Consider the following 60,718-nt stretch of genomic DNA (forward strand, 5'->3'; position numbering starts at 1 on the left):
CACAGACACTAAGCTGTCTTATATACCTGAGAGACTTAACTCCTCCCTCAGGGTTAAACCATTACCACAGGGAGAAGATGCAATACAAAAATACAAATTATATACACAACACCCTAACTAATATAGAATAACATATATAATAATTCTATTTTAGTCTTGTACTCATTTTAACAATCCATATATTTAACTGTCCCATTCTACATTTCCATATACTTTACATTGGCTTGCTCCTGAGTGATTAAACAGTGTGCTCAGGCATCCATGAGTACAGGCCCCCTCCACCAAACAATGCACAGCAAACTCACAAAATCTCCACAAGACTTCCATATCAATACTGAATAACAAGTATGTTACAATACTTTAAGAAAGAATATTTTCTCAGAAACAATAATTCTACCCAGCACGTTAGTCACAGCTAAACTTAGTTTTAATTTATTTTTCCCTTCCAGGTACATGCTCAGTCCCGAGACAGGCCCGGACAAGCTTCCCCATTGGTAAGTACCTTTAGTTCATATTGCTTTTATCGTTTCCCATTGAAACTATTTTACAAAGGGAAAGCTGCAACCATCGATGTCACTATAATTACAGGGTTTTTGGGACCAGTGAGAAAACACAGGGTAGCTTTCTCACAATTACCATATTTTTCCCATTGAATAAACAATGGTAGCAGTTTTTGACACCACAATACGATACATCAGAATTTATTACCATATTTTTCCCCGTTGTAAAAAAAAAAAAAAACAGGGGTAGCAATTTCTGATGGGGAGGCATATTGTGATGGTATAATGCACTTCTCCACTACCTGCATCTTAAAGGTACACATCTACTATTAAGTTTTACATTTGATGTATTAGCCTAACTCTAAACCTACTTGCAGTATGTTTAAGGGTTATGTGTTGCTTAAGTGAGATTCTACACTGTAGCCGAAAGTTACTGTAGCCTACTGTATTCGAGTGCTGTCTGAAAATAAACACTTTTTAGCAAATAATAAAAATCGAACAACAACTTTGTATGAAAGCACCAAATAAAACCTGGAGCCTTCTGAAATATATTGAGTATACCTTGGCCTAGCACAACACACAATAAACCTGGAGCCTCCCCAAAATATATTGAGAACTATATCTCGGCCTAGCACATCACTTAATAAAGCTCATAGCCACAGTATTAAGTTGTATGCATAAAATTTAAAAAAGAAAGAAAAAAAAACAGACATTGAAAATCAGACAAGACAGCAGATCACAAATAAAAAACACGACAAAATGTATGCAATAAAATAAAGAATGGAATGCTCTATATTATAGCCTCGTAAAAACAGGCGTGTAGTGTAAACACTGATATCATATCCTCCAACTGTACCGATTTAGCCAGTACAATACCTAATTTCTAACTTAGGTATCGAATCCCCACAAATTCATTGCACACTGAATTTTGAGCTTCATCTGAAGCTTTTTTTTCAGCACAGCCCCACCAGGCCACACTAGAGGCATGCTGGTGCTAGCGTCACATCCCCATGCAGAGGTCGTGCTAGCTTTTCTGCTCATGTCTTCCTGAAATGCACATGCCCAAAATGTTGCATCCCATCCATCAAATACTAAACTGATGTTAACACAAAGGCTAATAAACTCAAGGGATGTGCGTGTTGGTACAGTTTTATGAACGTTTAAACTCTATGCCATATAGTAGTTTAAACAGTCCATGTCTGTATAATCTACATATGAACACAGACCACCCCGAGTCTAACGCTGGGTATAGGTATTGCTATAACCCCATATACTGTAGTCCTATAACTCTGTTATGTGCTTTACTGTTAATATACAAAAAAAAATCCAGCTACATTTGCTTTCTGTTTATGACCAAACTTTATTTAGGCAATTGTAATTGGGGGGGAAAAATAGAAAAGGTTGACGAAGAGAATACCTTTAAAGTGGCCGATATTTTAAAGCAGGTGACATCAACCATACCAATATTGATTATACAGTGGAGTAAAATTCAATATGGTGCAGTTGAGGTAATGAATTGGTTTTCTCTGTGAATCTAGCAGGCGAAACGTGCGCTCTGATTGGCTGAATCATCCTCAGCAGGCCAGAATAAGAAGGAACTGTAATTCTCAGTATTCAATTAGTTAACAAGAGGTTATGCTTGAGAACATGAAATGTCAACTGCTGTACCTGCACTAAAAAAAACAATTATTTCCCCATAGTCCCTGGCAACACACTTAGCAACCATAGAACACTGCTGTCCAAAACCATGACAGTTACTGTCACTCTAAATTTAAACGCATTAAGATTTGCAGCTGAAGCTCAAGGACAATAAATAAGAATGTGTGAATGCGGCAACACAATGCTATGAATAAATACAGAATACAATTATTATCAAATTGGTAAGTTATATTAATAATATGAATTCCAGAAACTAGGCACACAAGGTAATACATTTTACTGTGTATAAATGTTTCAAGATCAGATTAATTCCAGACCTAAACTGTTCCAGTTACCAGTTTGGTCAGAAAAGACACCAACTCGCATGTAGCAAACCTCTAGCAATGCTGAGAAAAATACTCACAGTTGTTACTGCAGCAAAACAATATGTTCCTGTCTTCCCTTTGGTCGTAACTGAGCTATATTCTTGCAGAGATAGCATTTTTGAGGTAAGATAAATACATGTCATCCTGTGACATTAATTAACAGCCTGGACTTCTGCCACGGATGCAATGGGCAATCTTGTATTATGTAACAGAATATCAATAATGGTTAAGTGAGCTTTACTTTGGGAGTATTTGTTTATTTCCTCCTTTTTATTTATTGTATCATATATATATATATATATATATTTTTGTTGTTAGACTGTATTAAAAATTAATTTAAAAACCTTTTTGCTTATGGTAACCGTCACTCCTTGGGAAAGGTCCCATTAAATCCAGACCCAGTATCTCTCCAGGCTCCTTCACAGTCGTGGATTGAAGTAGTCCTGCCGGTTTCGTGTTCGATGGTTTGTATTTCTGGCAGATTTGACACTCCTTTACATGGCACCACGTGTCCTTGCATACAGTGGGCCAGCAAGCAACCTCCAAGATGCGTCATAAGGTCTTCATTCTATCTAGGTGCCCTTCCAGTGGGTTGTCATGGTAATATTGGTGGAAGGTTCAGCACTGCTCCCAGTCCTACATCACTGGCATCGCTATAGACTCTGAATGTCTTGTTGACAACCGGGTGAGCAAGGATTGGAGGATTGATCAAGGCTTCTTGGAGGAGTTTGAAGATATTCTGGCACATTCCATTCCACTCACATGGTACATCCTTCTTTTTCAGGTGGTTAAGTGGAGCAGCAGTATCTGCAAACCTAGGGATGTACTTGTGGTACCACCCTTCCAAACCTAGGAACCGTTGAACCTCCTTCATGTTGGTGGATGTGGGATAATCCTAGGTGGCCTGGAGCGTATGGGCGAGGAGTGGCCACTCACTGATTGGACTTTGCCCGGATTTTGTTAGAACGGGATTGGTCAGCCAGATTTCGTCTTTCGTTTGAACCTCTTATATTGATAGTGAATGAGTGTCAGTGTAGAAAATGGAGAGAAAAAGAAAAGGTGGGGCAGAAAAGATTAGAGACAAACGGCGACGGTCTCTCAAGGCAGATGCCGCAAAGTGCACAAAAATAACGGACATGTTCTGCAGGCCGGCTGGTAGTAGGGAGAGCGAGGGAGGTCAGGATGACAGTGTTAATCAGCCAGCCTAGGGAGCCCACTGACCACGCGGTGGCATCTTTTATAAAACGGCTACACCAATATTTGTAACGTTAGTCACTTTTTGAGATCTAGTCAGCTATGTATAGCTATGCTAAGCTCCGCTAGCAAATCGACTAGCCGTCCTATGCTAGCTAGCTAGCTGGGTTACTAAAAAAAAAACATTAGCTCAAACATTTACCAGGTCGCGTCTCTATCTCTCACTCTCTCTCTCTCTCTCTCTCTCTCTCTCTCTCTCTCTCGCTCCACCATTTAGCTGGTTACCGCTGATATGAACTGAAACAAAATCATGGCAAGAGCTGGAGCTAGAGAACAAAATCTGCACTTCATGCAAAAACTGTGCCATGTGTTGCTATTTGATTCTATCCCGATACAATTTATTGACTGATGCCTATCATGTAATTGGCTTGGGCTACAAATTCCTCCTGACTTTGTCAGTAACGCAAGTAGCATGTGAAAGGTGTTTCTCTATTCTGAAGTTTGTCAACAAAATAGACTGAGAAGCACTATGTCCCAAGACCACTTGGAAGGGTTCATGCTAATATCTACAGAGAAAGAGATACTGAAGGCCCCAGACAGTGATGGAGTTATTGACAGGATTGCGCAGAAGAGTGCACTGCTGCAACCTCTGCTGGCGATGTAAGGTAGGACAGTCTTGTTTACTGTGGATTTGGGTGAAGTAGTTGACTGTATTTTGAGATTTAATTAGGGGTTCTGAAATCCTATTGTAATTTTGGGTTGGTATTGGCGCAGAGTGCTGCTAATGGTTTCTAGAATTGCTAAATATGAGCTGATGTGTTTAGAATTTACAGGGTTTTTTTTATTAGGCCTATTGAGAGACCGCAATCTGTGTGAGGTCGGTGATGGTTTATAGAATTGATAAATAAGATATGCGTTTATACTTTACAGTTTACTATTAGACCTACTGAGGTTGGTATTGGTGTGTGGAGAATGGTTTCATTCTACTTGATAAATGCACATGTTTATTATTTGATTACAGTAAATACCAGTACTAAATAATAGCCTACCAACTGTCGGCAATCTTGTGTTTAAAATAATCTGATATGCAATTAGATTTTAGACCACCGATTACTGTAAACAGACAATTGTAATTGCATAGAGCAGAGCCATCAATAAAATAATCCGTGGTGCGTAAACTGGACAAACTGGCGAAAGAATTTAGCTCTGATACAATGTTGCATTCACTGACCGCAAAGCGGTGGCAGACAGAGACGTGCGGAGACAAAGAATAATGAATAGAAAAATATTTCGTAAATGGAAAATTCTATGATATTTTCAATAGGATATTATTGGTGACTTCTAGATCATGAAGCCATGGTATGGCAGCTTCCATAGCCTATACTTTACCATACCTGAATCGCCCCTAATATGTTTGAAAGCCTGGTAGAAGCGATAGCCTACAATGTATAAAGAAGTTTTACCCTAACAATTTAAAACTCTTTTTTTTTTTTTTTTTACCGATCCTTCACCATGACGGCGCACGACATGCGCTGACTTAATTATTATTTCGGTGTGGGCCGGTGGACCCGAACTTCCCGGGCCGATTTTTGGTCCCAGTCCGCCCCTGTCTATGTATACATCAACCACTGGAATGATGCAGCTGCGTTTTCCCAACCCAAATGGCATTACATTAAACTGGAAAAGATCAAAGGGTGTAAAGGCTGTCTTTGCTCTACTTCCTTCATCCATTGAATTCGCCAGTAACCCGAACGCAGATCAAGGGAACTGAATACTGCTGCACCGCTCAGGAACAAGATGACATGGGACAAGATAAGGGATTTTCTCATGGGAGATGCCCGATAAGCATGCCCTTGGAGGGGAATTTCATCTTCCGTGGTGATCGAGTGCTGAATTACTGTTGTCATTCCCAATTGGTCAGTGCAGACTGACAACCACTTCTGCTGAAGAGTCCTTGTTGTGGCTTGGAGTGGCTCTGGTTTGCAGATGGAAGGCAGCTGAGGATTAACATAGAATTAAAGACTGATGTTGGGTAAGTACTTGGGCCACGAACTAAATCAGACACATGTAAGAATGGATGATAAGAGAAATCATTGAGCTGTTTTATGCCGTACCTTTTGTTGGGGACGTCAATTCATGTGTGAGTCTTCTCCAGGAAATCCATGCCTAGGATAAGTGGGAAAACCAAGTGAGAAATCTGCAAGGATGTATGTATCTAAAAATCAGGTTTCTCCATGGAAGAGGTAAGTGAGTCTTACCCTTGGCTCCGTGTGACTGCCCATTTGTCAATGAAAACCTCTGGTCGTGAGCTGAGCCCAAGGCTGCTTCTGATCTTTCTCCATAGGCTCTCCCGCATGAGTGTAAAGGTTTGCTACTGAAGCTGAAGCGCAGCTGGGTCATGCAGCAAGACAATAATCAGAAACACACAAGCAAGTCTACATCAGAATGGTTGAAGAACAAGAAATTTAAAGTTTTGGAATGGCCTAGTCAAAGTCCAGACCTAAACCCCATTGAGATGTTGTGGCAGGATCTGAAACAAGCAGTTCATGCTCGAAAACCCACAAATGTCACTGATTTGAAGCAGTTCTGCATGGAGGAGTGGGCCAAAATTCCTCCACGGCGCTGTGAGAGACTAATCAATAACTACAGGAAGCGTTTGGTTGCAGTTATTGCTGCTAAAGGTGGCGTAACCAGTTATTGAGTCTAAAGGTGAGATTACTTTTTCACACGGGGCATTGGGTGTTGCATAACTTTCTTTAATACATAAATGAAATATGTATCAAATTTTTGTGTTATTTGTTCACTCAGGGTCCCTTGTATCTAATATTATGTTTTGGTTGAAGATCTGATAACATTCAGTGTCAAAAATATGCAAAAATGCAGAAAATCAGACAGGGGGCAAATACTTTTTCATGGCACTGTATGTGTGTGTGTGTGTGTATATATATATATATATATATATATATATATATATATATATATATATATATATATACATCATGCTTACTTCCCTTCGCAATCAGAAGATGTCCAGCAGTGCCATCAGCTCAGAATTGGCAGAAAACAGTGGGACCCTGGTACACCCATCTACTGTCCGGAGAAGTCTGGTCAGAAGTGGCCTTCATGGAAGACTTGCGGCCAAAAAGCCATACCTCCGACGTGGAAACAAGGCCAAGCGACTCAACTATGCCCGAAAACACAGGAACTGGGGTGCAGAAAAATGGCAGCAGGTGCTCTGGACTGATGAGTCAAATTTGAAATATTTGGCTGTAGTAGAAGGCAGTTTGTTCACCGAAGAGCTGGAGAGCGGTACACGAATGAGTGTCTGCAGGCAACAGTGAAGCATGGTGGAGGTTCCTTGCAAGTTTGGGGCTGCATTTCTGCAAATGGAGTTGGGGATTTGGTCAGAATTCATGGTCTCCTCAATGCTGAGAAGTACAGGCAGATACTTATCCATCATGCAATACCATCAGGGAGGCATCTGATTGGCCCCAAATTTATTCTGCAGCATGACAACAACCCCAAACATACAGCGAAAGTCATTAAGAACTATCTTCAGCGTAAAGAAGAACAAGAAGTCCTGGAAGTGATGGTATGGCCCCCACACAGCCCTGATCTCAACATCATCGAGTCTGTCTGGGATTACATGAAGAGAGAGAAGCAACTGAGGCTGCCTAAATCCACAGAAGAACTGTGGTTAGTTCTCCAAGATGTTTGGGCCAACCTACCTGCCGAGTTCCTTCAAAAACTGTGTGCAAGTGTACCTAGAAGAATTGATGCTGTTTTGAAGGCAAAGGGTGGTCACACCAAATATTGATTTGATGTAGATTTTTCTTCTGTTCACTCACTTTGCATTTTGTTAATTGATAAATATAAACTATTAACATGTCTATTTTTGAAAGCATTCTTACTTTACAGCATTTTTTCACACCTGCCTAAAACTTTTGCACAGTACTGTATACACAGTGCCTTGCATAAGTATTCACCCACCTTGGACTTTTCCACATTTTGTAGTGTTACAACCTGGAATTAAAATGAATTTAATTGGGATTTTTACCATTTGATTTACACAATATACTTAACACTTTGAAGGTGCAAAATATTTTTTATTGTGACACAAAAAAAAGACATTTGTTGGTTGCATAAGTATTCACCCCCCTGAGTCAATACTTGGTAGAAGCACCTTTGGCAGCAATTACAGCTGTGAGTCTTTTTGGGTAAGTCTCTACTAGCTTTGCACATCTGGATCCTGCAATTCATGCCCATTCTTCTTGGCAAAATTGCTCAAGCTCTGTCAAGTTGGATGGGGACCGTTGGTGAACAGCAATTTTCAAGTCTTGCCACAGATTCTCAATCGGATTGAGGTCTGGGCTTTGACTGGGCCATTCTAAGACATTCAGGTTCTTGTTTTTAAACCACTCCTGTGTAATTTTGGCTGTGTGTTTAGGGTCATTGTCCTGCTGGAAGGTGAACCTCCCCCAGTCCCAGGTCTCTTGCAGACTGAAACAGGTTTTCCTCTAGAATTTCCCTGTATTTGGCTCCATCCATCTTGCCCTCAATCCTGACAGGTTTCCCAGTCCCTGCCGATGAAAAACATCCCCATAACATGATGCTGCCACCACCATGCTTCACCGTGGGGATGGTGTTCTCAGGGTGATGAGCAGTGTTGGCTTTGCGCCACACATCGCGTTTTGCACTAAGGCCAAAAAGTTCAATTTTGGTCTCATCAGACCAGAGAACCTTTTTCCACATGTTTGCTGTGTCTCCCACATGCCTTTTGGCAAAATCCAAACGGGATTTGATATGGGGTTTTTTTCAGCAATGGCTTTCTTCTCGCCACTCTTCCATAAAGCCCAGCTTTGTGGAGCGTCCGGGTTATAGTTGTCCCATGGACGGTTTCTCCCATCTCAGCTGTGGATCTCTCCAGCTCCTTCAGAGTTACGATTGGCCTCTTGGTTGCTTCTCTGACTAATGCCCTCCTTACCTGGTCACTGAGTTTTGGCAGAGTCGCAGTTGTGCCATATTCTTTCCATTTTTTAATAATGGATTTAACGGTGCTCCGGGGGATGTTCAAAGTTTGGGATATTTTTTTATAACCCAACCCTGATTGGTGCTTCTCCAGAACTTATCCCGGACTTGTTTTGATAGCTGCTTGGTCTTCGTGATGCTGTTTGTTTAGATATGCTCTCTAACAAACTCTGGGGCCTTCCAGAAACAGATGTATTTAATCTGAGACCATGTGACACTTTAATTGCACACAGGTGGACTTCATTCAACTAATTATGTGACTTCTGAAGGCAATTGGTTGCACCAGAGCTTATTTAGGGGTGTCACAGCAAAGGAGGTGAATACTTATGCAATCAAGACTTTTCAGTTTTTTATTTGTAAATAATTTTAAAAATATGTAGATTTGTTTCCCCACTTCGAAATTATGGACTATTTTGTGTAAATCAGTGACAAAAAATCCTAATTAAATCCATTTTAATTCCAGGTTGTAACACTACAGAATGTGGAAAAGTCCAAGGTGGGTGAATACTTATGCAAGGCACTGTGTGTGTGTGTGTATATATATATATATATATATATATATATATATATATATATATATATATATATACACACACAATAAAGGTAGTATAAATGTATAGTGATTCATTAAAACCTAGAAAAGGAATGCAGACAACTATTTACTATGCATTATATACAGAGGATAATATGCATAATAGTTAATGTATTAATTGATTCATGATTAAGACTGTCACAATAGTCGCAAACCAGTTGCAAACGAGTCGGAAGTCTAGGGTGAAATGTACTAAACATTGCAATGCTGTTAGCGACTTTTTATGGAATGCTTTGTGGCAGCAGTTTTTCTTTGCAGTTCATTCTTAGATGAATATGTAATTATGGGCGTTCCTGCATACATTTGTAAAAAAAAGGGGTGGATTTAGTGCAAATGAGGGTTCTCAAATATTATAATGAGATTTACTAAAGCTGTCAGCAATTGCTACACTTACAACTTTTGACAGTCACAATTTTGCTGGCATTTCCCAGCCTGCTTTTTCTCGTGTGTTGCCAGTTGTTCTCAATGCATTTTTGAGGCGAACATCCAAATACCTATTTTTCCCTAAAAGCAGGTTGTACTTACAAGCCTTGGAAACACATTTCTATGACATTTCTGGTTTCCCCAACATGTTGGGAGCAACAATAGACTGCACACATGTGTGCATCTGTATAGGAAGAGGAAACACATGTATTCTATTAATGTGCAGGTGGTTTGTAATTGTGCACAATTTAGCACTGCACCACTGTCTAACTTAAATAAAAACTGACACTGTACATTTAGCTTATAGGCTACCCATGATAATATGAATTAGTGGTATAATGCAAAATTTGTTGCTGGTCGTTTGAAATTTGTATTAACGAGAATTGACTGTCCTCCTGTAAGTATCATTATTTGTCAATGCGGCACCATGATCTATTTTGTGTTAGTTGTCTAGGCTACTGTGGCAAAGTTGTCTGCAGTGCGCAGGTGCAGAGGTGATGCAATGCTCAAACCGATGACAAACAACAAGTTCACGGTCTGAGCAATCATTTATTATTTTGTAATCCAGGTCGTTTGGCGACCATAAATAATATTAACTGGCAATACACAGCAATGTGTACTGCATAGTTAAAACCACAGGGTTCAGTCCCGAAATAATAAACAGAGTATAAACACACAGAGAACACAAACACGATCATAAGTCCAGAGTGAGTGCTATATGTGCAAGTGGTGAAATACAATTTATAGTGAATAGTAGTGCAGTGTTGTCCGGGTTTGATGCTGGCCTTTAGCGATAGCTTTGCCACATCCCCTTTTGTACCTTCAGCCACGCCCCCTTGGTTAGCGAGTGCAATCGCTTTTCCTCCAATCCGCGTTTGACACATCTGGGGCGATGACTTGGTGTACTAGATGGCCGACTTCCACCTTTCCCTGGAATGAATTGCCAAACCATCCAGTCCGGGGCACACTGTTCCCTTTACACAGCGCCCTCACAGGGCGGGAGGGAGATTTATAACCAAGATTCATTCTTTCTCTGTCACAGCTACTCAGTAGGCTGTTAAATAATAATAATAAAAAAACTGCTAAAATCATTTCATTTCAATTTTAAATTTTAAACCAATGTGTACAATGCAGCATGATTTATCTTGTGTTACCGGTAGCCTATAGGCTAAAGTAAAACAAAAGTGTGCTAGGTGTTCATTTGATTTTACTACTGTACTGTATAGGCCTACTGTAGAGATTCATATTTTTGTTCATAATGTAATGTGTAGCCTACCCAAAACACATTAGTGTTATTTCAGCACAATGATTTATATATTTAAAATACATTGAGCACTATAAATGTATGTGTGTATGATTTTGATGTATTTTTCAAAACCCGACACCTCCTGTCGGACAAACATGTTCGGTTTAACGAGAGGCAACTGTATGATTATGAAAAGCTTTTTGATAGAAACACATTTTTTATTTGGGGCTGAAGGTGGGGGGCCCACTATAGAATCTGTTGGGATTAAACTGCCTTTCATTATTTATTCGAAAAAATGTCACACCACTCTCACAATGCTAGAGATCTCGCTAAGATGACACAACAAATAAAAGTATATTGCAGCTCTCTTCATAAACATATTTTCTCTTAGTACATATGACAAAATGTATACTTTGCCAATTGTCACAACAAAAATGCAAATTGCGGTATGTTTGCGCTACGACTGGTGATTCTTAGTACATTTACCCCACAGGGCCAGTGTACTCATTGCTTTCTCGTTACCTGCTGCAAGTTATTGTTTAAGATAACACAATCCTCTAAAGCCATTGTTTACCTAGTGGATACCACAGTAGCCACACCTTGTATGTACCTGATTGCACTTTGAAACCAAATCCCTTAATCTTCTCCTTAAAATGAACGTAATACTACTTCAGGTTGTGTTTTAAGATGTTTATTAAGTGGTCTGAATCCCTTACATGCCTTACGTGTGGTTCAGGAGGGTTATTAAATTAAATATCCCTTACTTATGTACCTTACTTGTGGAATAAGGTGATTATTAGCATGTAACCCCCCCTCCCCCCCTGACGTACTGTAGCATATTGGTAATGAAAAAACACAATAGGAGGCATACTGTACTTCCATTTTAAGTACCTACAGTACATTTTAGAGGCTGCTCTTCAGTAAAACAATATAGCATATTTACTGTACAGCTATGGCCAAAGGTTTTGCATCACCTAGCATTTTAAGATTGAGACATTTAAAAAAAATGAAAACTACATGAACATAATTTAAATATTTTATTTAATAGCATGCAATCAAAGAAACTGCAAAATAATATGGCAAAAGTCACCGGAAGCCATAATAGTAGTACAGTATTTTGTATGTTAGATTTGAAAATGTCAGATTTTTCAATTTTTGTCAGTTTTTCCTTAAATATATGGAAAACTACAAAGTGGTATGTAATTCAATATGTTAACGTAATATTATTTAACAGGTTTCAGTCGACTGTATGAAGCAAAATATTTCAATTCTATAGGGTGATGCAAACACTTTGAATTGCGTATTTGGGGGGGGGGACACAGACCAAAAGTTACATACCAGAAGGCACTTTATTACTTCAATACAATTGTTGTCCCCCCAGTGTGACATAATAAATGGACATAATACAATAGCAAATGGCAAGATAAGGTTCCCGTGTAATGTCCACATATTAAAAAAAGTAAATTCAACTCTGAATTGCTCTTCTGATGCTTCTTAGGTGGGAGAGATGCCATATCCCTGAGAAGCCCAAGTTTCACCCATTCGTACACATTATTAAAATGATATATATTGTTTTATAGTTTTGTGTTTTCCTTTCTAACAGGCTTCTCTGGAGACACCCACCAGTTTCTGTTGCTTAGTAATGGTGGCCCTCATTGTGATTAAGGGGAGCTTCAAAGCACAGAAAACATCTCATTAGTCACTGCTGTCAGGATAATGAATCCCTGCGAGAATGCTGATTAAAAATATCAACCTCCTTATTGTGAAACCTGTGAAGATTCACCTTAAACCTAATTTATATGGGGAAATGAGGTTTATTAGGATCATCTTTATCTCAGTTACCCAGGCTGGGCTAAAATGTATCTCATACTCATTGATGCTGAATATCCTCAGATTCCTGACATTTAAGTCTTCCCGTTTAATAAATAAGGTGATGCTGAAATCTACAGTCTAAGACTCACTGGTTTACCTTTTGAAATATGCCCTACTGTTTCAAAGTATTAAACCAGAACATTCCAGTGTATCCATTCACTCACCTTCCCGCACCTTCCGAACAGTCACTCTGAGTACACGGCAATAAACATTCCCTTGACTCGCCTTCAACAACTATCTCCTCAATTCTTTTTGTTATTTTACAATGTGGAATTTGCATCTCCCTAAATTTGCTTTTAAAGGGGCTACTGATTCTATGTAGTTGTACCGCTGTTGGGTGGTAAAATGCTGAACTCTCGTGCTGTTGGTTGAACTTGTATGTTCTTTTGCTACTTACAACTGTGAACACGCTGTAACTAACAAAGCCCTTCTTGGAGTTCCGTTTGCTTTCACCTTCTGACATACCTTCATGGCTTGTAAAGACGCCGACATATCTGAATTTTGTTCATTGTGGTTCTTTTGAAACCTGTCCAATCACATGAAAATAATCTGTTCTTTTCCTCATCTCGGTTTGACAAGTTTTCAAGCTGTCTGGAAACGAGTAGCCATCGCACTGATAAAGCAGTAAAATTGGCGGGGTATGGGATTTGTAGTTTTTAATGTGTGATTCACAGTGGCCAGTGGACACCAATAAACTACATTCTCAGAGTACACTACGATTGAGCTATGAGAGTTTAGCTCCAACTGTGTGGTTTTTATTTAAATACATTTTAGTTTTTTATATCTGTTGCATAAAAAATGTTTTTGTTTTCTGTTGTGAAGACTGGATGACTGTCTGGATGTGACTGCACGAACAAAAGAAAGAAAAACAATAAAACTGTTTGATCACCCGCAAAAACCAAATGGTTGAATTATTTTTATTTAAAAACTAAATTAAGAAATAAGAAAATAACACAACACAAAGTCACTAGCCTATAATTACTGTAGGGTCTGAATATTATTTTAAAATAATTTTGCTGTTACTGGTATAGTACTGCATTAAATCTGTGTTTTGTTTTGCTACAGGCAGAGTTAGTGTGTCTGTAGTAATAGTAGGGCTACATAAGTTGTTCTTACATATGCTTATATGTTATTGCTTGTTACGATTTGTTCCGAGATCAACCAAAAATCTTTTGCGATCCACCTATTGGCCACCACTGTTTTAAAGTGCAATTGGTGCTGGCATTTCCCAGCCCTTTTTTTCTCATATGTTGCCAGTTGTGCTCAATGCATTTTTGAGGCGAACACCCAAGTACCTAATTTTCACTAAAGGCAGTTTGTACTTACAAGCCTTGAAAACAATTTTTTATGACATTTCAGGGTTTACCCAACGTGTAGACTGCACACATGTGTCACTCACCCTCCAGCTCATTCTGAACATCTGTATAGAGGACCATGATCTATTTTGTGTTAATTGTCTAGGCTACTAAGTAGGCCAGATAAAAAATAATAATTAACATATTTTCTTAGTACATACGACAAAATGCATACTTTGCAAATTGTCACAACAAAAATGCAAATTGCGGTATGTTTGCACTGTAACTGGCCCATCTTAGTACATCTACTCCTCAATACTTTGAAGAAACACAAGATAAAACATAAGTAAGACTAACTGAAAATATTTTAAGACTTAATTAAGATGTAATCATGTCCCAACCAGCTCAGTTTGTCCAGTATAACCATTTCATTTCCTAGACAGTGGTTGTCCCAACTTTTCTTGAGGGGCAGTGTGATGGGGTACACCCCACCCCTGTGTGTATTTTGTATTATGATTAGTTTAATGTATTGTTTAGTGTTTAAATACATGATATTTTGTTATTATTGTTTTACAGCATGGATGGGGTTAAAATTCCCTATCCAGCGAAACTCATGCAGAATGTGACCGTCTCCAGTATGATTCATTTATTACTATCTGGAGACGGTCACATGTATAAAAACCCACAGCTTTAGCTGAACGGGGTTGGGTGTTCAGAGGTGGAACAAGAGAGCAAGACAGTAAGAACTGAAACTAAAGAATTAATTATTCATTTCTTAGCAGAGGCCCTTATCCAGGGCAACTTACAATTGTTACAAGATATCACATTATTTCACATTATACAGATATCACATAATTTTTTACATACAATTATCCATTTATACAGTTCGTTTTTTACTGGAGCAATCTAGGTAAAATACCTTGCTCAAGGGTACAGCAGCAGTGTCCCCCACCTGGGATTGAACCCACAACCTTCTGGTCCAGAGCCCTAACCACTACTCCACACGCTGCCCTAATAAAATAAAACAATTGCTGTGTGTGTGCTGGCTTTACACCAGCGCGATACTTGTTTTATTTAGAGTTTGCTTTGTTTTGGGTTTTGTCTGTTTGTTTAGGCCAACGTGCTGTTTATTTTGGAAAAGTGTTTTGTTCAATCTTTTATTTACTTTATAATAAATCGGCTCTTCACTCGCAGTATTGTTGTCTGTCTCTTCCTGGTCTGACGTCACCACAAGTCATCCTGTTCACAAGCAATTACAGCAGTCCTGGAAGAAACTATAGGTAAGTTCACAAGCATCTCAGGGTGCAATCTGTAAAGCTTTAAAAAGAGAATGGGACCAGGAGATAAACAATTACAAGTGGCAGTCAGCTCACAGGCATTGGAAATATCCTGTCAAAAGCTTTCCCTGCTCTAAGGTTATGACCAGTTACAGCAACACAACAGATAGGTGTGGCCTGCACCCAAGAGCCAGGTCTTTAAGCAGGGCATACTGTAGGGGGATGCTATTCATCGGCTTTATTACTGGATTCATGTTTATGTGTTTCAGACACCCCCATATTTGATGGATCATCAAGTATTTACAGAGTAGAATAAACATAACAGTACAACACCTTGTTGGTTGAAAAAATAACCAGTAGCAGTTTTTATTTATTTATTTATTTAATTAATTAATCAATTAATTTAATTTATTGTTCTGGAATATATTCAAGTACCGTCTGCAAGAGGTTCTGAATGCTTTATCCACTTCAGCAGTTTAAGTGACTTTATAGTTACCAATTATGCAGGCATCTCTGAGACTGGTTTTATATCACATAGTAAAGACACATTTTATTTACAAGTGTCAGATATTTTCACCATCCATATTTGTATGTAGTACCTTTGAGGCATTTTACTATTAGACTGCACTAAAACACAATCGTTTCCTGTACATTTAATGTCATGGATGAGACTGTTGCTGTTTATGTAGGTTAATGAGTTTCTGCAGTTTTGAGACTCCTTAAGAGTAACTGCTAGAACATTTTCACCCACAGCCTAGCGGGATTAATTAATTCTTCATAATGTAAATTAGACAAAACATATCAGTGTACTGTTTACCACTCTCTTACCAGCTAAGGGCTGACACTCCCAGAAGCCATGTAGCCTAGAGGCATTGAGAAGGCATCCCATGGTAGTTCATTAGTCTTATATTCCAATCAACACCAGTGTGACTACCAGTCCCCCTTCTACGAATACACATTAACATAACTGAAACACGGACAGCCAGACTAACAATGTAACAAACGTCTACATTTTATTTTCTTAAAGATAAAAGTACAGTACACTGAACTTGCACATTTTTCACCAAATATAGCAGCATTCAAACTGTCTGTCATGGACTAAACTGTAGGCACCAACAAGAAAAAAATACCAAGTAAGAAAAACAAAACAAAAGCAAACAAAACTAATTTGTATCCTAGAGGTCATATGTATTTACACATCATGTAAACCAATTACATAGCACTCGAAACATCTTTCAGTATGACGTTTATAAAAAGATAACCGTGTTTCCATTACATCAATTTACATTGCACAAACAAGTAAGTGGTATTTGCACTGGCAGTTTAAAATTAGTATTTTTTTTAGTTCAGTTCAGAGCTATACCACAGATCGGTGCTCACCACAAACATAAATGGCACTGGGACGAATCCGCCTCTTTGTGTGGCCGGGCAGTTGGGGTAGGAACTTAAAGTACCTGGGCATTAAGTCTAGGCAGGCATCCCGAAACTTCTTGATCCTCCAGTAGTAGATCAATGGGTTGAGGGCAGACTTGAGGTAGCATAACCAGAGCAGCCAGGTGCTTATTTCAAAGAAGTTAGCCTTGTAGTAGAAGCTACTGTTGAAAGTGGAAATCAGGCTATAGATAGTGAAGGGTGCCCAGCACACTGTAAACACTGTAAACAGAATGAGTATGGTTGTAAAGGCACGTGTCTTGAAGCTCATGTCTATGTTCATCTGAAAGGGTCTCTGCAAGCTCATGAGGCCCAACTTGCTAACTTGACTCAGGCAGATGCTGTCCGGGTGGCTGTGGATTCGAATGGCATTGTGACGCACTGTGTTCAGGATGCCCAAGAAGGTGTAGAGCATCACCATGAAGGGGATGAAGAAAAAGACTAGCATTATCAGCACTACATAGGCGTGGTAGCCTGGCTCTGTGGTATAGCCAAACACACACTGGGGGGCCCTGGAGGGGATCTGCAGGTCTGGCTTGCCAAGAGCCAGTGGGAAGGAAAAACAGAAAGAAAAGGCCCAAGAGATACCGATGAGCACTTTGGCCTTATAGGGGTTCAATCTGTCCTGTTTCTGAACGATGATGAGGAATCGGTCAATGCTGATGATAAGCAAGATAGCCACTCCTTCAATAACGAAGAGCCAGAAGAACATAGCGGACACCTTGCAGAAAACATCCCCGAAGATCCAGTGGGTGGTGATGACACTGACCAGAGCAAAAGGCATGTTCAACACGGCCAGCATCATGTCTGCGAAGGCCAGGCTAGCTAAGAGAATGTTGATGGCGGAGCGCATGGCAGCCCGCTTGTAGACCATCAAACAGACCACTAAATTCCCCAGAAAAGACACCAGCAGGATAAAAATAATCACGGTGGAAAGGAATACCTGCAAGGGTGCGCTGAGGTTCTCAAAGCTCTCCTGCAAGTAAGGGGAGACAGTGTTGTTCTCCATGGAGATGCCAACCAGTAACGAACTGTTCTCTGATAAACCTTCGACAAGTGCAAGACGCATCCTGGAATATGGAGTAATGTTCAAATAGCCATCACTGTTGGAATTTAACATACCACTGGAGGCCCCTGCCTGAACAGGGGGCAGTTAAGCTGAGTAAACCATTCGTCCCAAGGGTAGGCAGGAAGGGTTGCAAGAATGCCTTCAGCAAGCATCGTAGTTACTGCATTCATCTGGCAGAGTAGGAACCCCTCCATTTGGAGGCTGACAGTTCATTGGTTGTCAGTGGCATTTCAGTGGGTCACCCTCTGAAATAAAGAACACAACGGTTATGGTAGGATGATTTCTAAAATCGTAAAATCCTAATAAGCTGTTTTTGGTATGCTGGTACTGTACTTTTAAAAACAATTTTCAAAAACATGTCTATAGTACTGAGGATGACTAATTGAAACCTGCAGATGGAACAAGATAAAAGTCAAAAGCGTTTGAACAGAACATTCCCATGCGGTAGCTCACAGTGGGACATTTGTTACTCCTACTAAATGCTCCCGAGAAAATATAAAAAGCATTGAAAACATCTAAACAAATTGCTCATCATATTATTCTGAATATATATATATATATATATATATATATATATATATATATATATATATATATATATATATATAGATATATTTAATACACACACACACAGACACACACAATTAAATCAGACAAGTGCTCTTCCTACATGTAATTCATATTTAGATATTTCAGTTTTTTACAGCATGACTCCTGTTTCATTTCATGTTGGATGTTTAAATCTAGTTTTAAAAAATTCTCAAATTCCCAATTTTAAACATTAATATTTATTATCACACAGTGGGATTCAGACTGTAAATCTCAGTGCTGAGGATGTTGCCTTGGTGATACTGGATTTGTCTTGCCTCCAACAAACAGATTCATGTAATTAAATGGCAAATACCTTCAACTTGAGGTTGAACGTCTGTATCAGCAACAACATACCTTCCAATAGCATCCAACAATGGGTTACCTCTTCACACTACGCTTGTCCATGATGAGACTCTATAAGCTCTTTTGAAATTAGGAATTCAGTGACTACACTCAGCTCATCAACCTCTTGTGGCATGTTCACTTACTGTACTGTCTTCCCATGCACTCGTTTGTAATAAGAAATCTGTGTGTTTATGAACAAACAAGGCGCATCCCCCCCATAGTAAATGATAACCACCAGCAAGGTGAGCTAGAAAAACAAATGGTTTTGCAGTCATCTATCTATCTATTTAGCCTAGTCAACCTTAGTGTACTGCGGGTTGGCATGATTAAATACAAAATACATGGGAAGAGATACACTGGTGCCTCTACATCCAAATACTGTATAATCAGTAAAACTCTCAGAGATAAAAACAATCGCTTTTGCTTCTGCGGCCTGTGATAAGGAGAGAAAGGACCAATGTTGTAAATCTCCCTCCTGACCAGAAAGGGCACTGTGTAAGGATGGTCCCAGATGGACCGCCTTGATGGTAGGTGGAAACCGGAAGGTGACCATATTAGGGGGAGTGCGTAGTTGCATGTACCCGGAAAGACTCCATTGCAATCAGCTGCGGGACGGCCCTCTGTTGGAGAAACCATGGCGACGGGTTGATTACAGGGAGGAGTTTTCTGGGTACAAAGGGGAAGCAGCTACGTCGGTACGCTGCCTTGCGCTGACAAACGTAATGAGACGACCGGAGCCTGTAGCGTTTGTTTTGTTTCGTTTTGTTACGTTTCTCTTCTGTGTTTGCAGAGGAGGATTGAGCACCCCAGAGCTGTGGCTAAAGAACCAACAGGCACACTGGAGCACTTCCCTGCACTAATGCCACGTCCTTATATCACCATTTCATGCACTGAGGACGCAGGATCGACCACATCCATTGGATTATTGTTTGTGAATATTATTTTAGGTTTGCAAAGCCCGTCGTGTACCCCCAATACCATTGATGGTAGAGGGGTGTATTGTTTTATTTTGTATTTAAAAATACATGGCTTGTTTTTGGGAGACATACTGTCTGGACAGTTAGTTGATTGCATCACACCACTTGCACCCGACGACAGGGCCATAGAAACATTAGTGATTCATAGAAGCACCCCCTCACAGAAGGCACAAGATGCTTAAAGAGTAAGTAGCGGGTTCCGAATATAGAGTTACAAGTCCCCACGTGTTGATACAACTGTTTAAATAACGTATCTGTAATTTTTCTTTTCATTGTTAACATCCTTACAACTTTTTACACTTGAGTAATCTCCATAAATACTGTACAAGCTTTAATAGTATTGGCATTAAAAAAGAGCCTTCCATTTTCACTGCAATGTTACTTTGAACTACTGTACAACCACGTGTGTGTTCTACAAGGTTCTTTATCAGCTCCGCACATTTTTTTCGAGGTACAGTATCACACTGACTGCTAATTAATTAAGTTACTTATATTTTAACATTCAATTCTTAAACTCAGTGAACATGTTAAAATTTCAATATAAAGCCATACAGATAAATAAAATAAGAAAATGCATTAATAAGTTATAAAACGGCGACACATTATAGGCACCTTTTTTTTAGCGGTTGCCTCTGACGATGGTTCCAGTTGGATTTGTAGCTGGACTGGGTGTTTACGCTTCAACCTGTGTAGTTTCGAATTTGTCTTATTCTTACTGTGATTCTCTGCAAAGACAACAGGGTTGGATAATGTTTGTTGTGTTGGTTTTTCTTGTGTACAGTTTCCTAGTAACTGAAGACATTGTCTTCTGGGAGATGTAGTTGTTAGTGGAAGTTTTAGTGGAGGCAGGAGGGGAAGCAAACAAGTTGTGCAGCAAAATTGCTCTGCATATTTTTATGCATTTGTGGCAGAGTGTCCCGCCCCTTTGAATATATATATTTGTTTATTATTATTATTATTATGATTTCTGTAAATATATATGACAGCGAAAAGCCGTGTTTGGTATTATTATTGTTTGTGGCGCAGGTGAAAAGCCGCCACCATTATTTGATATTGGCTGTTAGTCTGGATTAGGGTGAAATCTATCAGTGGTAGCGACAGCCATCTAAAGGATAACAAAGTGATCTGATAAAGACATAAACAGATGGTGTTAATTAACACTGTGCCAGAAGACTGAGAATAAAAAATACAACAACACGGAGGGATGAACAAGTAAAACGTCACATCTTTTAGATAAAAATGTAACATTTCCACAATGTAATGTCTCAGCACCTGTCACACAGTAAGTGAATTAAAGCTGCCATAGGCCAAGTCGGTAAAGGGTCCACAGTTACAGAAAATTGCACTTGAATATTTATTGTAGCTTTAAGTAAATAAAATCTTTTCATATCTCAGACGAGCAAAATTACCTTTTGAGAGATCAGCAGAAGGTCGCCCCACAGGCAGCTAACATTCCAAGCAAAACTATTAATATAATATCTCAGGTACATCCATGACCATTCAAACCTCAAAACCATTCAAAAAATCTTTTATACATCTGAAATCTAATCATACTGTATATATTAACATCTTACATAACCTAGGAAGAACAACCCATGACCAGTTCCATTCATGCTACCATTACAAATGTTTTGCATTACATTTAAAATGTGAGGAGTTGATTATATTAAAATAAATTAAGCAATTGTATCGAGTTTTAAAATATATACATAATTGTAGCTGTTTCAACCACTGGCTCTTGAATCAAAAGATCAAACTGTGGCTGGAAGGAAGGCCTGGCTCTCACTCCTGTTTGATGTAATGAAGATGTATATACCCTATAATAGGACTGTTGTGTGACTACTTCTAATCACGCTGAGAGTGGCTTCTCCCACACTCAATATAATTAGAGTTAGCCACAGAACCACATAGTATAAGTCATTACACAAAAGAAAGACAAAAAACAGATATATTAGACACTAGTACTAATCATTTAAAAAAAAGAGAGAAAAAAGACAAAACGCTGACAGAGAAAAACAGAACTCTTCAAGTTAAGGATGTCAGACTTCGTGGTGCAGAACTTGGGGAAAAATGTAGTTTTGAACATTTTAAGCTATTAAATAGAATTGCAAACAGAACATCATCTGGGTACACCTGCCAATTCCTGATAAATGTTTGCTCCTGAAGCAATTAACTGTTTCCATCTTTACACTAAGTATACACAAGTATTATTTCCAGGCTGAGGAACATCCATAACAAACAGTATTACATTGTTTTCAGTGTTACTCACAAGTTCATCGTTCAGCGATTTATTCTCATTTACCAGACACCCATTTCAGTATCTTTACTGTGCTAATGCAGATTGATCCTGCCCTACAATTAGCACATTTCTTTCCTGACCCAGGAAATCACACCAGTTACCAATTAAAAGATAATCAGATTTCTCCATCAATTACTTATATGGTAAGTGAAACTCTAGTGGTAAAGGAACTTAATAGGGCCTACATTTTTAACAGTCTACAGCACAGTAAACACTACAGCTGAATACTACTGTATAGCTATGGCCCTATAGAATCAACTCATTTTGTTTCATAAAGTCAAATGAAACCTGCTGAATAATGTCACGTTAACATATTGAATTGTAGTTTTCCGTATACTTAACGAAAAACTGACCAACTGAAAAATTTGACATTTCGAAATCTAACAGGAAATACAGACCTACTATTATGGTTTCCGGTAGACTTTTACAATATCATTTTGTAGTGTCTTTGATACATGATATTAAATAAAAGACCTAAATTATGTTCATATTAAAAAAAAATAATGGTCTCAATCCTAAAATTCTAGGGGATGCAATCCTTTTGGCCATAGCTGTAAGAATAAGGAAAACAAAAAACAAAAACAAGGTTCATTACAGAAAAAAATAGGAACCAAGAGTACACAAATTTGTGATATTGCTGAGGAGATGATACAGGCAGGGATCCAAATGAATTTCAACGAGACATGCAAGATTCTTCTGCAGTACAACATCCGTTTTACATTGTGATATTGCTGATGAGATGATACAAGCAGGGATCCAAATGAATTTCAATGAGACATGCAAGATTCTTCTGCAGTACAACATCCGTTTTACATTGTGATATTGCTGATGAGATGATACAAGCAGGGATCCAAGTGAATTTCAATGAGACATGCAAGATTCTTCTGCAGTACAACATCCGTTTTACATTGATGTTTAAGGATTGAGGGAAATTAGTTGATGGCAATGAATCTTCAAATATCCAGATACCTTGTGTAATCCACCCAGTCCTGAATCTTAACATACCCAGATACCTTGTGTAATCCACCCAGTCCTGAACCCTGCAGCTGACACCTATCATCACCTTGATAAGTTTCTACAGGAACAGATTTCCTCAGCCGTTTATCACCAACCAAAGCAAAAATAAATGTACTGTGATCTTGCATCCCTGGAAAGCCTGGTGCTGCAATAAAAGGCTTATCTACAGTGTAAACAGAAGGCTCTGTTTTATTTACAAAGACTCAACAGCAAATGACAAATCACACACGGTTTAACTGGCTGCTGAGAGAAGTGCAGAACTCAACTCCTTATTACTACTGTGTTTAATTACTACTGTATGTTAAGTATTATTAGTTCTCTCTCACAATCACACTATTCGCTTGTTAGCTTTTTAAAATGAAGCTATACCACTGTGCTTTCCCACGATAGTCATTTTCCAGTATATAATAAGAACATAAGAACATGATAAAGTTTACAAACGAGAGGAGGCCATTCAGCCCATCTTGCTCGTTTGGTTGTTAGTAGCTTACTGATCCCAGAATCTCATCAAGCAGGTTCTTGAAGGATCCCAGGGTTTCAGCTTCAACAACATTACTGGGGAGTTGGTTCCAGACCCTCACAATTCTCTGTGGAATAAAGTGCCTCCTATTTTGAGACAACCTACTGTACACACCATGTATTTGTGAAACAAAAATAGATCTTGTACATAGAAACTACCATTAGACATACAAATGTGTTGTTTTTTGTACCTTATGTTCAATAAAATAAGAATTACACTTACAGTAAGTCAAAAGACATACAGTTGCATCAACAAATATTTGGGGCAAAACTGCACCGTACTGTGTAATGTTAAGCAAATGTCCTTATCTTTAGAGAAAGAATATAGCTCTCTGAATGCTACAGTGGTGACAAATGTATGTAGACGGTAGTAATGTGTCCCAAAGTGGCATAAGTACACTGTGGAATAGGTTCTGTAATATTGGTTCTGAAAGAATGTTGTTTTTTTTGGGGGGTTTTTTTAAGTGAAAAATAGGTAAAACAATAATAACCTTGTAATAAGTAATAAAAACATTGTAGGAATTCTCAAGTAGGGATACGTGTAATACAAAAATAAAAATTATCATATCTTTGTTTTACATTTTTTTAATTTTACCACCGTCCTCCCTCCCCATATCACCTTCTATATGCAGTCTTAGTATTTAATAAAAACAAAACCAGAAGCGCATTAGCCCGTCAAAAATAAAATAAAAAAGTGTGTTACCCAGTCATCCTAGGGACAGCCCACATCTGCTAATCAGAGGGCAGTGCTAGTAATTGACAGGTGTAAGAGAAAGGGTTGCCACCTAGAATACAATGTATCAACTGATACCCTCAGGGTGAATAACATTTTTTCTAGTTTTAAAATGAATAATATGTCCCTAATCCAACAAGAATTAGAGGGGGATGAGGGGGACCGCCAGCCGAGCAAGATCCTCCGGCGAGCCAGAAGTGTAACAAATTGCACCACATCCGCCTAACCACCTTGTAAAGGTTGGTTCTCAGATGGAACACCAAAAATTGCCAATAGTGGGCATGGGTCTAAAGACCAGAAACCAACAAGCTTAGGGCAAGACCAGAACATGTGTGTCAGATCACCAGTGAAGTAGTTACATCTGTCACAGCTCCCATCCAACCCAGGGTAGACCTTGGCCAGTCTTAGTTAAGTGAGCCTGATGCAATATCTTAAACTGAATTAGTCCCAGCCAGGCACAGGAAGATGTGAAGTGTACACAAGAGCTCTCTCCCACCAATCGTCTGTAGCTACTACTCCCAATTCACTCTCCCACCTAGACTTTATCTGTGACAGGGTATGACAATTCAGAGATAAAAGGTGGTTATACATTTGAGAAATAAGTATTTTTTTCTTAGGGAGGAGTTCTAGTATAGTGTCCAATGCAGGATTGAGTGGAATGGTTGGGAGTGAGGGGAACTGGGCACTCATGTAATTGTGAATATGTAGGTATCGAAAGAAATGGGAATGGGGCAAGGTGAATTTAGTAGACAGACAGTCAAAACTAGCATAAGTGCCATTGTCATATAAATCTTTAAAACATTTTAACCCCTTCCACAGCCAAAATAAAAAGGCTGAATAAAAGCACAGATGGACAAAATAAATGGTTCCTAATATAGAAGGGGCTTTGAGTTTAAAGTGAGTACAGAACTGAGACCAGATTTTGAGGGTTGAGTTTACTATGGGGATGGGAGAGAGGAGCAAATCAAGGCAGGGAGAGAAGATACATGGCACGAGTGTGCTTCCAATTGATACCAGACTGCATCGGGTGTATAGAGCCAAGAAGTGATTTATGAATATTGGCAGCCCAATAGTAAAACATAAAATTAGGGAGGGCCAATTCATTTTTATTGATTGCCTCTACCAGCCAACGAGAGGGGTAAACTAGTCCATCTTTGAAAATCAAGTTTGAAAGAATGCCTTTTAATTGGCACTCCCAGGGCTACAACTATCAGATATGCTTGACAACTCCATACCTTTTATAAGACCTGCTTATGAGAAAGCTAGTATAGAATTAACTGTGCTGTGACGAAGGACATGAACACAAGCTGCTCTGTTGCCTTGTTTCAAAGCACTAGAAATATACTCAGGGATTTCAGTGGACAGTTTCAGAGATGACTTCCCTTGGACCCTGTGCAACTAGAGTTCTGTATGTCTTCTTGTCTGAGGATGCTGTTTCTTACTAATGACTATGGACAGTAACTGGTGTGGAGAATGACAGAGACTCCCCATCTTGTGTATCTTTCTTTGGCTTTGGTTTAGAAGGTATGCTCCCGTGTGAATATGTGGACACTGACAGAGTAAATCATCTTACTGTTTCATGGGGACCAAGGCTGGATTTACATTTGTTTCCAGCAACAAATGTGCACAGAATTCTGCACTCTCTGAAACTGTTTGGCTTTGATTACCATTCCACTGCTCCTGAGACCTAATACAAGTGCCTCTGGTTTGGAAAAATATGGGTTACATGACTCACAACATGCCAAAACATTGTCATTAATCTGTGTGAAACTATTCACATGTACGGTGCCTGGTGTGTACTGGCTCCATGCACACATATGGTACGAAGGGGAAATAAGACTGAGATATTGGCAACAAGTCAAGCCACAAGTGCCACAAATAGTATGCTGTTCTATATAACTAGTCTGTGTGATTAACATGACTTCATCACAATTCGTGGCCAAAAGTCTTTTGGTTCAGTTCACTTCTTTATTAAAATTGCTACATTGTTTGTTTTTTTTAAACATAAAAAAAAATGTGTCCGCATCTAAGGTAGATAATGAAACGTTACATCTTCTGCAGGAGTTTTTCTTCTAAATATTTCTACTCTGCAAGATGTATGTGGAAGTTCACACTTAAGCACTTGACTGAACTAGAAATAAAAAAAATGTGCGAACAACTCTTTTTATTTATTTTTCCGCAAACAGAAGACATATGTGTGAACAGCTGAATTGCTCTTATTGTCTTGCTTCTTATTCCTTCAAAGTAAAACTCATTTTTAGACTGGTGATTTGCGGCCTGTAGTCTTTACAATATGGACCTTGATTTGCAGATAAACGAATAGGATTAGCCTGCTGCATGATGATTACTATTTCTGCTGTGTGTTGCACCACTGCTTTGACAGTATTTTTTAGCATACAGTACTTACAATTACTTTATTTAGAATCACTTGCACATAACTAAACACACCCCATTCATTCCGAAAGGAATAGTCAATTGCTTTACAACAAATGCTATTCACAAATAAAGTATTTTCACATATGTATTGCATAAGGAGGTTACAGCAAGGATGACAACTGGATGTATTGATTTGCGGTGGTAGCTGTGGTCTGGGAGTTAGTGATTGAGTGGTAGGGTTATCCTGGCCAATGGATCAGAGAGAACAATATGGCAGGTATAAACACAACCTCTGTCAACTGGTAATTACTCACTGCACCGAATTACATATCCTCCTACAACACAAATGTCTATGAGTAAACTATGACATCATGAAATCAAATCAAGCACTCTAAACACCCATCAGCACCCATTTATATTTGCTTTGGGGGTGTCATATATCTCACACACTAATTAAACAAAGAATACTGTTGAACCATTGCAAGAACTGTTGCTGATCAATGACCCCCATACTTCTTTTTTGGCCAAGTTTCTATAAAATTTCTGTTTTTCGCCCACAAGGAATGGTAAAGAAAGACATGATTGTTTGCTACATACAATACCAGGCTTATATGACACACAAATATCCTCCAAATAGCCTTTTGAAGTGCTTCCCCTAGTTTCCTCCAATTGTCACTTAGGGTACTGTTTCCAGTTCTGGTCATCACAGGATGATAAAGACCTTGTGGTCCTGGAGAGTCCCACAAAGAGCAACCAGATAAACCACAGGGCTTTAAGGAATGAGCTATGAAGATATGCTGAAATAACTGAATATATTGAGCCTAGAACAAAGAATTAGGGGAAGCTGATATTCTGAGGACAGAGGAGACACATCTTCATACACAAACTAGTGGGGTATGGAATGGATTACCTAGTCATGTTGTTGATGCTGAATCACTTGGATCCTTTAGGACTCAAAATGTTTCGAGATAAATCAGCTACAGGGAACCAGACGACCAATCTCTTTCAGCTGTTTTTAACATCCAATCCATTTTCGGTAAAACCGAAATGAAAGTTTAAAACCGAAAAACTGAACTGTATTTGTGCAGACAAGAGAACGGGACATAACATTATTACACACATGTTGTTGTTAATCTGTGACAAATAAGTTCAACACAGTGGTATTGCATCACTCATACCAGTGTAGCATACAGTCATAAAATACTGCTGTAATACTGTCTGGAAAGCGCTAGGGGAGTAATGGAATGTAGTTTTAAAAAACAATTATAAATGAATTGCCTCTCAAAGGTACTCTCCATTGCTTCTTTGTAAAGGCATATGCTGGAATTTAAAATAACTGTTTGTCTGGACAACTAAAGAAACACAACATACTATATTATACAGCAAATAGTCTAATCATACACTGTTACATATTTAAAGGAATAATACATGAACTCTACTGCAACAAAATATCTCCTATATTGATGGACAAAATGTTTAATTTCCAATGTAATATTCTTGAGTGAAAACATTATAAATTACACATATTTGTTTCCTTTAAATAAAAAAGGATGTACGATGAGCACAATAGCAGGTGTCTCATAAAATTCCCTCAAAGATGAAAGCAGCACTACAGTAAAAACCATTGACGAAACATGCTTTGATTTCCAATCACAAAGAAAATACATCAGCCAGGGTTTCCTTTCTACTATGCACCTGTTAAAATGCTGCTGCTGAAAAACCCGCTATTCTAACAATAAAAACCAAAAGGCAAACCGTATACTGTAAGAAACTCAACAAGCAATGAAGCCACGAGCCAGAATGTGGTTTGTTTGACTCACAGCACATCCTGAACAATATTAACTGTTACAATTTCTTAAAATATACACTGTCAATTAAATAATAAAGTAGCTACGAACAGTTTATACACAACCAGTTTGTCGAAAAGCAATTTATAATGTTCCCTTCTGTAAAAGGAGGGGTGGAATAAGGGCCATGTGTGGACATGGGGCAGGGGAGTTTAATATTAAACTACAGATTTTCATATTTACATACTGCCAATTTCAAAATAAGAACCAACAGCAGCATGTTTAGTTCACAGTTCCTTTTCTCCGTTTTCATAATGAGCCACAATATGCACAAACTGTTCCTTTTTCCTTTAAACTTTGTTTCAATGACCTACAATTTCCACAGAAATCAACCCACAGGGATCTTTTGCATTTAATCAGGCAAGTTCTTCAGTGAGAACATCCAGCTTTAACCTAGAGTTTATTACATTGTCTAGACAGTGGGGCCATTTAGGCAATACCAGGAGAATACCAAGAAAATATTAAGGTATTTCACATACAGTATTCATTAAACTATAAAACTATTCCAAGTGATTTAAGTGCTGCTTAAAAATGAAGGGTAATTGTTTCCCTCCTTAGAATGAAAGCTATCCACTGAAACCATAGTAACAAAAAAAAGACATCTCCCGGTACCTTGCTCCAGGAGAGATAACATTGCATGCAGAGTAGGTTTTGCACCTAGCAACAAGACCCAGCCAAGATCCTGTAGCTAACTCAGTCCTGTTTAAAATGCTACTGTCCGCTTTACCCTGTGTGTCGCCACAAACACCTTGGTCTGTAATAATGTTTTTATTATACTTTCACTAAACTAAAAAAAATTAAAATAATAAAAGTCTAAATTCTGGACAATAGGAAGCCATTTCCATGCAGTGACTGGGCAGGAAAGGAGCACAAGAAGGCATCCTTTCAGCTCATTTTCTCTCTTACTGTGCAGTTCTAAAGCATGAATCACCGCCAGCCCATATGTTGGATGTATCTCTTAAATTAGGATGTGTACATCAAAGGACCACAGTGGCCCACTGAACAGCAACAGAAAATGACTGCCAGGCAGTCAGGAACATTTCCTCTACACAGACAACCGACATCCCATTAGAGTCTTTCGTGCACAACCCAAATGAACTGTACTACCCAGCAGAGATTAAGGAACCGTGTATAAATGATGACATATATATGATACCACAAGGTTCAGTATGTGGCAATAACTTTTATCTGCCAAGTGATGATGGCCTATTAAATATATAACACCAAAGAGTTAATTTTTTGTAACAGCTTAGTCTTTAAAAATCAAGGTTACTGTAACCCAGTTTCTTTAGTATTGCCTCAAAATAGCACACGTTTCTTAAAATATACTATACTGTACGATTTGTCATGCCAATGATGCATTGCAGCACTACGATAGAATTTCTAGGTCACAAGAGAAGCACATAGTACAGAATCTAAGCTTTTTGATCAGTTAACATTTTCCTCATTCTAGATAAACTTTAATATATATATATTAAATGCACACACACACATAGTAGCTTATGAGCATTCCTGTCATTATACCCACTTTGCAAATGGCTGCCTGGGTATTTACATTTCAAAATCTACAGTGTTCTTTATGTGAAATGGGTCACATTGGACAACAAAAAATAAAATGTATCTCACTGAAATGTACCGACTAATTGGGCAACTAGGTGCACTGGGCTTATTGTATTCACCTGTCTGTTGCCCATGACTGATAAGGAACATGCAATTGGTTTATACCTATACAACAGTATGGCAAGTATTGAGTTAGTAAAACATCCTTAAAAACCTGTGTTCAAGGACAAGAATCCAAACCCTTGGAGGTGGGTTTATAATAGACATTTCCTTTCTCCAACAGTGGTGTGACCACTGGAGTAATCGTTTCTTCACCAGCTGAGATATCAACACACTAGTGCAAGGAGCCAGACAGCCTCTCTATGCATATAAAGCACAATGCAAGTCACAACGTAGAAACGAACACAAAAATTAATCAAAATTGCTGCTAGTACATTTAGGTTTCTCTTGCTTCCTAATAAAATGTAAAGATGTGACTGGAGTCTCAGTCCAGCAAAGCATGCCAGAGGAAGGGTTAACAACTTGTTGGTTCTTTACTAATAAATGTACAGATTCCAGTATCATTTGGGGTTCATTACAATACCCACTGATCGACCCTCCCCATAACTTACGCTGAAACTTCAAACACAAACGTTTGTATTATTGTGAATGGCATTGAAAGGGCAGGACGCTGTCTATGGAAATGCAGTTGGATCATGGAATACTTGGGAAGACTGTATGCTTGTTTTAATAAGAGGTTGGGTTCCCTGTAGTAAGAACATAAGACAGTTTACAAACGAGAGGAGGCCATTCAGCCCATCTTGCTCGTTTGGTTGTTAGTAGCTTATTGATCCCAGAATCTCATCAAGCAGCTTCTTGAAGGATCCCAGGGTGTCAGCTTCAACAACATTACTGGGGAGTTGGTTCCAGACCCTCACAATTCTCTGTGTAAAAACGTGCCTCCTATTTTCTGTTCTGAATGCCTCTTTATCTAATCTCCATTTGTGACCCCTGGTCCTTGTTTCTTTTTTCAGGTCAAAAAAGCCCCCTGGGTCGACATTGTCTATAGCTTTTGAATCAGATCGCCGCTTATTCATTGTTCAAGACTGAATAGATTCAATTATTTTAGTCTGTCTGCATACGGCATGCCTTTTAAACCTGGGATAATTCTGGTTGCTCTTCTTTGCACTCTTTCTAGAGCAGCAATATCCTTTTTGTAACGAGGTGACCAGAACTGAAGAACTGAATTTGCAGTTGCAGTGTCAGCTTGTCTTAAAACATGGGCAGTGCCTCCATCATCTCTAATTTTGTAAGCATTTATTTTAAAAGATTATTTAAGAAATAACAAAGGATGTAGCTTGCCCTTCCCCTAGCCTGCAATTTAAGTCATTGCAAGTCAATGGAATCCTTTTTAGGTATAGATATTCAATTTACACTTTGTTTTCAGCCACATTAATATTCTACTCTCCACCCTTTTTCTTTTCCACTAACCTTAGCACTCACTCAATAATGGTTGGTGAGACACAATACCAACTAAACGTAGCCTTGACCAATAAATAAACCAAGAAAGGAAAACAATGTTCAATTATTTCCTGCGTTTCTTAATGTGGCAGTTTTGTAGTAACTGCTTTGGGGTAGATATGCAATAAAGATCACAACCTTGCATTCTACTTTGCAGCCTCCTTGTTGCCAAGGAAACAGTTACCAGAACAGTCTGAGAGAAATCTCTGTGCGATTAATTATTCCCCGCTTGGGGTTCATATCCCCAACAGGAGGCACAGTGGTGACTCTTGACAGTTGGCATGTATCTGGAACTGCTTGTCCTATAGCGCTGAAACATGCTAAGGGCAGCAGTGTGGCGTAGTGGTTAGGGCTCTGGACTCTTGACCGGAGGGTTGTGGGTTCAATCCCTGGTATGGGACACTGCTGCTGTACCCTTGAGCAAGGTACTTTACCTAAATTGCTCCAGTAAAAACCCAACTGTATAAATGGGTAATTGTATGTAAAAAATAATGTGATATCTTGTAACAATTGTAAGTCGCCCTGGATAAGGGCGTCTGCTAAGAAATAAATAATAATAATAATGCTAGGGGACTTCTTTAGCAAAAGAGTTTCATAAATCAGTGGTATATTGTAATGAAACTAGTTATTGAGTTTATTACCACCTGTGATAGTATTTTGCATGTGCATACAGTGGATTTAGGTTGGTCTACTTTGTCAATTTGCGGATAGCTCTAAGTGTGTATTGCTAGCAACGACAGAGGAACGAATGTCACTGATATGCTTGTTTAAAAAATAACAATAAAAAAAAAAACTGTAAACCATATAAAAGTTAAACACTTCATTTTTGTAAGTGCATTCAGGGTATTTAAGACATGAACATTCACTTTTTTTTTGCGCACAAAGCAAAACAAGTGTATCAGCAACATCTTCCATCACAGCTGTGAATTCAAAATTATACCATAATATATATCAACAGTATGTAAAGTATAGAATAAGAATTAGCCATGCAATGGCTAATTACAATTTGATATTAGATTATCTAGATATATGCAAAAAATGTTTTAAGTGTGACATACAGACGGATGGACACAGACACCCCCTATTTACCCAGAACCAGATATTCTCAAGAACGTATGCTAAACAATATTAATACAGTTTGACATATGTATAACAATTGGATAAGTAGTTCTTCGGATATCTGGAAAAATGTGAAGTGTGAGGTATGACCTCTTCTACAATATCCCCTTCGCCAGGGATTTCATCTGTGGGGTGGGGTGATGATGATGATAATAATAATAATAATAATAATAATAATAATAATAATAATAATAATAACAGATAGCACATTTTTAGGGGTTCAACAACACTGGGACTGCGCTACTAGAGGCCAGACAATGGTTTACCCCAGTCGTTTAAAAGCGGGGACCTTCATCCTTCCTTCTGTTGTGAAGTTGGCTTGGTCCTCTTTGCAGCTACATCCCTCTTTCAGGGGTTGATGCCCCCCCCCCCCCTTCCTTGGTTAACCTCTGACAGCCATCGTTTCAGACTAACAACAGAGGTCCTGGACTTCCCCTATCCTCATTCCCTGAAATAAATATTCTCTTAGTTATGCTGTCGCCTTGTTTGCTGAATGTTATAGCACAGCTAAGGCTGCAAAAGGATATTTAAGTTTCAAGGCTTCATTATTATTTATGGAATATGTACAGTACCACGGAGCATATGATTATCTATGCAGCAATTTGCCATTAGCCCTTGTCTCCCTAGTAACAAGACAGGAAGAATGTTTCAAGTAATCCCATGCATAGATGCACTGAAATATTTAAAAAGAGACTTAACGTGAATATTTATAGGTGTGGAAGTTAAACAAAACAGAGTTTACCTTAATTTTGTTTAATATTCTCTTTACTTTGAATATTTTCTATAGGCTTGTCTATGCAGTTTTAGCAGAAATTGTCAACGAAAGATCCCCATCAAACATGGATGCACAATGTTCCTTTCTCTGATATAACGGTGTGCTGACCCCAAGCAGAACACAGAGGTCCTGTGCAAACAGACCCGAGCAATCAGGTGAGAGTGCACCACACTGAGGCACCACAGAGAACTGACAGACAGATTAAATGGGTTAAACACCCCATCAGTCACGTAAGGGTATTCTGCAGGTGCCTGTGCTTCTAAAAAGCCTATATTTAAAATACTAAATCTGCATGTTAATGTATTTTAACTTTAATTGTTTGGTATATTTAACTACAGCTACGGCCAAAAGTTTAGCATCACTGAATTTTAATTTAAATTTAGATATTTTATTTAATATTGTGTAATCAAAGAAACTACAAAATGAAAGGTCTACCGGAAGCAATAATAGTAGTGTAGTATTTCATGCTGGATTTCAAAATGTCACATTTAAATTCTTGTCAGTTTTTCGTTAAGTATATGGAAAACCACAACGTGGCATGTAATTCAATATGTTAACGTAACACTATTCAGCAGGTTGCATTCGAATTTACGACACAATTAGTAAATTCTATAGGATGATGCTAAACTACCTGTAATGATTTTGAGACTTGCCAGAACTTTATGAATAATAACATTAACTTGCCTGTGTAGTAATTATAAGATGTTGTAATTGTATATGGTACTTAGTCTGTATCCTACAAAACAAGCGGCAAATCGGGTATTTTTTGTTTAATATAAAGAAAAAGAAGTTAATTTACAAACACAAAAATATAGGAACTATATCTAATTATTTGTATTTGCATAAGTTTACCTTAATACCAAAATGACTACAGCTGGATGACAAATGAATATTACAACATGTAAAGGAACTTTACATAAAGCTAAAATCTCAATCTTGCTGAAAGCCTTTCAACATGAATGTGTCTTCGTATCACGTACTCCGGTGTCAAATATACCACTCAGTCAAGACAGAAGAGCCTGCTAAATATTCTAATCAATATTGCTTTCCAAGTGTATGACTCAAATACACCCTGCCCCTATTCATGAGGAGAACTTGCTCCTTGTTTATTAATATCACCATAGATTTGGTCATAAAGGGCCCATTAACAAAGCATGAGAGGTATTAAAAAGAATCAGTTTGTATTGGTGGATTAAATAGTGTTCTATATGCATGATGTTACCTGCGTGGGTCGTCACTGAATAATAATGAGTCAGACACAGAGCATTGGGTGCTGACATGACACACAGGCACGCAGATTTAATACAACACAAGTGCTGCCAATAGGGTACCAGCAACGGTAGCCCTAGTATCAGATTTAATAAACAAAACAAAACAAAGCTAAAAATAAAAGTTTGCCTCCCAAGGCGAGCGCTAGCCTCATTAAAAGAGACGTCCCGCTCCAGGAACCAACTACACTACGAAACCCTTTCTATACTGTTTGGGATCAACATCCCCTAAACTAACCTACTGCTGTTGCTCCACAAAGTCCCGGCCTCCCGGTGACTCCGTGTCTTTACGACGGTCCTGGCTGAGCAGTCCATAGCAGTTGTCCTGCGGAGCGGACGCTCTTCCCCTCGATGTAAACAAAGCATCCTTCTGTGTAGCCATGCCCCCTAGCCAATCAGGACCTCCCGATTAGTTCAGAGCCAGATGAGCCTACCTGCTCAATTAGTTGCCTAGCAAAGTGTCTCCTGTTGTGCGTCCCAGCAGCATACATCCGCACAAGAACCCTGTCTCGTACCCTCCCCCTCAGAATGGCACCACCGGTACATTCAATATTCCTCGGCTGGTTCCCCTTCTGTTTGGGGTTAAGTGAGCGGATTGGTCGCTGTAGTTTCCGGCGCCACCTCGAAGGGACAAAGAAACGGCAACAGGGGACCTGGCCGGCATGGACAGGGTGACTGGAGCACAGGCTGGTGACCAGGGCGGCTGCAGCTGCCAGCACAGGCGAGAGCCAGGGCGACAGTGCAGTGACGTCTGGTATGAATGGTTCATTTGTCATTGCTGTTAACTATTTTTTAACTCTGTAGACATTAGTATATAAAGTGCCTTATGGTCGCTGACTGAGGTCGACGATGCTGACACATCTCAGGGGTGAAGGACCCAGCAACCGAAGACAGGATAGAAAAGTGGTCACTGACTGAGGGCGATGATGCCGGCACATCTCAGGGGCGAAGGACCCAGCAACCAAAGACAGAATAGAAAAGTGGTCACTGGGCTCCCGAGTGGCGCATCCAGCAAAGTTGCCCCACGTGGAGTGCAGGATGTGCCCTATAGTCTAGACGTCGCGAGTTCAAGTCCAGGCTATTCCTTTGCCGACCGAGGACGGGAGCTTCCAGGAGGAGGCGCTCAATTGGCCGAGCACCGCCCGGGGCGAGGGACGGTTAGGTCGGCCAGGGTGTCCGCTGCTCACCGCGGGCGCAGGTGGGCTTGCCTGAAAGCTGCGTTGTCCTCCGACGCTGTAGCTCTTGGGTGGCTTCATGGTGAGTCCGCAGTGTGAAAAAAAAGCGGTCGGCTGACGGCACACGCTTCGGAGGACAGCGTGTGTTCATCTTATATAAGAACATAAGAAAGTTTACAAACAAGGAGGCCATTCAGCCCATCTTGCTCGTTTGGTTGTTAGTAGCTTATTGATCCCAGAATCTCATCAAGCAGCTTCTTGAAGGATCCCAGGGTGTCAGCTTCAACAACATTCCTGGGGAGTTGGTTCCAGACCCTCACAATTCTCTGTGTAAAAAAGTGCCTCCTATTTTCTGTTCTGAATGCCCCTTTATCTAATCTCCATTTGTGACCCCTGGTCCTTGTTTCTTTTTTCAGGTCAAAAAAGTCTCCTGGGTCTTTACCTTTTAGGATTTCGAATGCTTGAATCAGATCACAGCATAGTCTTCTTTGTTCAAGACTGAATAGATTCAATTCTTTTAGCCTGTCTGCATACAACATGCCTTTTAAACCCAGGATAATTCAGGTTGCTCTTCTTTGCACTCTTTCTAGAGAAGCAATATCCTTTTTGTAACAAGGTGACCAGAACTGAACACAATATTTTAGGCTTGGTCTTACTAATGCATTGTAAAGTTTTAACATTACTTCCCTTGATTTAAATTCAACACTTCTCACAATATATCCGAGCATCTTGTTGGCCTTTTTTGTAGCTTCCCCACATTGTCTAGATGAAGACATTGCTGCGACAGGACAGAGTGTGGCCCGGGGTCCGCTCTGACTCACATGATGAGAACCCCCCTGAAGGTAAGGGAGGCGGATGCCTAGCCCTGAGGTCGGGGAAGTGAGACTCACTTACCCCCAGAGATGACCGATGCGAAGGCATGTATGAAAGTTGGAGGAGGGGAGGAGGAGGAAAACGAAACACAAGACAGCAAAGGTGCAAGTGATCAGGGCTTAAATAGAAAATAGATACTAATTAACAAGAAATTAGAAGCCCCCAGCTCCATGCCCCCTGAACCACGCTAGCTAACATTTCGCCGGGCGTGAGCTGGGGGGTGTGAGGATAAAGCAGAAGCAGAAAGGAGCAGTTAGTAGGATAGAAAGTGGTCACTGACTGAGGGCGATGATGCCGACACATCTCAGGGGCGAAGGACCCAGCAACCAAAACAGGATAGAAAAGATGGTCACTGACTGAGGGCGATGATGCCGACACATCTCAGGGGCGAAGGACCCAGCAACCGAAGACAGGATAGTTTGATTATATTGCAGATAATCAAACCAACCTTCTCGCGTTAACTAGTCGCACTGTTAAATATAAATATACTATAGAAAGTTGTATTTAAATTTATTTTATTTTTATTTCTTGACGTTTACTTTTTTAAACTTCTTTTTGTATTAATACACCAGGCTTTTATCAGCATCTAGTTTGTTTGTGCGCTGCGGCGATTGCTTCCTGACTTCCCCTGGTATCAGCATCTAGTTTGTTTGTGCGCTGCGGCGATTGCTTCCTGACTTCCCCTGGTATCAGCATCTAGTTTGTTTGTGCGCTGTGGCGATTGCTTCCTAACTTCCCCTGGTATCAGCATCTAGTTTGTTTGTGCGCTGCGGCGATTGCTTCCTGACTTCCCCTGGTATCAGCATCTAGTTTGTTTGTGCGCTGTGGCGATTGCTTCCTAACTTCCCCTGGTATCAGCATCTAGTTTGTTTGTGCGCTGCGGCGATTGCTTCCTGACTTCCCCTGGTATCAGCATCTAGTTTGTTTGTGCGCTGCGGCGATTGCTTCCTGACTTCCCCTGGTATCAGCATCTAGTTTGTTTGTGCGCTGCGGCGATTGCTTCCTGACTTCCCCTGGTATCAGCATCTAGTTTGTTTGTGCGCTGCGGCGATTGCTTCCTAACTTCCCCTGGTATCAGCATCTAGTTTGTTTGTGCGCTGCGGCGATTGCTTCCTGACTTCCCCTGGTATCAGCATCTAGTTTGTTTGTGCGCTGCGGCGATTGCTTCCTGACTTCCCCTGGTATCAGCATCTAGTTTGTTTGTGCGCTGCGGCGATTGCTTCCTGACTTCCCCTGGTATCAGCATCTAGTTTGTTTGTGCGCTGTGGCGATTGCTTCCTAACTTCCCCTGGTATCAGCATCTAGTTTGTTTGTGCGCTGCGGCGATTGCTTCCTGACTTCCCCTGGTATCAGCATCTAGTTTGTTTGTGCGCTGTGGCGATTGCTTCCTAACTTCCCCTGGTATCAGCATCTAGTTTGTTTGTGCGCTGCGGCGATTGCTTCCTGACTTCCCCTGGTATAAAAATACATATGTATACAGTTACATATCGGTGAATAAAAAATGTTTTTGGTATATTAATGCAGACAGTCTATACATTACCGGGTCCTGAAAACCTATCAATTCATCTCAACCTGACAAATACTGTGTCACCAAAATCAATAATATAGTCATGTATAATAATGTACACGTGTGTTTTTATATATAGTTTGTAATGTGGTTTAAATTACATTAAAACACTGAATGCTCATACCTACAGATTGATTACAGATTGATATAGAAAAATTATGAATATGTCAAAGTGTTCTATAATATGCCAGCAAGCCAGCACAACACAAAGAAACAGACAGCAATGTCTATGATCTGTCTAATGACTACTATCATTTTTTATACAATTTTATTTAATATACAGTGTAATTTAAAATGTATTAAGTTGAGTAATAAACTGACTCCATTGTGATTTAGCAGTTGGTAATTCTGTGTAAATAAATATAAAACTACAAAGGGGCAACCATATTAATCCAGAAACAGTTTTTTTTTTTTATGCTGGGAATTTTTGGATGATATTATTATTATTATTATTATTATTATTATTATTATGACAATAAAAATACAAATTTCACTTGTATAGCACTCTTCATACAATCATACAAGCATTCGGGGGGGGGGGGGGGGGGCACTTTACAAAAGAGATATAAAAAAGCCTTTGTCCAATATATAATCCAGCTATAAATAAACAGACCCAAACAAATATGTTTTAAAACAGGATTTAAAAGATTCGGTTGTGCTACCATTCCTGATATGAATCGGGAGCAAGTTCCAAAGATGAGGGGCATTATAGCTAAATGCCTGGCTCTGACAGAGTTCAAATGAATTTTAGGGACCGTCAGAGGATTAGCATTTTATGATCTCAGGGATCGGCCAAGAACATATGGGGTCAGCAGATCTTGAAGGTCCAAGACCATGTAAGGTCTTATAGGTAATAAGAAATTTAAAATAATAATAATAATAATAATAATAATAATAATAATAATAATAATAATAATAATAATAATAATAATAATAATAAAACAAATGAATGAGATGCATACAGTAATTGTATCACTTAAATATGCAATTAAAACCAAGATTATCTACGATTAAAACTTTAAATTCACAAGATTAATACATTTATATTTTATAAATTTGCAAGATTAATGCCCTAATATATTATGTTATATTATATGTGTGTGTGTGTGCGTGTGTGTGTGTGTAAATCACATGTTTAAATGGTAAAAGCTGATCTACTTGTTCTAATCTGGCTTTTTGTACATTTAACATGTAGCCACCAAATACTTATAAACATACAATAAATACACCCAAAGATTGTTTCATTATATACAGTTATTTTTACGGCTTCAGAATTTTAAAAAAGTCCCAGTTTTTCTCTCTGAAAATCTGGTAACCCTATCCCTGTATAATTTAATGAAGTCATCATGTTGTCCAGAGCCTGTTAAGGTACTGACCTTTGACCTGCCCTAAATATTTGACATTTCAAAATATGTTTAATTTGAAGTTTGTGTCTGGTTTAGGGTTAAATTAGGGATTATCCTGAAGACTCGGTATAGCACCTCAGTTGTTGAAATCAAGCAAATTCAAATTCCATATTACTTTATAGCCCCTTAACCTAAAAATCAGTTATTTCTATTTTCTCAGTTATTACACAAAAATATAAGGCACTAACATTGTTCTTTTGTTACTTGAAGACAATGTAATTCTAAAATAAATTAGACATTAGATATTTACTGCCTGTACAATCTAACCCTTGGCTTCAAATATCATAATATATGTATAAATTACTGACAAAATATTTATAGCACATTATTGTATGATTGGGATTATTCAATCAGTACAGAACAGATAAAAAGAAAAACTGAAATTAAGATTTTGGTACAGCAAACAAGTTACAAAATAAAAATGAGGCTGTACATGAAGAATAATTTACACCTGCCCAACAGTTAATGAAACCGACATTAGCATGCCCAGAATAGATTTAACAAGATTATTACAGTTTAACCTTCTCATTTGACTACTTACATCACAAAACAACATGTGCCAAGAGCAAAATTCAATGTTTGGAGAATACATGGGTAAATGCAAATAATGCAAAAAACTGTTCCGGGAGCAGTATAGATTTTAATAATGAACAACAATAATGAATACAGCACCGGAACTCAATACGGTGAGCAAATTAACACAAAATATTTTATCACAGACAAATGTGAAGGTTTATACAGAGTCTCAAATGTTCAGCCCTTAAATAATACTCACTGACCCTGTACTAGTTTCTTCATAACCAAACACATACAGTAATGCATACTTAATTGCCACTACTTCACACACACATTCTCACTTTCCGTTTTGTGTTTTTTGTGCTGAATACAAATTTTAAAACAAGGTAAAACGCAATGCTGCAGGACTAATCACATTTTCTACTTTATATACCTATATGGTAACAGTATCCTGGGAGACAGTCAGCATGGTTTTAGGAAAGGGAGATCGTGCCTAACTAACCTGCTTGATTTTTTTTAGGATGCAACATCGACAACTGATAATTGCAAAGCATATGACATGGTTTATTTAGATTTCCAGAAAGCTTTTGACAAAGTTCCGCATAAAAGATTAATTCTCAAACTGAAAGCAGTAGGGATTCAAGGAAATACATGCACATGGATTAGGGAGTGGTTAACATGCAGAAAACAGAAAGTACAGATTAGAGGAGAAACCTCAAAATGGAGCGACATGGAGACACATGGCAAATGACATTTAATAGAGAAAAGTGTAAGGTACTGCACGCAGGCAATACAAATGTACATTATAAATATCATATGGGAGATACTAAAATTGAAGAAGGAATCTATGAAAAAGACCTAAGAGTTTATGTTGACTCAGAAATGTCTTCATCTAGACAACGTGGGGAAGCTATAAAAAAAGGCCAACAAGATGCTCGGATATATAGTGAAAAGTGTTGAATAAATCAAGGGAAGTAATGTTAAAACTTTACAATACATTAGTAAGACCTCATCTAGAATATCATGTTCAGTTCTGGTCACCTCGCTACAAAAAAGGATATTGCTGCTCTAGAAAGAGTGCAAAGAAGAGCGACCAGAATTATCCCGGGTTTAAAAGGCATGTCGTATGCAGATAGGCTAAAATAAATCAATCTATTCAGTCTTGAACAAATGAAGCTGACACCCTGGGATCCTTCAGGAAGCTGCTTGATGAGATTCGGAGATCAGCAAGCTACTAACAACCAAACGAGCAAGATGGGCTGAATGGCTTCCTCTCGTTTGTAAACGTTCTTATGTTCTTAAATGCTAAAGCATCTGTCTGGGTGTTACTGCTGGCGTGGACTGCTGACAGCACAAGAAGAGGTGTAAACATTATCCGATGCATAAAGAGTTAGAAATTTAGATTTCGCCACATAAATAGTCAACTGGACAACACAAAATGTATTACTAGTTTTAAATTATAGTGTTTCTTAAGTTATGGATGAGATTTTAACCTCTGTGTGTGGTTTATACTGCAACATTTATTCAAAGTCAGTTGTACAATACAATTATGCAATCATGCCATCAAAGAGTAATAATTATATTAGAGGGCTTTTTATAACATATTTTCTGATCGGTAACAAATATGCAAAATATAAACGGGACGGAGGGGAAAATAATGGAATCAACACGCATAGTGTCATGGATCGGGTCAAGTTTTTCACTTTGCATCTGTAAGATCTGTACAGCCCTGCCAGCCACAACTTTAATGGAGCCCACATTCCCTTTCGACTATTTCCTCTACCACCGATGTAACTGACTTTGTTACAGCTCGACACAGCATCCACTAGGCAAACAACATGCGACAATGTCTCACTTTAACAACACATTTCATTGTTATGTTACGAGGGGGGATCATCGCAAGACCAAAAGCAGCGAACTTTCTTCTTAAGAAAAAAAAAGGTAGGACTGAATCTAATATCAAGCCTTGATATCACACATTAGCATCTTTTCTTTCTGATCTCAGTGTTCAGAGGCTGTGAGAGGATCGCTGCTAATGACTGTAGCCCCCATGGCACTCCCTGTACATTGCTGAATAGTTCAATAGAACTGACTGCCTTACAGGTCTCTTCACTGGCCTGATCACGCACCGAATATGCTCTAATGCTTGATTTTTCTTCTGTCACAACACTCCCTGGTATTAATAAAGCACACATTATCATTCGTACATCGTGCCCAGTACAGTTAAAAGGTTCCAAAAACACTAGACACGCATTTAAGAACCTGATTCGCACATGCGCAGGTACCGCATATGTTACTAATACTAACTGTATACAGTTATTTAAACGCTGGCTTCATTTTGCCAATGAATGACACTACCTAAGAATACATAACATTGGTACTAGACACATTTCAAATGCAATCAGAAAAGAAAGAAAAAAAAACACTATGTAAGAAATGTACTATAATTACCAGATACTAATAAAGATGTAGCCTACCAGGTGAAACGTGAAAATCAGAACAAATAAAATACACTGTCTTACTATACATCAAACGTTACCTGTCAATTTTCTAATGTTTTCCCTGTTTGTTCCCAGAATTCACATCCGTCCCATTGGTTCCGCGATTTTACGTATTCACCGTCTGTACTGTAAGTTAACGTTTTAAGAAAGAGGTAGAGCGCACTCTGTGTATCCAGAAGTTATTTGTAAAAGTCAAGAAATAAAACGCCAAAAAAAAGGTCGAGGCGCAGAACGAAACATCTCCAACATATTTTCTCAGCTTGGTCGATCGATTGAATATTTTTCGGTTCACGTGCCTTTTCTATTTCTTCCTTTGTACTGTCGCTTTGGAGTTAATTGTCTGATGTCCTGTACATAGGGAGATCACTCAAGTCTGATTTAACAAGTGTCCTGCAAAACTGTCAAATTCTGCAGGAAACATTTACTTTTCCCCCTTGTAGACAAACCAATCTTCCTTCTCTCACAACACGTTTTTTTCACAGTTTACCGCATTTTCAACTCAACAATGATTCTTATTTGCACCGCCTTCGCTTTTCACTTAACAAAAGCCTTGATATATAATCAGATTCGTAGGTACAGAGTGTTGAAAACGTAGCATTGTTTCGTTTTGTATTTCCACGTTAGCTAATTGTGACCATTTACTCTGATTTACAGAGAGCTGACGTTCCATGTCTGATTGGATCAGAAACACTAACACCACCGCAGTGATTTTCAGGCACAACATTCACACAAGGAAGCGTTTTAACTGACTCAGTCGTGATCAAATCATCTTTGAGCACGGTTCGGTGTAATGCATACATTTAAAAATTCACCAATCCGAGAAGGGTTCTCTTTCTTTCATTCCAGCGTTCGGTTGTGTGTGGGACTCACAAGGCACGTGGGGAGTGTGCTGTGGAAAGTAGGTGTTTGCAAGCTGGGTTCTGCGGCTTCCTGCAGGATCACATCAAAGGCCAAGTGGACGTAATAAAAAACATTGTTGTGTGAGACAATGATGTGTTAACACATTCAGTACATCTGCACTGTCTTCTTGTTTCGTCTTTTTTTAAATTTTATTCTGCGTTTATCTTTTCGTTTGTTAAAAAAGCTGTAAACTAAAATAGCTTTTAAGTAGATCTCATTTTGATGCTAAATTGCGCGTATCAGTGTGTTAGTTCATTATTTTGGTTGACAGCTTTGGCGACATTACCAGGCTGAAGTTAGTTGTTATTACCAGTTCCAGGCTGAAGCAGTTACTTATATGGAATATTAGCTCACATTGTGAGGGTGAAATCACATTGATAGCCTGGTTGTGCCATCTCAAGTAGGGCATCATTTTAAAGCACAGCCTGATTGCCTGAGGCTGCAATGATCACTTCCCCACTAGCAGCTTTGTGGTGTTTTTTTTGTTTGTTTGTTTGTTTTTGCTTGAATAATTAGAAAGCACAGCAAATAATGATGTAAGAAGAAACAACATGGAATCACATAGAACACACATAAATTATATTAAACAGCTAACACATTAAATAGGAAAATATGTAGATTAAATAATAGGAACATGTAGATGATACAGTTAGTGGTGGGAAAAGTGAAGCCTCTTGAACCCTCTGAACCATTTGCTTCATAAAAGATTCACTGAGCCGAATCACTTGAAGCGCTTCGTGCTCTATAGTGACATCTATTGGTAGAGCCGCGTCATTGAACATACTTGAACTTGAACATAAGAGTTACACAAAGGCTGCTAATGCCTGGAACTTGGCATTTAGAAATAATGATCTGTAGCCTAATGTACACAAAAGACACCGCAAAACACGCTTTTTACAGGCTCTGTTAGTGTCATTTGTGACTTACAAAATGAAGTTACATTTTATAATTTCTCTGTTATCTGGTTATATATCAACCACACATGTGATTACCCAACAAAAAAGCCAGTCACGCATTCGCATTATCATACTTGAAATGTAAAGTTGTTGTACAATCGAAAACACGATCATGTTGCTTTAGAAAGGGAGGCATATCTGACCTCAGATGTACTCGGCTGGGAAATTAGTGTTGAAACAAGTAAGATATTTGATATTTTATTTGTTAGCCAGTTTCCCGGTGGCGCAACAAGTTAATTAATCATGTAATTAGAAATGTTTGTCAAGCGCAGGATCGAATTCCTGTTCATGTGAGGAAGTGTGCGTGTAGAGAACTTGTTTTAGATTTAAAAAAAAAAAAAAAAATTAATTACGTTTTCCAAAATGCAAAACTAAAAGAATCATATTATTTTATATAAACAAATTGAAAAAAAGAATAAGAAATAAATGCTTCCTTCCAGGAGTAATCTAGGTTATATTTCAACGAAGCATTGTATTAATTCTGGTTCAGTCAGATCACGTGATGTGTTGCTTCATGCGGAACACTGTTTGCTTCAGATGGTTCGAGGCGTGTTACGTCATTTGTTTGCTTCACATGAAGCAGTGGTCATTTGAATCACCTGAAGTAGTGAATCACTGAATCACGTGACTGATCCGAAGCCTCAATGACCTCCTGTGAGCGATGTGAAGCCTCATGAGGCAATGAACCCTGTGTATGATTTGAAGCCTCATTGAAGCAATGAACCTCGTGTATGATTTGACGCTCCGCACTAACGTAGTTAAATCAGTTGAAGCCCCTCTCCAAAACTCATAGGCATTCTAGTATTAGGCATAGCATTAATGGGTAATTAGTTCAGTGTCTCATCGGTGTCTCTCGGATGGCTAGATTATTTTAAGCACACAACATACTTGAAGCGTAACCCCAAGTCAATTAAAGCCTATTGGACATTGTAAAAAAGGGTTTTTAAAGAGCATAATATATAGAAACATAACATAATAATAATGTTTATTTTATTACATTTCAGTGAAACATACTTGAATGCAAAGATTTCTACATATACATATATATATATATATATATATATATATATATATATATATATATATATATATATATATATTAAAAAATGCATATTCCATATATGGATTGAGGTTGATTACTTCCTCGCACTAAACTCATAGAGCCGCCACGGATCCCACGGTAATAACACAAACATCAACAACATATGGTGCTTTAAGGTGTAATGGTGTTTTTGATAGTATAGCAATTTGATATTCATAAATTATGTTTATTTTGTTGATGTATCACAATGAAATAATATTGAATTCAAGACTTCTTTGAAAAAGGTTTGAAAAGACATTTTATTAACAATTATTTCTGGAAAACATCTCAAATAATCATTACATTTATTTTTATAATAATTAACAATAATTAAACTCTCCCAATTTCACATAGTAGTAGCCAGCATATGAATATGAATATATATATATATATATATATATATATATATATATATATATATATATATATATATATATATATATATATATATATATTTAACAAAGATTAATTGAAATTATTTTAAAATGTAATTTGACAAACAGTATATTCTTCCTTCCAGTTCTAACCTACGTCAACGAAGCATTATTGATTCGAAGTAAAGCGTTGTATTAGTGGTTTGTGTTTTCTTTTGCAAATATACCATCAAAACGTTTCGATAGTGCAGCTACGACACCGTCAGCAAGATTTTACTCCGTGAGCATGCGTGACTGAACACCCCGAGTGTCTGCAGCTTCAGAGGATCCGTAGAACTGTTGGCGTTTGTGTCACGTGATGTATTGCTTCATGCGAACCAATTGAACCTTTGATTCACAACACTGTTTGCTTCTAATGGTTCGAGACGAGTCGAAGCGGGTGAGGCTTTGTGCCCATCACTAGGTACAGTATAACATTGACCTCTGAATTTATAAGGCTGCCTTAAGTTTATGTGACTTTTTAGGTTTCTGGATGACAGCGAGAGCACACTTTTGTTTTTTCAAGAAAGCGAAAGTACACCTTATAAAGTTACCAAAACAGGAAGTGTGAATAGTTTGAGCTGTGATTTAACCCCAGTTTGAGTCATGGACCCTTTGGGCAGCAGTGTGGGGTAGTGGTTAGGGCTCTGAACTCTTGACCCCAGGTGGGGGACATTGCTGCTGTATCCTTGAGCAAGGTACTTTATCTAGATTGCTCCAGTAAATCCCAACTGTATAAATGGGTAATTGTATGTAAAAATAATATGATATCTTGTAACAATTGTAAGTCGCCCTGGATAAGGGCATCTGCTAAGAAATAAATAATAATGGTCAATTCTAGCAGCTCAGGATTGCTCTTAATTTCATCTGTGTCTTTCTTCAGTGCCTCTACGGACACTGCAAAAAATATTTCAGGATTGCCGCTCTTCTCTAATTCAAACAGTAACAATTTTCAACTATAGAGTCAATCATATCAGTTAAACTAATAATGAGTGAGCCAGTATAACCAAGGTACAAGGATAACAAATTGGTTCTTAATCAGACCTCTGTATTTGGTACACAGCAGCATTATAAATACATTTTCAGATTAAAAAAAACCCACAAATATTGGTTTAAAATTCAGTTCACACATACTTGCATTCCAATTATCTATTTCAAGTTTGATTATGGAAATTATCCAGTAAAAATAAATAAATCAATTTTGCAGACACATTCATTTTAATCTCTGGTAATACCAATAACTCTGGTAATATATATATATATATATATATATATATATATATATATATATATATATATATATGGTGTTGTCCAAACCCTTTAGATTATGCTTCTGGGGATACTGTGTTTTTAGTGATTTTTTTATTTGCTTAACCATAAGATTACAGAAAAGAGTAGACATAGTTTAAGGGTAGTCTAAATACAAAGACATATTGCCAATAATATTGTTTATTCACAAAAGCACCCTGTTCAGTTAATCAAAGCTGTATGCCCTGTGGTAATAGTTTATGCCTTGGCCTTTTAAAACTATTCAGCATTGGTTTAGAGTTATTTCATTTCATTTCAATCAATTTGAACTAATTCAGACTGAACATGGATTTACATCAAATGAAATTCAATATAAAAAAAACATGACTTGTGAAGCTCGTTACGATTCATAAAACATATAAACCCACAAGAGACAGCACCATCATTACTGTGAGGGAGGAGACCCTCACATTTGTCTCAGTATGTATCTGGACATTTTCTACAAATTGTTTTTTAACTGTTTGTGTATTGTGTTGCTGAACCTTGGGTCTAGTAAGGAAAATAATAAAAACAAAATTCACTTACCTGGTGTATCAGGACTGGAGGCCTGTGGTTGGGAGTGTCCTGAAAAACAAAAGAAAGGTTATTTAAGAGTACTGTTTAGACAGTTGGTTTGGAAGGGTGCACACTTCCAGAACAATGTATTGCAGTACTATTGTTAAGATAAAATGATCAACAGTTATTTTAATGTGCATGTGTTTTGATATGCAATGGTTTAGGTAACCTGAGTTGGGTGTGGTGGTATGGTCCTCCATCTTGACAGGAAGTGGGGAACCAGCCATGTTGGTGAGGGAAGCTTTTATTGACTTCCCTGGGTACTGACTTCCTGTAGCAGGGCAGTACCTGTAGAAGATATTGAAAGGGGGGATAGTTGATTTTAATTAAGTTTCCCTCTGCTTGTTTTAAAGCATAGTATTAATGCATGTGTTAGACTAATGTTTAGAATATATAGATATATTCATTGATTTGTTTCTTTTTGAATACTTTATTTATTATTGATAACTGTTTGCTGTTTTGTTCTTATATAACCACCTGCATAATGGTTTATTCTGGGGGGAGGGGGAGGGGGAGGCCTGGAAAGGTATAAAGGCTGTCATTTGGTTCAGTCAGGATCTTCCTTTTGTGTAGATCAGAGATCGGTTTTGCAGCTCTATGGTTGGACTCAGTTATTGAAGCCAGTACTTGTGATTAGGTGACTATAAATAGTTATTTTTGGTTTGATATTTGGTTCAATTAGCTTTTTGTTTATCATTGTTCTTAAATAAAAATAATTGGTTTTACACCAAACTTCTCTGTGCTCTGCGTGCTTCCCTGCGAATCAACACCAGCCGCTGGCTGCACTCTCCAACAATTACCCTATATCATGTTTTGATATTTACCACATCTCATAATGGTAAACAGCACACTGCACACTGAAGCTGGTACTCATTAAAGAAATCCATGCAAGGTAGGAAAAATGATCTTCAAATTTATAAAAATGCCCAAGTGGACCTACACAAGTGGAAATAAACGAGGAAAGTGGCAATAGACATGTTCACGTGTTCAAAATAGCCTATGGTAGTTCCATTAAAGATGATATAGTCAGAGTCAGTATTACATTTTTGTGTCTGTCACTTGAACAAAATTCCCAACTGTATTGCTTGTCCTTTCAATTTCAAGAAATCAAGATTCAGACCTGAGCTGCTTGCATACCTTTTCAATCTGAATTTGATTTATCATGCCAAGTTGGTGGAAGTAACAAATGCAAAAAAAAAAAACTCAAAAATTATTTCCAAGGAAGCGTAAATGCAAATAGACTGCATAATGTGTTTCAATACAACAAGCCCTTTTTACTGTGAATAATGTACCACATGTTTTGCAATTAACCAGAGACAGACAACAATGTCCTTTATTCAATACATAGCCTACTGTTGCTAATTAGTTAAAATTGCAAAAATGCAACAGGACGAATCTAAACAGATCATGAAATTGGTAACAATAAACATGTATTTATTTCCATTATACAGTAGAATAAATACGCTAAGACATTAAACAAATACAGTGTTACTGGTATAAGTCACACACTGGTTTTTCATTTCATCTATAGATCTCAATGTTAGCTTATCTGTGAATAAAAGCATCTGAAAACAATATTAGGTTAAAATTTCAAAAAAGAAAATCAGCTCCAATAAGCTCTTAACTCTTGGATATTTCAAGGATGGCACAGCTATGAGTCAGAAAATTTAAATGACTCACATTATTTATATTGCTGGGGCTATGGAAACTCCATTTCTAGTTTATTAAGAACAGATTTTTAACCGACAATCTTAAATCAAGAGCGGGTCAAGCTTATCTCACCTGAAAGGATCCTTCAAATGGCAATACAAGTGAAAAATGTCTTTAGCCACAGAAAAAGCCAATGCTGTACCTAGGTATGTTCAATTGGGTCTATTTTTACCCTAGGGGACCTGCACTTTAGAATTAACTTTATATTGCATGAATGTAATGGGAAAATATCTGTGACATGTTTCCCCTTCTGTGCAAAATTTTGTATTTTAAAATCAAGATGTACCTTTATTTCTATGTGGTTTACACAAAGTAGCAGCTAGCAGAGACAAATGTACCTCATCTCTGATTAAGATAAATCTAATGCATTGGGGGAGTGGTCAGGGGTCAATGTGAAGACAATAAAACATGACAAAAAATGTTTTTCTTGTACTGCATTTCAATCATTTTGAAGCATCAGGGTTAAAAGGAATTCCAAAAATTACCTTTGGAATACAAGTGATTATTATATTATTGAACTAAAAAACATGAATTAAATTTGAAAAAACACAGTAAATATAAATAATAACATGTTCTTGTCATTAAGATTCCTCTTAACAGAGAGAGAGGAGTGAGCCTGGACTGAAAAATATCCAATAACCATTAACAAATATAAAGACATTAATTTGATATCAACCATTATAGGTCTTAGTACTGTTATGATAACATTCCCAAAGCGTAAATCCTGAGTATACAGTAATCTTGTGCAACGTCAGAATTAATAGCAATGCCAGTCTTCCTTTGTGTATTATTGTTTATTTGAGACTGAATTTCCATTACTTTGTTTAGAGACCAGACCTTTTGTACATTCGTTGGTTAAACAGAAAACATGCAGTTTAATGTGCCTCATCAGATAGTGTTACAATCTGAGCTTCAAGCCATGTTTTAAAATGCCCTATTAAATTTAACCAAATTGAATGGAGCAGGATACCATTTACCAATAAAATAGGGGCCTTTCTGTACCAAGGTTATAACATGAGTAAGGTGATGCTAAGAAGTGTGGGCCAATTTATTTACAGGTGACCTTGGTTCTATCTGACTTTACACCAAGTTCCAGTTTGTTTGATGGAATTTTACTCCAGATATTTCAGTATTTCATTAACAGTGATCTTCTTGCATGCTTGTTTTACTATACATTGATAGTCATATACAATCAGATACAGACAACAGGAAAGATCAGTTACTGAGGCCTGTACTCCACTCACCTGCAGCAGTGTTTGATTGTTTCAACTCCAGCAGGAAAGATCAGTAACTGAGGCCTGTACTCCACTCACCTGTAGTAGTGTTTGATTGTTTCAACTCCAGCAGGAAAGATCAGTAACTGAGGCCTGTACTCCACTCACCTGCAGCAGTGTTTGATTGTTTCAACTCCAGCAGGAAAGATCAGTAACTGAGGCCTGTACTCCACTCACCAGCAACAGTGTTTGTTTGGTCGCTCCAACAGGAAAACTTACTTACTAAGACCTGGACCACTCCAGGAGTCACAATACAACAGAAATCAACTAAACTGCATCGCCGACACATCAACTAAAGACGCCATTGTGACTGCTTGAAATTGTGTTTGCTGGACAAACTTATTTCTAACACAACCAGACATCTCTGCAATCCTCACCTGCTCATCTACTCTGCACTAATTAAACTTCACCTCTCATCCAGCCGCAGCTTTAAGGACTGAGAAAAAGGACTTTGCCGTTTGCAGCAGTGTGGCAACAGGTAGGCAGTCGATAAGTACGACACGGAAATCCTACCTGACTCCAGGATAGAGAATGAGTGAAACCAGAGCTTGCTCTCCCCTTTTAGTTATAGTTTCAACCATGACTTCAGTCGATAGAGGTGAAAAAAGCTATGCAATGTAATATGTTCATGGTCGTTGGCTGTACCGAGTATGCAAGTAATTTTACATGTCAAAAATGTAATGTCAATCAAGAGTTGACAGTTAAAATATACACGCTTGAAGAACGCAAATCTACCTTAAGAGACATCATTAAGTCTGAGCAATTTATTGATTACAACTTTAATAATGTTACAACAATAGGCCCTGCTACTGGCACTAGTGGAGGGGTGGAGGTGTCTCTGGTTCTGCAGACATTATATTGGATCTGGGGGTGCCCACTTCCCCTCTGGTTTGCTCACCTACAACCAAGGGAGTACCTGAACAAGGTGCCTGTTCATCGCCAGTAGGTGGAGATCATTGGGTATCTGTTAGATCTGAGGTCAGGGTTTCTTCATCTGTGTCTCCAAAACTCCAGATGCTAGAGTTCTTGATATTGCTGCTCAGATAGAAAATCTAGTTGAAAACTATAAACAGGTGTCCACTGTTATTATCCATGTAGGCACTAATGGTATTAGACTTGGAGAATCTGAGACACTCTAGAATCATTTTAAATCACTTTGTCATAAAGTAAAACAATTAGGCAGAATATCATTGTGTCGGGACCTCGACCTGTTAGGGGGGGTTGAGAAGCTCTTAGTGGAGCCACATGATCAAAATCCACAACTGAATTATTCTAGAAAGGTAGTGTCAGTTCCCCATTGTCAATTTCCATCTACTTCCCAGGGTTTATGTTCAGAGAATTTAATTAAAGTTAATACAATGTTCCCTTACAATAACTTAAGTAGCTCTGTACCGACCATTCTTCGTTTGGCTTTACTAAATACAAGATCTGTGGATAAAAAATCTGTCTTAATTAACGACTTCATTTTGGAATCAAATTTAAATATTTGACATTTTAACTTTAGTTGAGACGTGGTTGAAGCAGGACGACAATGCATGGCTAGTAGAGGCCTGTCTGACAGGGTTCTCCTTCTGTCAGAGGGCACGTCCTAAAGGGCGAGGTGGTGGAATTGCTACCATTTTTGGTAAATAGTTTGCTGTTAATCATGAGAACACAGAAAGTTATTTGTCATTTGAAATTTTATCATTTGTGGTTTGTGGCATAATTCCTGTGGGTTGCAGTTATTTATCAGCCTCAGAGACCCAACACTCTTTTTTTTTTTTAAATCAGAGTTTGGTGAGTTTTTATCAACACTAGTTGTCAAGCATGATATGATTGTGTTGTTACCTTATTTTAATATACATGTTGATGTACACAGAGATCCCCTGGGAAGAGATTTTATGTAATTACGTTAGTCCCTTGATTTTTCTCAACATGTTACTGGCCTGACTCATATTATTTATTTATTTATTTCTTAGCAGACGCCCTTATCCAGGGCGACTTACAATCGCAAGCAAATACAAATACATTCAAGTGTTACAATATAAGTCATACAATAAGAACAATTATATGAACATGAACATATTCATGGTCATACACTAGATTTAGTTATCTCTCGTGGTCTAAATAGTCAGAACTTGTCCATCATTGATCTCCCGGTTTCAGACCACTCTGCTATTATTTTCAAAGTATCATTATCCGACTCTATGAAACTCCTGGCTCGTATTAAAACTCAATCTCTTAATTCATTAACTACTGATAAGTACCTGGAAGCATTGTCCGCTTTTACCCAGTCAGGATCGGTTGGAGAGTTGGTGGATAATTATAACACCACTCTAACAAACACCTTAGATACTATTGCACCGTATAAAATTAAGAAAGTGGTTTAAATATAACGCGTCTGCACAAACTGGTGTATCACAAAGTAGAACGTAGATGGAGAGCTACTAAACTTATTGTATTACTTGTATTGTAACGCTTGAAATGTTTTTGCTTACGATTGTAAGTCGCCCTGGATAAGGGCGTCTGCTAAGAAATAAATAATAATAATAATAATAATAATAAACTTCAGGTCTATTATCTCATTTGGAAAGATAATATTTCAAAATATAGAGCTGCACTATCTCTAGCAAGAGCAGTTTATTATTCAAATCTTATTGAAACAAACAATCCTAGATTCCTCTTTCAGTCTATAGCAAAATTTACAAATCCACATTCAGTCTGTGCTATCAAGTGTTTGTCAATGCTGTGATGACTTTATGAATCACTTTAACAGGAAAGTCACTGACATTAGAAATCAGATACCTAACTGCATACCACATTTATCTGACAATAATAATGGTACTCTTACCTTGGTCATACAGCACCCAAAAAAACTTTATAAACTTCAGAGCATGTTTCCTTGCTTTGTGAACTGGATCTGGTTACTATAGTTAAAAAGATGAAACACATGTGTGTTGGATCCTATTCCCTCATTATTTAAAGAAGTATTCCCCAAAATAAACTTTGCATTTTTAATATTTTCTCTTTTATCAGGTACTCTTCCTAACTCATTCAAAACTGCTGTAGTAAAACCTCTGCTCAAGAAACCCACCTTGGATCCCAATGTTCTTAAGAACTACAGGCATGTTTCCAATGTCCCGTTTCTGTCGAGTCTTAGTAAGAGTAGTGGCTGAGCAACTCAGCAGATTTCTGGGAGTTCATAATAACATATATGTGAAATTTCAGTGTGGGTTCAGTTTTCAAATTGCACTGGAACAGCACTTATTCGAGTGGTAAATGATGTGTTGTTATTCTCTGACATGGGCTTACCTTCGGTTCTTATATTATTAGATTTAAGTGATGCATTCGACACTATTGATCATTCTGTTTTCATTGATTACCTTAAAAATACGGTGCGATTGTCAGGTAGTGTCCTGTCTTGGTTTTGATCCTATCACGCAAATAGGCTTCAATTTGTTGAAATTGAGGAGCAGACTTCTTTTTTTGTCAAAGGTTACATGTGGAGTCCCACAGGACTCGATTCTTGGCCAAATTCTTTATATATGCTACCTTTGGGCAACATTATTTGTAGACATGGAGTTAATTTTCATTGTTACGCTGACGATACCCAATTATATCTATCTCTCAAACATTATGCCACCTCTGCTGCAAGTATTTTGAATACCTGTCTTGCTGACATCAAAAATTGGATGTTTAAAAACTTTTTAATGTTAAACTCAGAAAAAGCAGAGGTAATTCTGGGATCACAGAAACAACAAAATATCAATTTGTCTGATTCCTCTCCTGAATTTATAGTGCAAATGAGAAACATAGGAGTGATCTTTGACCCAGACCTTTCATTTGAACCACACATTAGAAATGTTACCAAAATCTTTATTTCATCCAAGAAATATTGCCAAATTGAGAAGTATTCTTCCCTGACCAGATGCTGAGAAACTGATGCGTGCTTTTGCATCTTCAAGGATTACTGTAATGCCCTATTCTCTGGTAGTCATTCTATTTCTGATCTGCAATTTGTACAAAATGCTGTTGCTACAGGCTTTCAATGGCCTTGCCCCATCTTTCTTAAATTATATTTTAACCCATATGTTCCTAGATGCTCACTCCGATCTCAGGATGCCAGGTTACTTACTATTCCCAAAAACTCAGAAAAAACACAGGTGGTACAGCATTCAGTTATAAAGCTCCTAAATTATGGAATGACCTTACTAGACCTGTAAGGAAAGCTCCCACTGTTGTTGCTTTTATAACTAGACTTAAAAAAAAAAAAAAAAAACATTTTTATAATCTATCTTATATATCTTAATGTTTTCTTAACCCTTTCTTGCTTGTTTTACCGTTGTTTTTATTCTATTGTTACTTTTTATCCTTGTAAAACGCTTTGAAGCAATCTATTGTGAAAGGCGCTATATACAAATAAAGACTGATTGATTTACCGTATATGGACACTCAAGGGTATGTGCGTTTGGTGTATTTTTCTATAAAAGTATGTACAGTTTAAGGAAGGGACTTCATTTTTAAAGAGCATTAGAATGACACCTTTTTAATGTTTATTTATTTACCAGTGGTATCAATTCAATGAGGTAAGCACTGGTAAATTATGCATTTTAATACAGAAGTATAATTTAAATACAATTACGAAGATTACACATCTCATTGCAGAAGTTGTAATTCAGTATCTGGTAACCATACACTTGAACAATCATGCTATGGGCTGTATAGACGATGTTAGTCTCTGCAAGTTTTTTTTTCTGAAAATAAAACAATATAACCTGAATCAGAACTAGAATTTGGTTATTGATTGTCAACATTAACAGCTTTTTGTGATTTTTTTTTAAAAACACTGCACTAGTGCAAAAGCTTATTAAATCAGACACCAAGTTTACAACAAGGATCATATGTCACAACACTGCACACACCAATTATTCAATAAACTCCATGGATTTAAGAACCAAGACATGGATTCAATTAAGACCAGGCATTGAAAAAATAACTAATGTATCAGTTTCATCGAAATGAAGTTTCCCTTTTTCCCCCTGGCTGCAGTCAAGCTCAGTTAAAGAGGTAACAGCTACTGAAACGTCTCCCCCATAAATATCACTCGTTGTGTATCTCTATTTGCCATTTTGAAAGAAGCCCATTCTATTGTGAACATACAGGTAGTGGACAAAAAAATGGAAACACCTGGATAAATGAGGGACACCAAGTATATTGAAAGCAAGGGCTTCCACACAGGTGTGGCTCATGTGTTAATTAAGCAAATAACATCCCAGCATGCTTAGGGTCACGTATAAAAATGCTGGACAGGCCTGGTTCCCTATAATTATGGCTAGCATGGCTGCAAGAGGAGACCTCAGTGACTTTGAAAGAGGGGTGATTGTTGGGGCGCATTTGGCAGGAGTTTCAGTGACCAAGACAGCTCAACTTGCTGATGTTTCACGAGCAATGGTGTCTAAGGTGATGTTGGCATGGAACTCCAAGGGAAAGACATCATCAGCAAAGGGCAACAGTGGGCGGAAGCACATACTCCAGGATCGTGATATCCGTGCATTAATTTGAAGTGCAAGGCAAAACAGGCGAGCAACTGCAGATCAATTGACTGCAAATTTCAACCTGGGGCGCGAGCAGCCAGTTTCATCAAAAACGGTCCGCCGAGAACTCCACAGAGCGGGATACCATAGTGGTCCAACGCCCTATTAAGTGACTTTACATTGGTGTTTCCATTTTTGTCCACTACCTGTATGTCTATTTTTAAACACAAATGTATTTTTAAAACTAGAATACATTTGTTAACTTTCAAAACTTCACTTCTGAAATCAAAGCAAAAACTGCATTACATGTAATATTTATGAAATCATTTCATTAGCTATAAAACTTACAAGATGAGACAGATATGCTTTGTGCACAGGTCCAAATGCAAAATAAAACAAAGAGATCACAGCATTCATAAAAAAATGAATTCAGTACTACAGTATTTTCTTCCATCCTTGATAGTGGAAAAAGCCAGGCAGTGCTATGTGGCCTTTATTCTTTTCTTGTCCTCTGATTTAGGTGGTATGATTTTAACTTCAAAGGGGATGAAGAATTCTAAAAGTGCCTTGGTGTGCTGCAGGTCTAAGCAGTACTCCTGGGCTAGTTTTTCAGCAGTCCATGTTTTGGGGGAGCGTTTGTGATTGTTGAGGACTGTCAGAGCCTCAACGATAGAAAGTTTGCCTTTTGGGACATTCTGAACGTCCGAAAAGCCAAAAGGGTTACCCTGCAAGCTAGATTTTGGAAGCCTGCGCTCTTCTTCCATCAGAGCTGGTACGTCCTTTTGCTTCAAGTCCTAAACACCAAAAACAAAATATATAGGAAAAAAAAATCAATTAAAAAAATAAATAAAGAAAGTTTATTTTTCTGACAGACTTACTGATTAGATCATTTTGAAACAGACTTCAGATGTTAAATTACCAGTAATATTCAGTTTATACTGTAATGGATAGTGCCTCTGTAAATGCTTAAGTAACATTTGTAACAGTCATTATTTTGGGATACCTGCGGGCATCAAATGTCATCTGTAGTAAAATGAAGGCAAGAGAATTCAGGGTGGGTATATCCACGGCTGTATTATAATGTAGTATACAATAACTCAGTTATTAGGAACCACAGGAGCATTGATGGGCCACATGGTCTACTCTTGTTTGTAATTTGTGTTAATGTATTCTAAAATCTAGACACTTGTAAATGTTTGTACATATGCTTTATGCTCAGGTAGGGGCCCACTACGCCTGTGCTGCAAATGTTTTAATTTGCCCAGTGAAAACGATCCTTTATTGGCCTGTTTTGTGCTGTGTTTTCTTACCTGTTGAAGTGGGCCTACTGAGTTTACATAAACCGTCCTTAGTAATATCGCAAGTGGTTCATCTTTCTGATGAATAGTTTCATTAATTTCTGGATCTGCACAAAAATGAACACACATTAGTGATAAGCAAAGCAAGGCAAAGTACACGACCGCGTTTTCATACTGTTTACACCAATGTTTATGATATTAATATTGGACTTTAATGTGGACTTTGAAGGAAACAAAACATTCACAGCGCCATGTCAATGACGAGCATCTGGCCCTCTTAAGCAGTGCCAGACTAAACCAAACCCAAACCACTCCTTATTCATTCGGATATTTGACAAACTTGATAATCTGTCAATTATATCGTGCTACTGTGCATGCATCATAAACTAATAATGATACCAACTAATGGAAAGAAAACTATACTGTAAACTGCCTGTATTTCTGGTATTGGTTTTGCAAAATTATCCAGAAGTATGCATTGCATTATTAATGATTCCCGTATTACTATATTTCATTATTAGATTATGTTGTCAGTTACAGCCAACCCCCAAAACAACCTAAATATTTTTAGAACGTCTTTATACTCAACACATTTTATACAGACTTAAGGCGGGTGAGAATTTGGCAGAATTTCGTATTTTTAAAACATTAAACTAACGTAACCAAACCTGACTTACAATACATCGAATGGTTAAACACTTTTTTTCTCCCTTTAACTTTCAGCAATTAGTCTTGATACTAATCCGCCCGCAATACCACTCTCAATGTCACGCAGTTGTGAACGCACAGGTACAGAACCATGGCAAGGTTATGCAATCGCACGATATTCAGCAATGCAAAGCATGTGTACTTCACCCCACACAGACCTGCAGTGCATAAAACAACATTTAAAATACACTAGCAAACAGATTTTCAAATGTGGTGTTGGCAATGTCAGATTCTTTTAGCCCCAAGCTTTGTACACAAGTTGGTGAATGACACAGATACTCACTCCAGCCTTTTACTTACGTTTTGACATTTTGTCAACGAAGTCCTTGGTTGAGGGGTGTCGAGGGGCTGCTGATGGTTTAGGTTTACCGATTTCTCTATGAACACGGTTTTCCAAGTTAAAATTTCTAAACACGCGTGAAACACGGGCCCCCATGTTTCACAACATGTCCATTACTCAACACTCGTGGAAATATTCTAGTCGGACAACACAGCTTTTTCTACGGGAAGCTACAAGGGTAAAGCAAGATGAGACTCCGCTATATACCACAGCGACGTCTTGTGGCATGGAAGAATTAAGGACTTTGCACTATCGCACTACTATTATGTCATTGTAAATATAAATTGTTGCATCTTATTCTGTATTTCAGAAGTATAATGTGCACTTATTGTAAACTATACTGTATTTAAATAGCGTTTTGCATTTTAACCTTGTATTGCCAATGATAAGCAGTCCAGCACACCACCTGTGCTTTTAGTTACATTTTTAACAAGGCCAGCATTCCAATGATAGTTGAATACTGTACTATTCAAATGTATTCATTATTATTATTATTATTATTATTATTATTATTATTATTATTATTATTATTATTATTATTATTAAGGATGGTGCTGTGAAGGATGGTATGCTACAAGGTGGCAGCCTTCAGTTGTAAGTACAAAATGATACCACACAGGAAAACGTTTGTAAATAATCCAGCTCATTTCTGTCTAGCATCTCTTCTTAAAAGGCTTAAACCTCAATTGAAGTTCCAGTTTGGTGTGTAGAAGATCCTGTGTGACCACCACACCTCATCTGTTGTTTCATGTCTGTTTGGTTACACCAATTAAAATATCCTAAAAGGGACTGTGTGATAAGATGGTCTCAGCAAATAATTGCCCAATCGCACGATATTCAGCAATGCAAAGCATGTGTACTTCACCCCACACAGACCTGCAGTGCATAAAACAACATTTAAAATACACTAGCAAACAGATTTTCAAATGTGGTGTTGGCAATGTTAGATTCTTTTTGGTGTGTAGAAGATCCTGTGTGACCACCACACCTCGTCTGTTGTTTCATGTCTGTTTGGTTACACCAATTAAAATATCCTAAAAGGGACTGTGTGATAAGATGGTCTCAGCAAATAATTGCCCAATAACTAGAGGCTATAGGTGGTTTGGCCAATTTAAGAGATTCTGTCCCCAAATGAACCTCTGCGCACTTTAAGGTCAGTTAACACTGGCATTTTATGCCTCCCAAAGGTAAAATTGAAAAGGAGAGGGGAAAGATCTCCAGCAATGTTGGGGAGAGGTTAGAACAATGGAATGATGATTATTGGTGGAATAAAACATTTATATTCTGAAATATTCTGATATTCTAATGAATGTACTGTACACATATTCTAATGAATGGACTGTACAGATATTCTAATGAATGTACTGTAATGAATGTACTGTACACATATTCTAATGAATGTACTCTACAGATATTCTAATGAATCTATTGTAATGAATGTACTGTACAGATATTCTAATGAATGTACTGTACAGATATTCTAATGAATGTACTGTACAGGTATTCTAATGAATGTACTGTACAGGTATTCTAATGAATGTACTGTGCAGATATTCTAATGAATGTACTGTACAGGTATTCTAATAAATGTACTGTAATGAATGTACTGTACACATATTCTAATGAATGTACTGTGCAGATATTCAAATGAATGCACTGTACAGGTATTCTAATAAATGTACTTTGCAGATATTCTAATGAATGTACTGTGCAGGTATTTTTTTTAAATGTATAGAATGAGATACAG

At 38.1% G+C, this 60,718-nt stretch overlaps 2 protein-coding genes across 3 annotated transcripts; both read right to left on the reverse strand.

The window, feature by feature from the left end:
* Positions 1 to 16,439: 16,439 nt before the first annotated feature.
* LOC117403311 (probable G-protein coupled receptor 63) lies at positions 16,440 to 48,410 on the reverse strand. Of its 2 annotated transcripts, XM_059023565.1 has the most exons (3): positions 48,298 to 48,410; positions 48,099 to 48,137; positions 16,440 to 18,196 (listed from the first exon to the last, which is right to left on the reverse strand). In XM_059023565.1, exon 3 carries the CDS (start codon positions 18,000 to 18,002, stop codon positions 16,809 to 16,811), a length of 1,194 nt encoding a protein of 397 aa, XP_058879548.1. In that variant the 5' UTR covers positions 18,003 to 18,196; positions 48,099 to 48,137; positions 48,298 to 48,410; the 3' UTR covers positions 16,440 to 16,808. The 2 variants fall into 2 exon arrangements, with proteins under 2 accessions (XP_058879548.1, XP_033861262.1); XM_034005371.3 differs by lacking the exons at positions 48,099 to 48,137; positions 48,298 to 48,410 and adding an exon at positions 42,954 to 43,673.
* A 7,198-nt stretch (positions 48,411 to 55,608) lies between these two features.
* ndufaf4 (NADH:ubiquinone oxidoreductase complex assembly factor 4) lies at positions 55,609 to 59,146 on the reverse strand. Its single transcript, XM_034005375.3, has 3 exons — positions 58,932 to 59,146; positions 57,936 to 58,030; positions 55,609 to 57,419 (listed from the first exon to the last, which is right to left on the reverse strand). The coding sequence occupies exons 1-3, from the start codon at positions 59,065 to 59,067 to the stop codon at positions 57,108 to 57,110; spliced, it is 543 nt and encodes a 180-aa protein (XP_033861266.2). The 5' UTR covers positions 59,068 to 59,146; the 3' UTR covers positions 55,609 to 57,107.
* Positions 59,147 to 60,718: the final 1,572 nt, after the last annotated feature.

The sequence above is a fragment of the Acipenser ruthenus genome, chromosome 5 (genome assembly GCF_902713425.1).
Source record: "Acipenser ruthenus chromosome 5, fAciRut3.2 maternal haplotype, whole genome shotgun sequence".
NCBI lineage: Eukaryota > Metazoa > Chordata > Actinopteri > Acipenseriformes > Acipenseridae > Acipenser > Acipenser ruthenus.

What these genes read in the sequence shown, in the direction of transcription:
- LOC117403311 (XM_059023565.1), bottom strand. Translation starts at nt 18,002, where the DNA reads ATGTTAAATTCCAACAGTGATGGCTATTTGAACATTACTCCATATTCC.
- ndufaf4 (XM_034005375.3), bottom strand. Translation starts at nt 59,067, where the DNA reads ATGGGGGCCCGTGTTTCACGCGTGTTTAGAAATTTTAACTTGGAAAAC. An exon ending in CGTTGACAAAATGTCAAAAC is followed by an intron (nt 58,031 to 58,931) that starts GTAAGTAAAAGG and finishes ATTTTTGTGCAG; the next exon opens with ATCCAGAAATTAATGAAACT. An exon ending in CAGTAGGCCCACTTCAACAG is followed by an intron (nt 57,420 to 57,935) that starts GTAAGAAAACAC and finishes TTTGGTGTTTAG; the next exon opens with GACTTGAAGCAAAAGGACGT.